The 71,104-nt window shown below is 31.2% G+C and overlaps 8 protein-coding genes across 12 annotated transcripts; 5 read left to right on the plus strand and 3 right to left on the minus strand.

Moving 5' to 3' along the window:
* The first annotated feature begins 7,594 nt into the window (after positions 1–7,594).
* Positions 7,595–9,180, plus strand: LOC108344582 (bidirectional sugar transporter SWEET5). The gene is made up of 6 exons (XM_017583013.1): positions 7,595–7,637; positions 8,039–8,075; positions 8,193–8,409; positions 8,562–8,723; positions 8,820–8,942; positions 9,031–9,180. The coding sequence occupies exons 1-6, from the start codon at positions 7,595–7,597 to the stop codon at positions 9,178–9,180; spliced, it is 732 nt and encodes a 243-aa protein (XP_017438502.1).
* Positions 9,181–15,611: 6,431 nt separating this feature from the next.
* LOC108343684 (peptidyl-prolyl cis-trans isomerase CYP38, chloroplastic) lies at positions 15,612–19,778 on the plus strand. The gene is made up of 7 exons (XM_017582008.2): positions 15,612–15,927; positions 16,583–16,873; positions 17,004–17,203; positions 18,065–18,300; positions 18,756–18,898; positions 19,122–19,193; positions 19,283–19,778. The coding sequence occupies exons 1-7, from the start codon at positions 15,760–15,762 to the stop codon at positions 19,508–19,510; spliced, it is 1,338 nt and encodes a 445-aa protein (XP_017437497.1). The 5' UTR covers positions 15,612–15,759; the 3' UTR covers positions 19,511–19,778.
* Positions 19,779–21,363: 1,585 nt separating this feature from the next.
* On the minus strand, positions 21,364–26,128 carry LOC108345870 (serine/threonine-protein kinase STY13). 2 transcript variants are annotated; one of them, XM_017584698.2, is made up of 6 exons: positions 25,238–26,124; positions 24,093–24,214; positions 23,383–23,579; positions 23,115–23,289; positions 22,289–22,423; positions 21,364–21,989 (listed from the first exon to the last, which is right to left on the minus strand). In XM_017584698.2, exons 1-6 carry the CDS (start codon positions 25,500–25,502, stop codon positions 21,783–21,785), a joined length of 1,101 nt encoding a protein of 366 aa, XP_017440187.1. In that variant the 5' UTR covers positions 25,503–26,124; the 3' UTR covers positions 21,364–21,782. The 2 variants fall into 2 exon arrangements, with proteins under 2 accessions (XP_017440187.1, XP_052723508.1); XM_052867548.1 differs by having other exon boundaries at positions 23,115–23,579; positions 25,238–26,128.
* Positions 26,129–30,689: 4,561 nt separating this feature from the next.
* LOC108344802 (uncharacterized) lies at positions 30,690–36,593 on the minus strand. 3 transcript variants are annotated; one of them, XM_017583300.2, is made up of 18 exons: positions 36,392–36,593; positions 36,195–36,255; positions 34,585–34,691; positions 34,449–34,500; positions 34,278–34,362; positions 33,977–34,067; positions 33,361–33,399; positions 33,138–33,205; positions 32,940–33,002; positions 32,761–32,816; positions 32,586–32,659; positions 32,349–32,441; positions 32,155–32,256; positions 31,844–31,924; positions 31,649–31,740; positions 31,518–31,533; positions 31,135–31,245; positions 30,690–31,045 (listed from the first exon to the last, which is right to left on the minus strand). In XM_017583300.2, exons 1-18 carry the CDS (start codon positions 36,512–36,514, stop codon positions 30,935–30,937), a joined length of 1,425 nt encoding a protein of 474 aa, XP_017438789.1. In that variant the 5' UTR covers positions 36,515–36,593; the 3' UTR covers positions 30,690–30,934. The 3 variants fall into 3 exon arrangements, with proteins under 3 accessions (XP_017438789.1, XP_052723507.1, XP_052723506.1); XM_052867547.1 differs by lacking the exons at positions 36,195–36,255; positions 36,392–36,593 and adding an exon at positions 35,838–35,883; XM_052867546.1 differs by lacking the exons at positions 36,195–36,255; positions 36,392–36,593 and adding an exon at positions 35,517–35,644.
* Positions 36,594–39,871: 3,278 nt separating this feature from the next.
* Positions 39,872–42,475, minus strand: LOC108343762 (F-box/FBD/LRR-repeat protein At4g00160). 2 transcript variants are annotated; one of them, XR_001833519.2, is made up of 5 exons: positions 41,575–42,475; positions 41,337–41,480; positions 40,952–41,244; positions 40,187–40,322; positions 39,872–40,071 (listed from the first exon to the last, which is right to left on the minus strand). XR_001833519.2 is itself a non-coding variant. In XM_017582133.2 (4 exons), exons 1-4 carry the CDS (start codon positions 42,265–42,267, stop codon positions 40,313–40,315), a joined length of 1,140 nt encoding a protein of 379 aa, XP_017437622.1. In that variant the 5' UTR covers positions 42,268–42,469; the 3' UTR covers positions 39,872–40,312. The 2 variants fall into 2 exon arrangements, 1 of the variants encoding a protein (XP_017437622.1); XM_017582133.2 differs by having other exon boundaries at positions 39,872–40,322; positions 41,575–42,469.
* Positions 42,476–46,647: 4,172 nt separating this feature from the next.
* On the plus strand, positions 46,648–49,293 carry LOC108318766 (photosystem I assembly factor PSA3, chloroplastic). The gene is made up of 3 exons (XM_017556326.2): positions 46,648–47,070; positions 47,858–48,022; positions 48,603–49,293. Exons 1-3 carry the CDS (start codon positions 46,708–46,710, stop codon positions 48,921–48,923), a joined length of 849 nt encoding a protein of 282 aa, XP_017411815.1. The 5' UTR covers positions 46,648–46,707; the 3' UTR covers positions 48,924–49,293.
* Positions 49,294–54,235: 4,942 nt separating this feature from the next.
* Positions 54,236–55,558, plus strand: LOC108344592 (F-box/FBD/LRR-repeat protein At4g26340). Its single transcript, XM_017583022.1, has 3 exons — positions 54,236–54,943; positions 55,029–55,172; positions 55,265–55,558. Exons 1-3 carry the CDS (start codon positions 54,236–54,238, stop codon positions 55,556–55,558), a joined length of 1,146 nt encoding a protein of 381 aa, XP_017438511.1.
* Positions 55,559–70,085: 14,527 nt separating this feature from the next.
* Positions 70,086–71,025, plus strand: LOC128193501 (F-box/LRR-repeat protein At4g14103-like). Its single transcript, XM_052867094.1, has 2 exons — positions 70,086–70,781; positions 70,876–71,025. Exons 1-2 carry the CDS (start codon positions 70,086–70,088, stop codon positions 71,023–71,025), a joined length of 846 nt encoding a protein of 281 aa, XP_052723054.1.
* Positions 71,026–71,104: the final 79 nt, after the last annotated feature.

A 71,104-nucleotide genomic window follows, 5' to 3' on the forward strand; every position in this document is an offset into this window, starting at 1 on the left:
TTCATCTTGGTATCTTGTACATCAATTCTTCCCAAATTGTGATTTTGGCACTTAGAATCATCAATCTACAATAAAAACACAAAATGCCAATGTATGATCCGAAACAAAGATAATCCATGACTAAATCCTTCAATGAATGCAATTATGCATGCAAATGACCTAAACTAAGACATGAATGCAATTACATTTACTCACACATCAACAAGCATAAAATTGAATTTATCTTCATATTGAACAAATGTTAACGTTACACGTGCCATTCTAAGAAGTGATGAGAAGTCTCGTATTGATTTGCATGGGGCCATCATTACCAGCAAACCCAAAAGAGGCACGAACCTACTACGCTACAAGTTCGAAAGTAGCCCTGGTGACCAGGCTGGCCCTCATTAGAATAGTATCACGTCAAATCGCGATCGAGTTGCCTAAACCGTGCAGATGGAGTCAAACCTTGGAAAACAATGTGGTTTGTTTGGCCATTGATGTCAGGTCGAAGTTGTTAGGGACAATGACACCTGAAGAGCAAAGGAAAGCTCGCCCCCAATTGGGAGGGTCCTTTCCAAGTAACGGATTCCCTCCAAAACGACGCTTACAAACTAAAGAAGCTTGAAGGGAAGCTCTTTCCTAGAATAAAGATATTCTATAAATTTTTCCGTGTTGCTTTTTGCCTGATTATTCGTACAACAACACAATATATCTCTGCAAAAGCTAAACATACATTTGTTTTTGGATAATTAGCAGTGATTCAAAACACTTCGTTTATTTATATTAGGGGGAGTTAAAAGGGTGTTTAGCTAGTTAGGTTATTGTAAACCAAGAGTTGTGAAACTCATTTGTAACTTGTTGAAGTTAGTGGAATCCTTTAAGAGTTTTTAAAGAAGAATTGGACATAACTCAGGTTGAGTGAACTATATAAAACGGATTTTTTTATACCCTTCTTTTATTGTGTTTTCAAACGCTTAAAAATTTTCAAGTATTCAACAGTATTATTGACTATCTAATCCCTGTAAACAATGTCTAGTTGCGAATAGTTTTCAAATCCATATGTAGAGTTTGCTAGTATTTCAATTTATATCTCAACCTATAGAGTGGTTGCTTTTATAATATATATGCATGCTTAATGCTAATTAAGATTTACTTTTAATTTTTTTTTAAAATTTGTATGCTAATGGTGTAAATACTTCATGAAACAACCGAAATCAGTTCATTTTGCCATTGGGCATCTTTAGCAAAACTAATTTATACGATAGTTAGGAATTTATAAGCTAATTGATAGCAGTTAAGTAATTTGTTAATTGATAAACTTTCAGTTTATAAATATTATATTTGATAAAATTAGATGATGAACTACTTAATAAATGTAAATTCAGCTTAAATGATATAATTATATAAATTTTATTAATAAATAAAATTTGTGTTTTTTAGAAAAAAATATGTAATTATAAGTATAATTTTTTTACAATAATTAAATTTTTATTAATTTTTCAGTACTTTGTTTTAAATTGTTTAATTTTTTAATATTTTTTAAATGAGTATTAATTACAATTTATTTTTGGAAATTTAATAATTTAATAATTTAAATTATTATTACATCGAATTTTTTTATAATTATTGTAATGAATAATCTTTATATAAGATAAATAAATAAAATATTAGTTATTTTACTTTAAAATGTTAATTTTTTTATCATGCTTTATTATATGAAATAATGTATTAAAATATTGTTTATTGTAACATCCCAAAATTTATACAGTCATCAATTATATACTTAGAATAATCACATGTATTAATATGGCAAAACAGTCTTAAAATAAGAGGGATTAAATTCGCGAATGGCCGAACGACCTTACATGCATACATAAGTTACGAGCGTTTACAAAACAATGAGGACGAACGGTTTACAAAATAAAATACCGAACGTCCAAGTATTTACATCAAGCAAAAGGGCGCTCGCTCACAAGCGGCCCGCTATCCTAAATACATTAACTAAAAACCGAACGCGCTACAGTTCGGCCTTCACTTCTACTTCTACGAGATTCTCCTCAGCTATGATTTCCTCTTCAAGCGTTTGCTCCAGCGAAGCCTCTCCTTCTGCTCACATCCACACGGATGATCATTGCAAGGACAAGACGGATACACATATATAGACAACACAAAGGAAACGCAAGGATAAGCTTATTGAGTTTAATTCAAGTCAAACATACATTTCATACATATCAAATACATCAAATGAATCACCACACATACATTCAATTCATCCATTAACTCAATCAAAATCCTAATACTAGACCGACCGTCCGGACTGTATGAATTCTGTGTAGCTACGACGTCCGTGCACCCAGGTGGGATAGCTGGAATAATCGTCAGCAGCCACCTGAGGTTAGTCCGTTCTGTCCAAGTTACAGTTATGGACTAAGACCTCCTGGCATTCCCACACATGACATACTCCTCTCTACTTGAGAACGAGCACTCACAGAATATCAGGATGACCCGCCAGCTAAGCTTACCACATTCATACTTTACAAATCTCAATTTCCATTCAAGAGTCGTTCCTCCCTGGAACGCTCGTTCAAATTCAACAATCGTAATTTCATCTCTTACACCATTCACACATCTTAATCTTTCCTCTTATTCACACTTTCATTCTTAGTTCCACTTTCATAAAAGAACGAACGTCCAGCCCTCTTTGTAATAGAGGACGAACGTTAATACAATACCAAGAAGGTTCGTTCACGAATGGAATAAAACCAATACAGGTTATTAGACGGACTTCATATTAACTTGACTCAGTTAGATGAACTGAATCTAGTACGATCTGGAAATTACTTAGAATAATTTAAGTTCAATAACTCTAGAACGAATCCAATGGATAGATACGTCACAAACTGGTTTAGATAAATAAACCGAACACGAGGTAGTTTAGGAGACCAACCGCCAGTCAATGACCGAGCGCGAAAATAGGTATTTAATGAAGTTTTGAACGAACGTCACTGAAGTCTTGGACGAACGTTACTAGATCTATTGGACGAACGTTATTTAAATTTATGGACGAACGCTTATGGGAATTCAGGACAAACGCTATTTCAGTTCAGGACGAACGCTATTTCAATTCAGGACGAACGCTATTATAGCTCGTTTGCAATTTACAGAAAGAATGAGCGTTCGGTATAGGACCGAGCGCTACTTATCATTTACACTTTTAGGACGAGCGTTCGGTCTAAGACCGAGCGCCACTTAGGACGTACACTTTGGGTCGAGACCCATCGCTGATTCAAGATATTTGAAATAAGATTTTTCATAAATTAAAATGTTGAAATTTGATTTTGAACAATATGACTAAGTGTTTGAATATAGTCTCAGGCTTCTCAATTTCTCACACAATACTCAGGATATTTACGTTTGGCCGAACGCTCAAACGCAAGGTTAATATAAGAGGGCGTTCGTACTCGATTAGAATTCTTTCCAAATGAAAGGGTTCAGCTATTTCAAAGATGACCCTGAGAATAACGAACGGTCAAAGACCATTTCGATAACGATCGTTCTTTAACATAGAATTTCATATTCAGATTCATCTTACAGTAAATACATTTTTCATTATAAACTTTTAAACATTAAATTGCTCATATCATAGTACAAAATCCATACTTTTTCATACATCATCTCATCATACAGCTCATTTTCAATTTAATCAAACCATAGAACATTGCATCACTTTCATACATTATTTCAGAATCATATTCATATACCAAAAGTCCAATATCATAAATCATACTTCAAACATCACATAAACGCACATGCAGTACAGAAAATCATATGAATTAAATCTAATAAGCTTCCCTTACCTGGATTCAGTAGTGATCGTCCTAAATGAGTGGATCTTGATTCGTCTAAAAGAAGCTCTCTCAACGTTTCTCTTAAGCTCTCCAACTAAACTAACCAAAAGAAAATGAAGGGCTTAGTCTACACCGTTGCATGCAGCTGAATACAGTTTACAGGAACTCCAGAAACGAGCGTCCAAGTGAAACTTACCAGAACCGGAAGTTGTTCAGCTTAAAATGAAGCTCGCGGTGCAGGGAACGTTCCTACGGTGCTGAAACGTGAACGGAGAAAAGGGTGGTAAGTTGCAGAAGAGAGAAGGAGAAGGGTTCAAGAGAGAAGGAGGAGAAAATGAAGATTCTGAGTTTGGAAGGGGAGAAGGTGCGCGTAGAGAGTGGAAGCTCTTCCAAAAATTTTACTTTTGATCAAATCCCACTTCCAGACGAACGAACGTCTCTCTAGTTGACACCTGCACCCCACCATTCACTTCAGAAACTTCCACTTTGACAAGTGGCGCGCATGCATGACTCGGTGGTGGATTTTTAAATGCTCAGAACACGTGGCACGGTGCATTTATGGGAGCAGAGTGGTGACTCATTAGGAAAAATAAATGGGACGTGACATTTACTTTATTTTAAAATGTTAATGTCTTTTAGTATGATGAAATATATTAAAAATTTTATATCGGTTTTAAAATCTATTTTTTAAATTAATATAATTATTGTAAATATCTTAAAATATTATAAAATGTCTCTAATATATTAATAAATAATATCTTATTATATAACAACTTATTTATTTAATTAGGTCTTTAAAATATTATAAAAAATATCTTCAAAATATTTACAGTAAATATATTCTTAAAAAGTAACTTATTATTATATTCTCTTAAATTTTAAGATATTATGATATAATAATTAATTATTTAATATTTTTAAAATATTAGAATATAGGTTTAATGTCTATGTAGGTCCTTATTTTGGCCCAGAATCTCAATTAAGTCCCATTTCTTTTTGCCGTCTCAATTAGGTCCTCATTTTTGTAAAATTGTTGCAATTAAAGGTCTGCCGTCAAATTGGACAAACGGCCGTTTAATTGTACGTTACGTGGCATGGACAGTGTTTTCACTAATCACACGTGAAATTAAAAAAGAGTTTTGTTTTAAAAAATATGAGGTTAAATAAGTTTTGTTCAGATTAATTATATTGTTAATTAATCTCTGGAGCATTTATCTCCCTCATCCAAGCTTTTCTGATGTTCCATCATCATGTTGTGAGTAAAAGGTGTGTTACATTGAACTTAAACCAAACCCCGTTTCTGTCCACGAATATCAAGTAATAAGTCTTACCATCTCAGGAACACTTGAAATCAAGTTATCTGATAAGAAATTTGCATGAATGATGATAAACAATTTGCATGAATGATGGGACCCCTTCCAGTACTCATATCTCTAGTTCCCATCTAAGTCTAAAGCCACAAATGCTGCAATGATGTGGAAGATAATCAAATAATCCACTAATTATAGATGAATGGAATTCTCGTAACACTGCTTCAGGACACCGGTACAAGAACATACAGACGATGGCATGGTTGACTCATCATAAGCCACTTGGTTCAATCCCAATTCCTGACCTTTCCTAGATGAATCAAATCCCTAATTCCCGAATGAATCAATCTGCAGAGAAAACAGATGAATCAAATCCCTAATTTCAATTTAAAAAAAAACCCTAATCTGAAACTCAACCAAGAACGTGATCCCCACCACCCACGAGAACGGCCATTGAGATGCTGAAACGAACCCTTCCTCGTTGCACCACGAAGTGGACCGACCAACGTCCTCGTGCAGTCGCCGCGACCTTGCTGCTCCATCGATTTGTTATCGTCACGCCTCCGCTGCCCCTCTACAAGGTCTCTGCCTGTGCTCGAAAACACAGAATATTCTCTCCCCCAACGTTGAGTCTGTTTGCGTCAAAGGAGAAAGGGAAGAAGCTTCAAGCTTCTAGAGTTTTGCTTTTAACTGGAACAGAGAAGAGATGGGAAAGAGTTTTCCCTTACGCAACCCTGAGGCTGCACTTAAATTTTTACATTTTCTCCACTTTGCGCTTCCCTAAATCTGATTCAATCCAAATTTTTAATACAAAACTCTTTTTTAATTCCACGTGTGATTAGTGAAAACAATGTCCATGCCACGTAACGCACAACTAAACGGCCGTTTGTCCAATTTGACGGCAGGCCTTTAATTGCTACAATTTTACAAAAATAAGGACCCAATTGAGACGGCAAAAAGAAAGGGGGACTTAATTGAAATTCTGGACCAAAATAAGGACCTACAGAGACATTAAACCTAGAATATAATAATTGATTATCTACAAACTTAAAAACTAATTCAACAAAAAGTGAAAGTAACGTAATAATTCATATCTATATAAAATTAAAATAAATAATAATAATACAAATTTAAATTGCAAAAAAAGTTATAAATTAAATAAAATATAACAAAAAGATAACTGGTTTGTAATTTATAGATTAAAAACTTTTAAAATATTTTATCGTAATTTTAAATTTGTGAAACTAGTTTATATATTAATTAAATAACTAGTTTATTTACTTTAAAAATCTACTTTCAAAAGTCAGTTATGTTATAAGGTGAGATAATTTGATATGGAATGATAAAATGAAAGAAAAATAGAGGAAAAAAAAACAATAATTATGTTTAGTATTTGATATAAACATATAATAAATTAAGTTATGAAATATTGTAATTCTTAGATGGAGATATACTTGGAACTCGAGCAAGATTATTTTATTGGCTCTTGGACTAACATAATATTCCAGACAATTTATACATACAATGAAAAACTCTCAACTTTTTAAATTATAATGATATTTGTTCCTCATCCTAGCACGAATTATGACATTCAATTAGATGGATAATATAATTTGTAAAGGCGTGTTCTCAATTAAATAAATTTTAGAAACTCTTCATTCAATATAAATATTTCTTTCTTTCATTTTATTTTATCTATAATAATAAAAAAACCAATTTAATAAGATAAAATTTGTTTCAACTTATATTATATGTGAGATTTCAACACATCTCTTTTCACGATTTTAACATATTTTCTCAAACAGAATCAAGAATTCAAGTAATACAATAGATTAATATATCTTCTAAGAAATTTATAATAACTTTAATATTATATTAAAATATAAAAATTAAACCTAAATTAACCGTAAAATCAAATTAATAACTAAAATTTGTCTTTCCTCCATCCTATAACGGATTAAATTATAATTTCAAAAATATTTTTACTTAATTTAGAAAAATACTTAAATTAGCTTCATATAATAACGACATAATATATATATATATATATATATATATATATATATATATATATATATATATATATATATATATAATTTTTTTATGAGAAAAAAACAGTTTTTAGTTTATGTACTCAAAACTGTTTCTATTAAAATAGAAGAAACTGTATCTGTTAAAATCAAAAGAAGATAAGTTTGATAGATTTGATGAGAAGAGATTATTATTATTATGGTTAACTTTTAACAATACAACTAAAATTAATTATCTATAATAAAATATTTTAATAATAAAACCTAATTTGATTATCTTTTAAAACTCTATCTTAGCAGGAAAACTCTATAAAATAAACCCTTCTTCCTTCGTGTTTCACCTCACTCACGCAAAGCTCACACAAAGCGCATTGTGTTCCTACGTCGTTCTCTCCAATTCTGTGTTTTTTCGTTGTTTTCGAAAATGGTGAGCGCTTCAGTAGCTCGCAACATCGTCGGCATCATAGGTTCGTTTTCTTCTCTCTTCCAAAGCTGCAACTCCGAATTTTGCACAAGCATCTGCTTCTTAAAACGACTCTCTTTTTTTTTTTTTCTTTTTTTCTGTTCAACTTTTGATTTGCATCGTGGATCGGTCGCATTTCGCTTTGTTTGCGAGGGAGAAGTTGATTCTAACAAGGAGAACTTGAACTTCATGCATTTCAATTAATGCTTGCCAATTCTGCATAGTTTTGCATGACTTTTGTTGTTTAATCGATTTATGCATGAAAACTTTCTGGTTTATCTTATGCATAGTATTTATCTATAAGTGTTAGAGTATCTTAATTCTGTTATATACATATTTTTGCCAAAAAAAATAAAAAGTTTGTTGTGTTTACGTTCTAATGGAGTGTTTGCTTTTTCTCTGCAGGAAATATCATCTCCTTCGGCTTGTTCTTCTCACCAGCGTAATCAATCTTACTCTCTCTATACACATATTTTCTAAAAATTATAATATGTATAGTGGATTTTTTATTTATACAACTTTTTTATGAAAAATTACATATTATTTGAATGAATTGCAGCCCAACTTTCTATAAAATTATAAAGCAGAAGTCGGTGGAGGAGTTTAAGCCTGATCCCTACATCGCTACGGTATTGAACTGTGCGTTTTGGGTGTTCTATGGAATGCCATTTGTGCACCCAAACAGTCTTTTAGTGGTGACCATCAATTGCGTTGGACTTGTTTTCGAGTTCGTCTATCTTGCCATATTTTTCATCTATGCAACCAATAAAGGACGGGTGCGTATGCTTCCTCCTTCTTGTACTTTTTCTATAATGAATTTCTCCCGTTTTAGAAAATAAACTCAATTACTTTTGAAGTCCCAAGATCGACTTGTTTAACTATCACTCATTCATGCTTATGTTTCTCACTGTCTCTTCCCTTACTTCAGAAAAAGGTGTCGATTTTACTTCTGATCGAGGCTATTTTCTTCGCTGCAATCATTCTTATAACAATGCTGGTACTGCATGGCACTACACGAAGATCGTTGATTGTTGGTATCATCTGCGATGTCTTCAACGTGATGATGTATGTCTCTCCTCTTACAATCATGGTAAGTCTTCTATTTCTGCAAATTTACGTCATCATGAGAAGTTCATTTTCCTTTCCAAAACTTATAATGGTGCTGGTATATATAAATAATGATCAGGCTAAGGTTATCAAAACGAAGAGCGTGAAATACATGCCATTCTGGCTCTCTCTGGCGAACTTCCTTAATGGTGTGTGCTGGACCACATATGCTCTTATCCACCCCTTCGACATCTATGTTCTGGTAATTAGTTCGTTACTTTGCTTTTTCTTTTTTGTTGTTCTTGAATGAAATAATGTTTTGACCATTGTGTGTTCATTCATTGTTGCAGATCAGTAACAGCATTGGCGCAGTCTCAGGACTGGTTCAGCTCATCTTGTATGCTTTCTACTTCTGCAGAGGAGAAAACAATGATGATGGTGATCAGCACAACTCAACTGAGGTTCAACTCTCCGAACGCCCTCGAGATGTTGAAGCTTGATTTTTTCATTTTCATTCATATATTTTATAATCATAAATCTTGAGTAATTTCGTTTGAGTCTTTATTTTTAATTATTTTCTGGTATTAGTGGCTTGGCCATTAGTTTTTCTATTTTTATTATGTAGTACACGGGCAGGTTGTTTTTATTTTTTATTTATTTATTTTTAAATATAAAAATTTACTTTTTTTATGATTATTTTATTCTTATAATATTAATTATCCAACCATTATTCATGTAAAAAATGCATTACTCTCATATATATGCAAAGGTGTTCGTCAACTTTTTTCGCAATCTTTTATGCCCAATATATCCAAGCTTGACATCTTGTTTGCTTTTAAAATGTAAAGATCAATTAGTTCATGTTTATCTATAATTAGAGAGACTAATTTTTATTATTTTGAAAATTCGCAATAAATGAGTAAATAAAGTAATTACTTTTTAAAAGAAATAATTCTTTCAGTAATAGAACGTAATACTGGATGATTTTATCGACTATCATAGTTAACTAATTAATTCATAATAAGGTCCGAAAAATAATAGTGGTGTTTAATCTTTTAAACAATCCACATTTTGTTTAATTTTTAAAAATAGGCACATATTTTTTATATTTATGATAAAATAACAATTAAATTTATCTATTTTTTAAATACAAATTTTGTAACATTTCAAATTTATAAGATAATATTTTTCAATACAGTATTTTAATCACAACATCATTATTATTAGGTAATATAATTACTTTATTATATTATTAGTATTTTATTGTGCAATTCTTAATTTATAATAGATAAAACAATATTGATTGATATAAAAAATAAATAAAAGTATGCACTTACCTATACTAACTTATAACTAAATAAAATTTAAAATTTAATTACAAAACAGGTTCGGTTATAACGAAAATAACACTGGCAATTTCTTTTATAAAATAGGAGACATTTACAACAAGAAAATTATTAAATAATAATCAATTTAATTAGTCACTATATTTAGTAATTTATATATTATTTTATACATTAAAAAGTTAATGATATCTAAAATAATATGTATTATAATTGATTCGACGAAGTAGAATATGTTAAAAGATGAGTTTAGATATTAATTCACAAATATAATTTTGTATTCATAATATATTATATTAGATATAATAATTTTTCTTTCATAAAATGATTATTTAAGTATAAAAATGGATTGTTACTTAATTTTTTGTAGTAATTATTTTCTCGTGTATAGTCAAGAAAAAGATTTAAGAAAAAGAACTTTTTTGAGAGTAACTAATGAGATGATTAAAAACTCATATTTTAGAATTGAATTAATAGTGATTTAAAAATTGAGAGACTCGAGTATTTTAATATTAAAAGGGGTTTATATAAATAAGAAGTTTATAAATGAATTTTATTATTTTAAAACATACTATCTTTCTAGAAATCGCTTTTCTAGATTTTTCTGCCTTCTTTATAGGAGTTTTGCCCTGATTGAAGATTTGAGATCATAGGTGTGATCCTCGTAATGAGTTCTTCAATATGGACCGATCAATTTTTATAATGGTATAAGTCGAGTTTTCTGTCTTTATTCATTGTTAATCTATTTTCGTCTTGTATGTGGGTTTTTCTTGCTTCCATGTGCTCTTTGAATATGATTTTTTGTTGATTAGTGATCACAATATATGTCTTGATCGTTCTTGTGATATTTCTATGTATAGATAAAACATCTTGTGGTGTGGAGAGTGTTTTGGTGTTTGAGCCGTCTAGAGTTGTTTTCATAGGCGAGAGAGCTACAACTTTTGTTTTTAATTGATTGCTTGAAACTAATTTTGTGTGTATTGTGAATTTGTGTTGTTCTAATTCAGTTGCTATGATTAATAGAGTGCCATAATGGGTTTTGTCATTACAATAGTTGAAAGTTCCATTTTGAAAGTGGAATAGCATTGTTATGGACATTATTCTCCACAAACCAAAATCAGTAAACGAAGCATGATGTTATAAGGGTGGTTGTGAATAAGGTGACCAAGAGTATTCACTTATTGTCAATGTGTTAGAAGTCGTGTGTGATCAAGTCAGTTGAGTGGTACATCAAGGAGAGAATAAGGTGGTGTGAAGTGTTAACTAGCATGCTTTAGATTGAGACCTAAGGGTATCTTTAGATTTTGGTGAAACCTAAAAGAGGTAGTTAAAAGCATATGAAAGATGAGGTTAGTGTATCAAATATAAACAATCAGGCAGAAATAAAAGATGATTCAAGTTGTAGATTTGAGGTTGAGAATGTGTTTTTATAAGTGGTGGTTGGGCCAATCGATATTGTTGAACACCATATCACATAGGTATGGTTTCAATTAGTTAAGGTTGAGAACGGTAAGTCAAACAAGTCTAGGTGGTTGTAATAAGATAAATGAGGAGAGTATGTTCTTATCTTCTACCTGAGGACCAAAATTTATCTTATTGTAGAGAATGTGAAGAGTTAGTAAATGATATATTAAAATTAATAATAATTTAAAAATACTGAGACTCAGATATTTTAATATTAAAAATATTTTATATAAATAAGAAGTTTATAAAGAAGTTTCATTATTTAAAATACATTATCTCTCTAAAAATCACATTTCTAAAGTTTATTGACTTCTCTGTGAAAGATGCGAAGCTTCGAGAATAATCTTACTGTAGTAAAATCACCTTGACAGAGACCATAGAAAGAACCCATTAGCATTGTGCGGAAAATTAGTACTAATAACAAGTATTGAATGGTTGCTCAATTGTGGGTTGAAATACTCTAGATTTCTAAATGTACTGAATGGCATTATTATTTTGATTGTAATTGTTATGTGTCTCTTAATTGATATTACAAGATATGGTGTTGGTTTGATTCACTTTTGGACAAATGTAAGTTTATAGTTCTTGAAAAAGGATGAAATTTATTTCTGCTATTCAAAGCAGTCATCTTTTGTGAATCAACATCTTATGTGTTTTTTATGAGCATAAGGTCTTGGGTATTACTTCTATCCAACATTAGTTTTTGTTTATTTGTTATGATATATGAATGTAATGTAATGATTTCAAATTTCTGGGGCACTGAGCAATATGTTCATATGGCTGTACTGGAACATCTGCATCTTTTTGGACTGAAATTATTTTAGCTTTATGTAATTGCATAAAATTTTAGAAACCCTTTATCAACTTATGTTATATCATAGTTAATTAGAAAACTCTTACTTAGAACTTTATTCAATTCATCTATCTTGTTTTTATTGAATCGATAAATAAGTTTAATTAGTATTTTTTTAAGTTTTGTTTTTATTGAATCGATAAGTTTAATTAGTATTTTTTTAAGCTTGTTTTTATTGAATCGATAAGTAAGTTTAATTAGTATTTTTTTAAGCTTGCGTTCTATCTATATTTTGATGGTTTTATTCAATGAGGGGAAAAATCTATGTATGCTTGTTGTTGGATTGATTATGTGAGGGATGGATATGTTATGGCGTTGCCATTCCCCAACCTCTACAACAATGCATTTGCTGTGATTGTAGTTTCATCTTCTCTGTGAGTGTATTATATTTAAAAAATATAATACACTATGAGAGTATTATTTGATATCAATTTCATTTATTATATTTAAAACTAAAATTATTGTCATATCACCTAAATTTATTACATGATTAGATTAATAATAATAATTACAACAATATAATTTAATTTTCATTGTATTTTATTACATAATAATTTCACTACCTTATATATATTTATATACAAAAATGAAAACAATTATTAACTAGAAAAAATAAACAACCCATGCGTAAACTAATTCTTTTATATATTCAACCTAAACTAAAACAGTTCAGTCAAAATCTAAACTAGTGTGGTTTAAGCAATTAAGTGTTTTATCTTTCAATGGCTTTCTATATATCTATATATCCTATATATCTATATCTATATCTATATATTTATATATATTTTATTTGGAAAACTTTGTTTACATATTTTCAAAATTTACATTTGGTGTGTATTTTCAAATGTATGTAAAGCAAGTGTTACACTTTTGTTAATATGTTTTTTTAAGTTGGTGTGATTAATTTTTTAAGTCATGATAATATTTTTCAGGTTTAGGTTTTTCTTATACAACTTTCGAAAATTATTTTAAAGTTAAAATTTCAAAAATAAAAGAAAATTTGTTTGTTATTTAACTTAAAGTTTTTCTTTTCTTAAAAGCTCGTTTTAATTCAAAAGTCCTACTGTATTATCCCACAATGATTAGTTTATAGTTATGAGAAGGAGACAAGGATTATAGCTAATTTCCAAACAATAATTTTAATTAAATTTTTACTCAAAATTTTAATTTCTCTGAGTTCTACTTTAATTATTTACCTAACTTTTCAAGAAAAAAAAAGTTGGGGGAAGAGGGGGTGTGGGGTTAATTTAAATGCTTACCTAACTTTTCAAGAAAAGTAAAGAAAGAATAAAATCGATGTGTTCAATTAGCATTTGAAAAAAAAATGCATAAACAAGTAGTGCATATTTTGAATTATTTTCTTATTTTGGAAAATTATAAAAGTATTATAATTTTTAAATTTTAAAAACATTAAACGTATTAATTCAAGACATATAATTTTCATTGAAAAAACGTCAATTTTCATTGATTGTTAAATACTATAAAAAAAACATAATATGATCAAATAACAACACTTTTATATACAAAATTCATTTAAAATATTTTGAAGTTTAAGTTAAATATATTTTAAAAAAATACTTATTATTATATGGATCTACATTTGACCTCTTAAACATTGTACAAACTTTACCAAGTTTATGCTATTTAATAATAGATGTAAGGCAAAAAACAAAAACTAATAAAACTCAAATATATATATATATATATATATATATATATATATATATAATATATTGGTAAAATAAAAATGAGATAACTCCTTATAAATGTTAAAAATAACGAAAGACAATGAAGTTCACTAGTTTAATTTATAGCATGGCAAATATAGTTTTAGACCTAATTATTAAGATTTTCTCTACTTTGAAGGTAATATGTGGATTGGATTTCTATTTTTAAAAAGGTTTTAATTTTGTTTCAAATTTGTTAATATATATCAATCAAGTTTTAAGCATTAGTATTTCAAAAATGGTGTTAAGAGTGTGGTGATGTGGCAAAAGGACAATTATATGTATCAAAATTTGTAATTGTAGAATGGAAAGGTGGAAAGGTTCACAAGATATCCAAAGAGTTCGACTAAGAGCATGGAGAATTCAAACACTTTGGCAAAACATCAAATAACTTGATTAAGTACATGTAGAAGTCACATAACTCAATAAGACATTAGGAGAGTTCAGTAAAGTATATGGAGAAGTCACATAGTTCGACAAAACATAAGGAGAGCTAGGTAAAATGCATGGAAAAGTCACATACCTCAATAAGTCATCCGAAGAGCTCAGTAAAGTGCATGAAAAAGTCAAATAACTCGATCAGAAATTCAAAGAGTTCAACAAGTGAGACTGAGCTATCTAGACTTTTCGTCGAATTATCCAGTTTTATATACACCTTATCAAGTTGACTGGACTTTCCACTAAACTATCTAACTTCTTAATGCACCTTACCAAACTCTAAGAATTTCTTGCTGAATTTTCCTTATATATCCGAATTACTTTAGTTCTTCATACACTTAATTAAGCTTATATGATATCTTGCTAAATTATATTACTTCTATATATTATATATAGTTAATCTCTTTAATTCAAATTATATTAAATTTTTAATCAATATCATAAATATTTCAATAATACATGTTATTAAAATCCATTCAAAATATTTTTGAATCCATAACACAATTATATATATATATATATATATATATATAATTTCCAAACAATAATTTTAGTTACATTTTTCTCAAAATCATTCTTCTTTTTCTTAAATAAAACTGCCGTCTTTAAATTGTCAGAGTTCTTCTTTAAATATTTACCTAACTTTTCAAGAAGAGTGAAGAAAAAATGAAATGGATGAACTGAATTAGCATTTAAAAAAACTTCATAAACAAGTGGCGCATTTTTAAATTTTTTTCTAAAGAAATTAAATATTTTTTGGAAAATATAAAATAATATATTTAAAATTTTTAACTTAAAAAGTTGTACATATTAATTCAATACAAAAGAAAACTTAAATGAAAAAAAAATCAATTTTCATTGATTGTCTGGGTCAAATACTATAAAAAAAAGTTAACGTTCAATTTTTTTTATCAAATAACAGATTACTTCTATGTACAAAAATCATTTAAAATATTTTGAAATTTAAGTTAATTACACTGTTTTTAAAAAAAATAATATATATTTATGTGAAAGGAAATGTTTCCTTTGCAAGGGACCCAATGCTATGTTATCTTATCCAAAGCAGGATCAAGATGAATGGATGATGGATTTCACTCAAAAGTGACCCTTTTTGCAACCATCCCTTATACAACTCAAACCTCAAAGTTTGCCTAAAACCTTATCAAACTAACTAGTTTTCATTGTTTGTCTCTTTCTCTCCAATTTTGTGTCACATGAAATTTGTTCTCTGAAGTTTTTGTTGGCATAATTTCAATGGCAGCCATTATCCCCTGCCACTACTGTGTTTCCCTCACTCCCAAATGGTTCAATTCCAACACCACACATTCTGGGCGTTTGTCCTACCCACTTCGAGGACTCCGAGGTTTCAATGCTCGTTGCTCTAACCAACCATCCCATCATTCTGAAGTTCGCAACAACCATGTAAGTCTCTTAAAAATTTTATCTTGTCACTGTAGATGCTCATTGTTTCTCATGAATGGTGATTATGCTCATTTGGGATGGAGATGCGGTGGGTACCCAATCAGCATTTTACTCTTCTAGTTCATCTCATGTTGAATACAATTATTATTATTATTATTTTTAAAAAGGAAAATTGTAGAAGTGAATTTCACAAGGGAAAAAGAGTGTAAGTTCTATAATTATAGTTTGAAAGATAATCCTCTAAAAGGCACTGAGAGTGCTCTAATGGTAAGCAGTTTAAAAGGTTTAACTTTCTCTGCTGCTCTTATACCTGGGAAGGTGGATATTTGGGATTTGCATTTGCCCCAAAATGCACTTAGGTTAAATCAAGCATTGTTAGAAAAATAATAGTGTTTTTTCAACTAGTTAATCACTTTGCCCAACTCTTTATTCTACAGTGGTAATTATATATACTGAATATTTGGGAATATATGTTTTGATAAATTTCTAAGTTGTTATCTGTTTGAACTTCTTTTCCTTTTCTGTTCTTTTCAATTAGAAGGAGTTTATGTACTTTATTTGTTTTCTCTCGACCTTGTGTTCTTATGTTTGCAATTTAGATTGCTGCAATGTGGGATTACAGCCGCAAAGCTTATTGTGTTGTATTTTGGTGCAGAATGAGAAGCCATTTTCCTTCAAGAAGTGTGCTATATCTATAGCGCTGGCTGTTGGGTTAATAACAGGAGTTCCTACATTGGGGTGGCCTACCAATGCTCAAGCAGCGAACTCTGTGTTCTCTGATCTGTCTGTTTTGATATCTGGACCACCAATTAAGGACCCTGGGGCATTGTTGAGATATGCTCTTCCTATTGATAATAAGGCCATTAGAGAAGTACAAAAGCCACTTGAAGATATCACAGAGAGTCTCAAGATTGCTGGAGTCAAGGCACTTGACTCTGTGGAAAGAGTAAGACATAAGATTTAAAGATTCTTATTCTTCAATCTGTAGCAGTGTATTGTGTATGCAGCTTGTGCTTGGGATTTTGTGTTTCATTTCCCTTAGGGGTAGAAGCTGATTAACTTTACATGGAATGTAGAATGTGAGACAGGCATCTCGAGCTCTCAAGCAAGGGAAGACTTTAATCGTATCGGGTTTAGCTGAGTCAAAGAAAGAACATGGAGTTGAATTGCTTAGTAAGCTGGAAGCTGGCATAGATGAACTTGAACTGATAGTACAGGATAGGAATCGAGATGCAGTTGCACCAAAGCAAAAAGAGCTTCTTCAATATGTTGGAGGGTAAGCATCTCGATTAAGAAATCACTTATATAAACCACACAAAGACCTTTATCCTTCCATACGCAACAATAAGAACAGGATATTTTTTTCTTCTTCCTTGGAATAAATGAAAGACAGATTGGTGGATTGCTTAAATGTTTTCACTCTGTCATGATGCATTTCTTTAAGTTTCTATTCTATCTACTTGTCATTAAGAATCTGAGACTCTGCAATTATTAGCACTGCAGAAAAATGCATAGGCGTGTGCTATATGACAATATAAAGCACTTCATGTTCCTTAATCTGATCATAGGAACTGACAGAAACAAGGGTTAGTTGCTTCAATGATACAAGTCGGCTTTACCTTAAACCTATGGGGCAAAGCAATTTAACCTTGCCATACATCAATGTAATAAGAGAGCCGAATTATTTGTACAACCAGTAGATCACCACTTGTCCTGGTTATGTATATCCTAACCGTGCCTAAAATCCGAAGGTCTGACTAACTACTGTACTGCTGCGAAGTGTCATGTTTAGTTAGTCAGGTAGCCATTGAAAAACATTCATTTGGACAACCTGATATTGCATACTAGATTTGCAACCATATTAGCACGACCCTTCTAGATTGATTTGGTTGTAAACCTGCTAAGTTTGATCTGTTTTGAGTGGGCGGAATCCAAACTCAGTCCAATTTAACTAACAGGCTTTCCTAGGCCTCTGGTAACATGGCTTTATCAGATGTTGGCAAAAATTGAATCCTCCTCATACCAGTGGAAAATTGAGGAGGACTTAGAAAATTAACCTTCTTGAGAAAGACTTTTCTCATATAGAACCTTTCATTGACTGCAGCTGAGATGTTCCTGGGGCATTGCATTTCTGCAGTGTTGAAGAAGACATGGTTGATGGCTTCCCATTTGAAGTGCCCGAGGAATACCAAAATATGCCCTTATTGAAGGGGAGAGCAGCAGTGGATATGAAGGTCAAGATAAAAGACAATCCAAATCTGGAAGAATGCGTTTTCCACATTGTTCTTGATGGTTACAATGCCCCTGTAACTTCTGGAAATTTTGTTGACTTAGTTCAGAGGCACTTCTACGATGGCATGGAAATCCAGAGAGGTAACAAATACTATTTTTATTGGACATGTATTTTTGCTTGTGTTTTCCTTTTTAGCTATAGCTGGTTTGGTAAATAATGTTTTAGGCCTTCTCTAGCTATGTTTTAGAAATAAGTAGTAGGTACACCAGTTTCTCTCATTGAACAACAGGAAATGACAAGGAAGGATGTATACATACATATTATTAATTCTTTATGAGAATGAATTGGCTGGATTTTATCTTATGTGATGGTAGCTGAATGATCTTGATATCTATAATTTTGTATGGGTCTGTTTGGACAAAATTCTGCGTAAAAACTTCTAAGAGAAAAAACAATAAAAAGAAAATATGAAATGAGCTTTGTTGTAAACTAAAATTAGTCTATGTATGAGCTCAATTTGTAGAAACTCTCTCGTATAGTTTAAATTCACCAAGATAGTCTTAATTTTATTTTTTCAAATTTATACTTTGGGCAGCGGATGGTTTTGTGGTCCAAACTGGTGATCCTGAAGGCCCTGCTGAGGGTTTCATTGATCCAAGTACAGAGAAAACCAGGACAATACCATTAGAAATTACGGTGAATGGAGAAAAGGCACCTGTTTATGAGGCAACTTTAGAGGTAATCTTCAGCTGTTTATCACTCTTGCGGCATGTGTACTTTTGTGCATTTCTATCAAAGACCTCATTGTATGATCAGAAGAAATAAGTGCTCTTTAATAGTATTAGTTTCTTGCATGAAGTTTCACTTTGTAACTTGATTTTGTACTGCCAAACATGTTCCTCTAACCGTCTCAAGGTTGAAAACTTTCTTATTTGCTGGTTGCAATAATCTGTTTGAACAGGAGCTTGGTTTATACAAGGCTCAAACAAAGCTTCCATTTAATGCTTTCGGTACAATGGCAATGGCAAGAGATGTGAGAATCTAGTCTTTGACATGGCTGTTCTTTAAGCATGCTAATATTCTTTTCTTGCTTTTACTTACTCCTTTTATTTTGTTGAATAGGAATTTGAGAACAACTCTGCCTCTAGCCAGATATTTTGGCTATTGAAAGAGAGTGAGCTAACTCCTAGTAATGCCAATATATTGGATGGTCGGTATGCTGTCTTTGGATATGTAACAGAAAACGAGGATTACTTGGCAGACCTCAAAGTTGGTGATGTCATAGAATCTATTCAAGTAGTTTCTGGCCTTGATAATTTGGTGAATCCAAGCTACAAGATTGCTGGCTAGTGAACTTTCTAAGCTTTTGCTACAAATACCACATGAGTGTTTGTTGTCACTTGCTTCAAGGCTATTCAGGAGTTCAGGCTACTACAGTGGAAAGTTTACTCCCTTAAGTTTCTCACTGTTATCAGAAAAGCAAATTTTCATTTTACTAGAACCTAGTATTCAGTTAAACAGCTTGAGAATTTATTATGCTTTAAAACTATTCACCACCCCGGCTTGTAACTTTCATTCCACCAATTCATCAATAAAATTATGATTGTTCAATGAGGAAGTTGTGGGCCATTCTCATGCAGTTTCGGGCATTCATCTGAAACTATTCAGGTCTGTGGAGAATTGTTTTATTTGTCTCTTCGAACACAAACATCAACTATGAAAGGATCGACACTCGTTATCATTTAAGCACAAGACCAAAAGCCTTGTCATGGTTATTTTTACCTGAGTAATGATGTTACATAACTATATCCATTTATAGAGAACTTCACATAATTCTTTGTACCATTACATCAATCATTAGACTTGGGCAATATTAAAAACTTATGCAACTCAACAATGGTGTTGGTGAATGGTTCTGTCTGAGTTTCTGTATAGTATTTTCCTTCTTTTATCTCGACTGAAATATCGATATATTATTTTCTGTCCGAAAGTGAAAATATTCTTCCACTATTTTTATGGGAATTTGTTTAAAATATTGAAGACAACACTGTACAATAACATTTTATCAAATATTCTCTTTCACACATTCATGCAAGGAAAAAAAAATCTTAAGGGAACAAAGCATCTTTCTTTGGTGGTGGATGCTGCATCATCCAACTTGTATTCCGAATTTTACACTGAGTATGTGAAGGTCATTGTTTTCCCAACAGTTTTCCTCCTCATCTCCAACATCAGAAATGGTCAAGAATGTGCAGTGGAGCTTCTCTCTTTGCTTATATTTATGCGATTTTCTATACCTGTCGTTGTGAGCTTCGACCATGGAAAGAATCTTGGAGCAGAAGTTGCTTCTAACATTTGAAATCAGACATATTTATGCAGTTCAAGCATGGCCTAGTGGGATGCAGAGCTGATTCAAAAGGGGTCCCCTTATTAGATGAACTTTCTTCTGAAGCTGTAACCCAAAAGAAGGTATACGGAACTTCCCTAATCTCTAGTTCTGTTGTTTTGCAAGGTAATAAATAAAGTGGAAGATATCATTAAGATAACAGAAACAGTTGTAGAACAAGAGAATTCTTCATGTACAGCTCAATCAAAATTTCTAAAGAAGGATCTTTTATACATAGCAGAGTTTCAGGGGAAGTGGTCCCATTGACGAATTAGATGACTAGTGTTACAGATAGTTTGAAGCAGAAACTTGATTTAAGAAGATGGTTAGCGTTAGATAATGTTTGTAAAAATTAGATCAACAGGTTTGCATTTAAGAATTAAAAACCTTTCCAATCTGAGGATTATAAGCGAACATCTGGAACTTCTTTCTTATCATATGGTCATAAACTGTTGATATATAGCTTACCATTCTGAAGGGAATCAGATATTCTCACATGAGATTCTTTACAATTAAAATATCATGTTAGATTATACCATTTAAGAATTAATTATATTGTTCCCGTTGCTCTTATTACTGGTGATGAACTCTAGTCCTTCATAAGTTCCTACACAAATTTATTGGTAAAAATAATTAACGACTACATTGTAAATTTTGAGGATTAGTAACATCTAGACAACATGTTTCTTGTCTCGTTCTGATTCTCTATAATAGAAATAAACTTGAAGTAGATAACTTCAATATACTTGTCAGCAAGTTACCACTTAAAATGTCAATTGGATAAACAAAAAGCTTCCTCAATCAAAACAGATACATCTTTTACAGCCAAATTGTATATTTATTCCATATATTATAGGTGTCTTTCTGCACATGAGCAGATCTTCCCAAAACAGATCACTTGTAGGCTCATAGGACATCAAATGACCCCTTAGGACTTTGATATTAGTGTTGGAACAATCCATGCTACTACTGTCAAGTGTACAACTTACATAGGAAATATTATAAAAATGGGTGCAATGAGGAGAGAGCACAATTAGCTTTACAAAAATTATAGCCCAACAAAGTAACAAGTAATTGCAGAGCTCATCATTAACCATGGCCTTCACAGTTTTTGTGTATGCATTCCATCCTGAGTCTTCCTTCCCTATTCCTTCAATGAAATAAAATACAAACTGATTTTCCAGAATGCTGTATATCATCCCTCCGTAATCGATTTCCTTGACAGTGAAAAATCTTTCAAGGTCCTCGATAGCTGCGAAAACATAAACAACCCTGAGGCTGATCAAGAGGGATCATACCTCCACCCTTTGAAGTGTCAATAGCTTCCAACATGGACACCACTTCATCCATTTCTGGCCTCTTGTCAGGATTAGCATCCCAGCATCTTTTCATCACATTTGCCAGAGAGCTAGGGCAACATCTTGGAATCTCCGGCCTCAGATTCTGAAGTTCCACAAAGATTCTAGTTAAAATAAAAACAGCTACTACGGATGCATAAACATCAGATATGATTGTTAGCAAATACTACCTCTTTCCCATAACTATATGATGTTTAAGGTTAAAGCACATGGATTAAGGAATGTATAATGGAAGTAAAAAAAATACTATATTTGACTTTGAACAAAAATGTCCTTATTTAAGATCATGAGAAAGAATTAGACTTTGAATTTTGAAAACATCAGTTGTTAGAGGTAAAAGTTAGTTTATGCTGCTGACAAAGTCACTTAATACACTTCATATACCTGCCGTACTACAGCTGATGTCACTTCGGAGAAGCTAAGGTCCGGATATGGCATGTCACAGCAGTATATCTCCCATAAGCATATGCCAAAACTGTACACGTCACACTTTCTATTGTATGGATTACCATTTAGAACCTGCTCAATTTCTTCAGGTAAGATTTTCATACATACAACATCTGTTACTATTCCAACAAAACATGGATTACTTATGCAAAACCAAGCTATTTATAATTGTAACATAAGCAGAATATATGCCAAGGTTTGTGTTTTTAAAAAGTGAACTGTCAATTACAGTTAAATGAATGACTCGTATTGAAGAGAGTCGTCATTAGAATACTTTCAGGAAAAAGTAAAACAGTGTCTGTGCTAGATGCTGTAAATATCTAAAGATTAGTGATATGCTGAAGTTCAAGATCTTATTAATTGAAAATGGGACCTTCTGACGTAGAGATTTTTTCCAGTACTATGTATCAAAACCAACATGGATATATACATAATTGATGGGTGAAATATAAAACAAAGGAATGCCTGACAAAAGTATGGACAACAGGATTGAACAATACAATGTCTTATTTTTCCAAAAAAAAAAGGTAAATATTTTAATCAAGAACTCGTTTTAGTGATTTTTCACTATATTTCTAAGAGCAGAATGATCATCTCAATTCTTTCACAATTAGTTAGACAACAGATTTGACCACATTTAACACGTTCAAGAGTTTCAAAAATTTGTGTATGCAGAGCCAAGAACTAGAAATTAATTAGTGTTTGAAACAAATCCCAAAAGTGCACAAGAGAGAGATGTTTTCAAAGGAATTGGAGCATATACCTCAGGAGCCATGTAACCAAGGGTTCCAGTTTCACCTGTCATGTCATGAGGATTGGAGGCCTCAATCCGAGCCACTCCAAAATCAGCTATTTTCAAGGTTCGTGTCTTGTCCAGAAGCATATTTTCTGTTTTAACATCTCTGTGGACAATCTTCTTTGTGTGGAGATAGCTCAACCTGTAAAGTAAATAATAAAGAGTTCTCAGGCTTAGGAAAAAAAAGCTTATTCCCTTGAGCTTATATGACACAGATAAGGCAAAAAGATTGGACCCTCTTGCAAGGTCAAGAGCCAGTTGAACAACCACTTTAAAAGCCAGCTTCCTTCTTCGGTTTTTAATAAGATAAGTCTTCAGAGCACCTCCAGGACAATATTCAACAACAACACAACAAACATTACTTGGCATGCCTATATGACCGTTTTCTGTTTGTAACTGTAGCTCTGATGTTCCCATTGTTGCCCCAATAAACTGCAAAACGGATTTGACAGTTAGATTGAATAAGAAGATTCTCCCATAAATGTTTGAAATTATATGAAAATTTCATGCATTACTTATGGGGGAACGTGAAGACCAGACCAAATTTCTGCCCTTTACACTTGCACAGGTTTTTCCCCTTGGTGGAGATCTTAATGCACCCACCCAACTACCACTTAATCCTTTTCCCATGCCCCAACATATTAGAGACAAAACAGAAAATAAATCTTAAGAGAATTTATTTGAGATTCTGACAATGTTGTAGTCCAAGAATGTTTTCCCACATTCCAGATTGAACATAGTCCAATATTAGCCTCAAGTAACACATTAAATCTCAAGATCTTCATCATCATTTATCTTCCCTCTTTCATTTTGTTCATCATCATTTGACTCAGTAGCATGTAACAGAATTTAAACCACCTGTTAAAAGAAGTTAACCGTCCCCGCGGCACAAGATAAAGGACAAACATGATTAAGGCGAAGTAAAAATGAAGGAGAAAATATTACCTTGGTTACATTAGGATGGTCAAGCTTGTGCCAAACAGCAACTTCTTGAGTAAACGCCGCTCTCAAAGAAGCTATTTCAGCATCTGATCGATGTCCCTCTTCTCCCCAGTCAAGGAGCTTAACTGAGAAAAACAAAATGGAAGATTGATTGCATGTTATGAAAGCAGCAGGAGATGCGCATTCACAAGTTAAACTGTTCATTCATCTAACAAGTATAGCATCCAGGAACTGTAAAAGATAATAAAGTTTAGCATATTGTTATTATCATGAAAATCATGAAAACTTAAAAAGGCATTGCCATCACTGATGATTTTACCTCTCACGAGAAGAGCTCCTGTAACTGGCTACCACTAGAAGAATAAGGGGCACAACAGTAATAACCAAGAACACAAGAAAGTTGAAAATGAAATAAACACTAAAGTTCATGCACATAACTGTCCGACAACTGGATCTTGTGAATTCCGGGGAAAACAAAAAGAAAAGGAGTAAAGGGTACTCAATCTTGTGAATCACGGATTGTGCAAATCCTGATACACAAAGTTTCAATGCTAGGCAGTTATGGCTAACCAAACACTATCAACTTGGATGCCTTCTCAAAGAACTTGAGGAAACAAAAAACAGTAGAACAGAGTCATGTCCAAGGAAAAGTTGTTGCTTGATTGCAAAGGTACAAGTAAAACAAAATCACAAGCAGGAACATGAAAAATAAAACTTAAGCAGTGGATCTGCGGACCAAATAATACATAACATTGAACAACTCTTTCAAACCCTTCATAACACTCCCATTTAAAGTTAAGCAAGACATCGTTGATAATGCACTTGTCTATCAAATGAAACCTTGATAATCACACAAAAGAAGGCCGAAAAACCAAAAATCCTACAGTTTGGGAGCATGTGCACATTATGCAAGTACACCTTAAAAGCACCAACTGCATGAACTTCCACAAGTGAATAAAACTTCCCCTTTGCACATTCGTGGTGTTAAACAATACAGTGCAACAAAAGGGAGGGAAAAACAAATCATGCATGTTTTTTTTCCTCTATCTTTCTAGACTCGGTCAGTTACATAATAAAACAAAGAGACAAACTTCAAATGAAAACTCAAAACACTTCAAGCTTGAGACCAAAACAAGATAGTGTACTACCTGCAACATCTTGTCCGTCATAAATCCCACGATGAACTGTGCCAAAAGTGCCACGGGCAATGACAGCCTTGATGACAAGCTTAGAGGGGTCAATCTCCCACTCTTGTCTGCTTCTTGTGGACCTTCCTTCAACCTCCTCTTCCTCCTTCTCCTTGTTCTTCTCCATAGTCCATGCTCTACTAAGATGCCTCTGAAGCTGCTCATCCAAGCTCTTCAGATCTATCTGATCCGCTCTCACATACCCTCCACTCTCACTCTTCTTCATCTCTCTCACCTCTTCTCTTCCTCCCCCACTCCAAAATAAAATTCACCACACCCCACTATGGACTTTGAACCTCGAGCCACTCAAAATCATCAAAAGATGCTAACTTTACGACCAAGTTCTGGTCTTGAACAAAATTTCCTTGGTGGGTCTCTCGTGTCTCTCCTCTTCTACTACTGTATGCTTATGCTGCCACTGCAGGTGCTGCTGCTGTTATACCTGTGGTGATGTTGAGGTCCTAAATATAACACTCTCTCACCCTTACTCTCTCACTCACTCTCTCTCTCTCTCTCTCTCTCTCAATCATCCATGTGGGCACATGGATTTTGCCTGAACACGACGTGTGTTTCTGCCCCACTTTGGTTCCCTCCGATTAACAAAACCTTCAACTTCTTCTAATTTATTGAAACCAAAGATCTCTTTCTGTGCGTCTCTGTGGCTCTCTCTTGTTTGGTGTGTCTTTGTTTTTCTGTTTCCTTTTTCATTTTCTTCTATTTTTATTTTTCATTGATGACATTCACGGTTGTTGCACCTTTTCATGTTCCCATCCCTTTCGGACAAGTTGTTTGGCTTCATCAATGGGTGATCATGCAAACAGTTAAAGGACTCACTTTGTCACAAAGGCAATTGTCTAACTTCCTTGTAATCATCATTCATTTTTGTAACATATCTATGTTTAGAGTTAGAGAATATTTTTCTTTCAACGCTAACGTATTTATTGAGACTTCTTAATACATACTCTTTCATGTACAAAAATAATGGAATTAAACTTTTCATTACATACTTACAAAATATAATAACTTTTCAACAAAAATCTCACTCTTTAGACTCCTATGCTAGATAAAATTGTGGCTTTGGTGAAAAATAAGAGTACATCCTAATCAAATATTGGAGATTAATTTTTTGAAATATTAAAATTTATTTTTAGGATGCACTTTTTTCTTGAATGGAAAATATTTGAAACTGATATACATTTGTTGAGAAACTTTTATTTTGATTTAAATGTAAATGTAATATTTTAAAACTATTTTAAAAATATTAATGTAAAAGTAATTACTCTTTTGGTAAAATAAATAATTAAAGCAAGAGATAATTTAAAAAAAATGCTTATAAAAAGATAAACAAAGATTAAAACAATACCTTATATTTAAAAAAATTGAAATTTCAATTTGTAATATTAAATTGTTAATCACATGTTTAATGTTTAATAAATATGATTTATTTGTCCACCATTGTAGGTAGCATCACTTAGATGAGTCCAACCCTTGATAGAATCAAATGATTTTTAATTTGGTGAAGGTGATGGTTTCATTAATTTACACTCTGACCATCATACAGGGACAAAACAGAGTTTTGCTTTTGTTTTTCCTTATTGTTTGTGACAGGTCGAATCAACATATAATATATCCAATATAAACAATAAGTCAGTAGCAGCAAAATTGTAGAGGAACCAATGGATTAGGTTCATGACAGAGAGAGGATGTTCATTTAATTATTAAAATAATTATTTAGGACTAGTTTCAAATTCAAAATGAGTTCTCTTACATTTTTCATGTTGTTTGATTTTATATGCTTAATTAATTGTTTGATGAGAGCCCGAAAATAGTTGAAAAATAACTATCTTTTTGCCTTTTTACTTGACACATAATCATAAAGAAAGCAAAGTGAGAAAACTATATATAATAAATAATATGATATAATAAAAAATATTGTTAATTGTGTTTTTAATTTGTAAATTATTATGTGTTTTTGGTTTTTTTTTCAAATTTTATTTTATTTAAGTTCATGTTCTTCATGTACCTTAACGGCTTATTTGGACTTCTTACCGAACTATTTGAGTTTTCCATGCACCTTGTCAACATATTTAGACTTTCCACCAAGTTATCTGAGTTTTTCATGCACCTTACCAGCCCACTAAACTATTTGAGTTCTCTTGCACCTTACCGACCTATTTGGATTTTCCACTAAGCTATCTGAATTTTTCATGCATCTTATGACTATATAGACTTCTAACTAAGTTAACCGAATGTCTGGTTGACATTGAAACACAATACATATATTTTAAACAGATTGAAAAAGTAACACACTATTTGCCACATAAAAAAACTAACGATATTGATTATGAAATACTAAATTCATTCCTTTATAAAAAGGTGTCCTAAATTGAATAAAATTTGAAAGAAAGACGAAGATAGAAAAAAAAATATAATAGTTTAGACACAAAAATATAATTAACTCTATTTTTTTAAGTAATAAATAGTAATTATATGAAAATAATGACATACAAAATAGTCAAATAAAATTAAATGTTGTAGTAAAATTTAAGCAATGTATTGATGAATGATATAATAACAATTAAATAAAAGTAGTAATAGTAATTATATGAAAATAATGACGTACAAAATAGTCAAACAAAATTAAATATTAGTATGAAAAGTAAGCAATATATTTGGATTAAAGTTGTTATATATTAAGAGATAAAAACAAGTCATATCAGACAAAACCATAACAATTTGTTTTTTAAAGAAAATAGACTAATGGTTTTCAATTTTTAATTTTTAGAGAAGTTTCATGAGTTGAAAATTTTTAATTGTTATTTTTTTTTTCATTCTTCACCTGTATGTGTTCATTCATGCCTCTATCTAAAATAAACGATAAATTTTGTCTTCGGATAAATTTATTTTGAAAATAAATGACAGAGTTTAATTCTTCGTATTACAAGCATAAAAGAATTATTTCTGTGATAAGTACGATGATAAACATAACTTTAAATTTAATCATTGTTAAAACCATCAATTTATTATAAATGAAAATTTATAATTAAATTAAATTTTAAAAATATGTTATTAGTTGCTTTATAATAAATATGTGGAATATTGGTTGAGGCAAGACCAATGAATTAATCATCAAAGAGAGAGAAAAAATGAAACAAAAGACCTATTATTTAGTTTATGATTTTCTGTTTTGATTCCTTGAATTTTTAAAAATATATATTTTAGTTTAAAATTTTGAAAACATGCATTCTTATTTTCTAAATATTTAACGAACTAGATGATTTTTAAAAAACACAATTTTAATCTATAAAACTGTTTTAAATGCGTGTTTTTTTAAAAATTGAAAATATTAAATATTTAAAAAATTAGAGAATCAAAATAATATTTATTTCAAATTTCAGATAAATCAAACCTTAATATTTAAATGGATAAAACAAACCCCAAAACATTTCTGCATTTGGCAAAACTCATTATGCTGATCAATATGAAATTTTTTGGTGAGCATCCATGCATGCATTCAGGTGACAAGAGGAAAAAAAAGTGTTTTTTTCTTCTTCTTCTTCCTGTTGTAGTCATCATTGAAATAAATTTTCATAATTCGTTTTCCCTTGACTATTTTTTCACCATTAATGTCAATTTGACTTTCTGCATGGCTTAGTACAAACCAAATGTCTCACTAGTATTGGCTTGTTTAAGACTTCTTCTAATAAAGGGAAAATGCTTCTTTGGACTGAAAGAGAATTTCAATGACAACTTAGAACTGGTGATCATCAGGGGAAGGTTACACTTGAATTTTCATATACTTTGTTCCAACAAAAGCATGAGAAATTTAAAATACAAAAACAAAATGAGAACATAAAGAAGAAAGTGAGTTTTGGCCATCAAATGTGATATTCTATGTTAGGAGAAATAAAAATAAACAAAAATAAAAGTACCTTATGTGAAATAACATAAGCTCAAGAAGGTGTAATGGAAGAATCAAACTAATTTTCAATGGGCATCTACATAACCTAGGATCATCACATCACCATATGTGACTGAAAAATGAAATATCAAACTTATAAGGGTGAACCAAAACCAATGATTTCTGTTGAATTCGTTTCACTTTGAGATGCTTTCAAATTTTCAATGATCACGATGTTGTAGTCGGTGTAACACTTTGGAATCATGAGTACAAAAAAGTTAACACGTTATCATAATTTAGGATACAGGCTGGACTTGATTTATCTTTCACCAATCAATAAATAAATAATATTCAATTCTAGATATCTATTCCAAATTTAAGAAGGGCAAATGAGGTGCTATGGCATATTGAACTTATTGAACACTCACATCAAACATCACCGACATCTAGAATTTCAACAAAATTTTAAATGTTAATAAATAGTGGAGTGTATGTTTGTATGACAAGTCTCATGTGTGTTTGTGAAGTTTTATTCAAAAAGAAAATACTAAAAAGGAAATATGAAGTTTTAGGCATTTGCTTTGCAATGAATTAAAAGGGTAAGCAACATTGCTGTTTGTATGATGATGTGCTTAATGCTTACCCGTGAATGCCAACTTTGGACTTTAATGTGACCAAAAAGATGTCTCAGAAGTCTCAACATAGTCATGAATCACGAGGCCAAGTTTCAACTGAATCGCAAAATGCTCGAGATTTTTATTAAGAGCTATCACTAGTAAGTAGTAACACCCGTGATCTCAGAGGCATGACCATCAAAACCTAAAATTAGGGTGCCTCTTCCCAACACACACAATGGATCCCAAACAAATTGATATGAAAAAGTTTGATTTAATACCATTTTGGGTTTTCAATTTTTTCATATTTTTTGCTTTAAATATCTGAATAAATTTGGTTAACATTTTTTATTCCTATATTTCCTAGGGACTTGTCACATCAATTGCTAGTTTAACAACACATATTTTTAGTAATATGGTATTTGATTCTTGTTTCTTTCGACTCTTTGATGGCATTATTACATGTTAATATGACTTAAGAAGGAAAAATTCAGCAAAAAAATCACATCAGTGATTTAAGCATGAAATGTGTTAAGCTATCAAGATAAGCACCGTGGGCTATGACTTACATAGCTTTAACACCACAAGTTTTCTTAGTCACGAGACGCATATGCTTTTAGATTTTTCTGCCATAAGGAGTCAACTTGGCAATCGAGCATTATTTCCTGGCCTTGGGGTCAAATCCCACGATCAGTTTTATCCAAGGAAGGATTTGTCCTACATGAAATTAAGTTAGTTAGAAGACTTTTTCTTCCAACTGGACACAATTGTAGTACACAATGAATGCTTAGTGGTTAGTAGCCTTAAAAGGGTGGATTCTCATCCATGAAGAGTGGACCAATTTGTCATCAACATGAGATTTCAGAAACATCTGCAAGTTGAGACTGCCAACTAGCGGTGACAAGAAAATATTTCTCTCACTGCCAAATACAGCTACATGAAAATGTTTCACTTAACCACTGCCATACATGTAATTGATTCTTTTGATGTGATAACTCTAGTACAACCTTCAGAGTGTCACATTGTTCTCTGTGGACTTACACTATATTTCATTGTGGAAGTATAGCAAAAAAGGGTGAGCGTGAGACAAAATAGAGGCAAAAGAAAAAAAAAAATAGCATCATGGTTATCATACATTTTCCCTCATAAAACTGGATTGTAACGTCGTTTCTTCTGTGGTGTTGCATGCGCCTGTGCTTTTATCCCATATGTTTTCAATTGAAAATTTTCAAAAGCCTCTGAAATTGCCTGCACCTATAGGATTGCACAAAGCAAGGTTAGTGAAGCCAACCTGAATGTGTAAAGCAAAGAAGTTCAAACAAGCATAGGATAAACTAACTAACCAGTTCTGGCTTTTTGGCGTACACCTTAACTATCATATCTTGGTAAGATGTAGGTAGCAAGTGGCTTACGCGGTCATCAGGTATTGTAAATTTCTCATTGCTTTCATAATCCTGAATACATTATTGAACCAGGAAACTCAATAGAAGTAGCATAATTCAATTCCAAGCTAAACACCATGATAAGGACCAAACTTAAATACTTTAAATGTTTCAATAATTTCCAACAATTGCAGCCCTGTATCCCAACAGAAGTAATAAAAAACAGTTTAAACTAAAACTAATTAGAACAGAAACTGTCAAACTGAACAAGGTAAAACCAATTAAAATATATGATTAAAGAAATATTTTTATAAAAATATAGGTAGGTAGTTTTGTCGATGTACCTTGAAAAAGTGGATACTGCCACAGAAACATGCACCAAAAAGAGAAAATAATATATTAGGACAACATATTAGGAAACTAAAACAAACTAGAGGTCTATATTCAGCTAGCATGACTATTCTTCACTCAATACCTTTCCAGGGGATTATGCTTTCCACGAGTCAAATCAATTTTTACATTACAAACAGCTAGATCCTCCTCTTTCAGTGTAACTCCACCACTCTTCTGTCAAATGGCATAAAAAACAAAATGAATTCCTCAATGATGAGAAAAAAAAATCAAAATTAGATGCCATTTGCAAATGATAAGGGTTAATCAGATTGAAGACCTGAGAGCAAACAATATCTTGAGCAGTGACCTTCTTAAAATTGTCCAGCATATCTTTTGGTACAGGGTATTCATTACAAAACTGCACAACAAAATTCATCCTTAGATTCGAAAAAACTAAATACAAAATTTAATAAATATGAAATTGTTAATCACACAAGCACTTTAGACCAGTGTAATGTAAATTTAGACACATCCACACAAGTTTACACGGAATTCGTGTCAAACAGCTTCAGAAAATACCACTACCTAATAGGTGATTGCAGCAGGTAATGATAACTATCACAGAAAAGCAACAGGTTAGAAACATGCCTGGTACAAATTCCTCCTTCGAATGCGCAGGATCAACTCCCTGGCCTCCTTTAGTTCTTGACTTGGACTTGTCTCAATAGTTTTAACTATTGTGTCATCCAGCTGCATTTTTTAAGTAAACTACATTTTATAATTAAAAAGAGCCTTGAATAAATGTTTTTAACACAAGCTCATTAGTAAGAAGCCCTTGTAACCTTCCAGTACTGAGAAGGATCATGTATGTTAGATGAAATCTCCAAATAACTATTAGCGTGAACAAGTGCATCAACTATCATAAGCTCCATTGCCTGAAAACATCATGATGGGATTAGAAACTGTAAAAACAAGAACGGTAAGTTTATGGATATTAAATAGACGGGAAAAGGGGGTGAAAGGCAATGATCTACATCTACCTAAAATAAAATAATCTTCCGAACAAAATAACTACATACCTTCACTTTTGGATGTGTATAGACCGTTCTATACAGATCAGCACGAGTGGCAAACATTTTGTGGATGGTAAGGTCTAGCAAATTGCACAGCCAAGAGCAAAGAACTATTAGAAACACAATTGATAGGAAAATCAGAAATGTATTATGAAAAAATGTTTTGAGGAATGACACTAACAGTCCTTAGCACGATAACAAATTTCATCATCCAAAACCCACATTGTCTCCAATAACCTGTAGGTAAATTACAATTTAAGATGCTAGAAGTGATACATGACCTTTATTTAAGTTTACTTTCCATCTAAGAAGAATTATCAAACGATAAGAATTAAGTCATTTTGAAGAAATTCATGAAACCTTTGAAATTCAAAATTACATCCTAGACCACAAGCTCGACAGTCACGGGGAATATAATCAAATCTGCAAAGCAATAGTTTCCACAAAGTATTACAATATGGCATAACTCATGCTCAGATACTCAAAGAATACATGAAGGAGAGTATGTAAACAGGATCAATAAACCAGATTTGACAGCTAAATTTTCTGTTTACTTACTTGTCAACATCAATTCCATTTCGCCCATTTGCAACAATATCATACAAGAAACTTTTCTCACTTGAGCTCTAAATAACCAACAATTGGGAAAAAAATATAAAAGAAAAAGGATACACAGGTAACAAATAACTTTGGTAAGAATAAATAAAATCATCCATCAAAATTTTTAATAATTAAGCCTAGAGAGTAGAAAATATAAAATAGAATAAATTAAAAACCTTACCCTTGGAGGAGCAAATTCAGAGCTTGCCAGTATCATATCCTGCCAACATCAATCACTTACTTACGAGAATGAAGATGCAAACCTCTTTCTACTTTCCATTTATATGAGAGTTGCAATATGTTTTTATGCAGAATAAGTGAACAAATATTTGAGAACATAAACCCGCGTAATTGCTCTTTCAAATTAGTATATCCACACACAGAAGTGAAGAGGGGAAAATGGATTAATATGTTTTGGAGATGTCTACGGCAGAGCTTGAACACACATTTCCTACTTATGGCTACTATTGAACAAAGGCAAATATTCTCAAGATGTACCTTGGCTATCTGCACATTTAATACATATTATATATATATATATATATATATATATATATATATATATATATATATATATATATATTACGTTTAGAAGAATTACAGTGCTTCTAAACTAGAAGAAAGTTGTTCCAAGGTCTACACTGCCTAATCACCCAATTTATTACTTACACTGACAACTTTGTTAATTTATAACAGATAGAACAGAACGTTTATGATGGTTAAGGAAGTGATGCTCAAAATCTGAAGACACTTAATCTAATGCAGGAAAGGAAACAATGGTAAGAAAGTAGCTTTACCTTGACCCTTTTTATCATCTGGGAGTCAACATCAATACGGTGTTCATCAACAATATAATCGACCATATTGACTGACATTTGTTCATGAGACCTACAACATAAAAAATGACACGGATTAAATGAATTATGGTCATGAAATGATTTTAAGAAAAATCAGATAAAACATAATATCTAAACTAAGGAATTTACTGACAGAAGTACAACTTTTCTCTAAACATTACAAGGCGAAAATACAGAGAAAAATGAAATAAATTAGATCATTAAATGCAAAATTGTATAAAAATGGTAAAAATAAGATTACCAATCAGAACCATTGATAACTTGGGGAAGAAACTCCCGTTCAAACAAGTGACTGAAAGGACCATGACCCACATCATGCAGCAGTCCTAGAGAAAATAAGTATCCGGAGTAAAAATTATTAAGAAATTATATTGGATTAAAACCAACGGCAATTCCATAAAACATGAAATACCTGCAAGCTTCACTGTTTGAATATCAAATCTATCAATACCAAGCTCCGAGCCCTGCATGATCATAAGCACAGATTAACATTCTGTCAGAAAGACCGTACCTTTAAAATGATAAAATACTTCAATAAAATTTTATACCTGATAATTATTAAGCTTTTCCACACATTGACCAGCTAGCCAATACACGCCAAGAGAATGCTCAAATCTGGAATGCACAGCACCTGGATAAACCATGTGCGTAAAACCTGAAACATAAAAACAAATTGATTTATTGGAGTGATTAAACATACTGAATATTGAAAAGGGAATATCAAGCCATGTGAGCATCATGGCATGAAAGAGTTTGAAGCAGCATTTTAAAAATTAAATTTCACAACTATTGTATTCCTGTTACAGGTTACATGAAAATGACAGGAACCACCTTGTAACCAAAGAAATAAACTAATTATCTTCTGAGAGACCAAATGGATATTTAACACTATCCTCGATATATTCTATTGCATTACAAGGGAAACTATTTATCTATAGAAATAGATTTATTACAGCCAGTGGTTAGCAGGGAATCAAATAATGGACATCCTTGTGTTAGTTATGTCATAACATAAAATGCATCACAAAATATTCAAGTTTCCGCTAAAATTCAATTTGTGTTTCATCTCATCTATGCAACATATACCTTCGTGGGACTTTCAACATACTATAAACAGGCATATAATAATTTCAAAAAACCCACACAAACACTAACAGATTCACATGCTTAAGCGAAATTTGTGTAAAATAATCTTGTTTAAACACAAGCAGTTTACCTATACTAAATTGTCAAGCTATACTCTTGAACATAGTGCCATTTCAATATCAGAACTAAGCTATACGGCAAGTATAAATGAACTTCCAAAACTCCAAAACCTGTTTTACTATATACATGCATGATACTCATTTCCTGCAAGTAAAACTCATTAAAAGTAGTCAACATTTCATGACACACATGAAAAATGAGTATTGATGACCAATAAATGCATCTTCTTTCGGTATTATTTTAAATTGAACTTAAGACGAAGATCTTGACATACTTCGCAAAATACATTTGATACCCCAAAGCAGTAAAACCAACTTTCCCATGAAATTCCCCAGCTAGCGGACATTCAAAATCCTCTTGCCTAAATGGAGAAGCCAGGATACCTAGCATTTAAAACAAAAAAGCATAGCAGTCCAACTAAATATTTGATAGTTTTTCATGAACTAACCTGATTAAACTACAAAACAAACAAATTAAAATGATCACTAAGCAAACAGGATGTCCGGAACGTTCAAAAATATATTCCAGTCATGGTTCTTAAAAATGGTCCAACACTGCAAATTTGGCCACAATTTCAAGGTCTTTTTTGACTCACCAGGACCACAACCGTGGCTGCATTAGCCATATTTGCCTGCAATGGCCTGAAAAGTAAAGGATCACAACGAAACCATGACCACAACATCCCTTGAAAATCTTGGTCCCACTCTAACCTAATTTTCTACATAACTTCCAAGCAGTAAGGTCTTTCATGCTACGTATCCCACCATTGACACAACAATTCAAGAATCTAAAAGCAAAACAATTATTTGTAAGTTCACAAGGAAAATAAAATGCATTAAAGGCCCTTCCTAGAATAAGAAGCATGCAAGTGTATTTAATTTCAATTTCAGGAAGCTTCTAATTTCTAAACAACTCTCTTATAATTGGATTCAAGAAACGATTATCAACTCACCTAGTTGTTTCAACTCGCGAAGCCTCTGAAACTGCTCAGTATCTATGAACTTCAAACTAAGCTGCAAAACCGAACAAAACGCAAAAAAAAAAAAATCAGATTAATTAATAATAATAATAATATGCTTCAGTTTCTTCGTAGCTACAGGAGAATAAGATTAGAGAAACGAAACGATTCAACTGTTCGTTGGAAATTACGGGATCGAGATAAATGCTGCCATGGACGTTGTCGTGAACGTGCTTGCAGAACCTGGGATTTTGGCCTGAAACGACGTCGTAGGAAGGTGGCAACGAAACGTCGACGTTGCTGTATGCCCCCATATCTTCCTTCCTTTCTTCCTCCGTTATCAACTCCACACTATCAATTCACCTTCTCTCTGTCTTTAGAATCTCAACTTTCAAATTTAAATTAATGTCTACCACTATTTATACTGTAAAAAATAATGAATATATTTAAAATAAAAACAATTGTTAAATAATTATATTATTACCAAACATCATTTTTCATAAAATAAATATTTGTTTTTATCTCACTTACAGCATTTTTATTTGTGTATCACTAATTTATTTGATACTTACAAATTACATTTCAAATAAAAAAAATTAGTTCGTAACCTTCAGGAACAATTTTTCCTGACACCTTATTTAAATTGAAATAATTGTTCGCACGTGTCATAAAAAAAGCATGGTTGTTACACTCTGTAAACAAAAAACGCATGATCGTTACACAATTTGTTATTAAAATTTAGCACAGTGCTTGAAAGTGAAGAATATGTTGCACGTGCTTGTTGAGGCTAATATTTTAGTATTTAACAAAAGAAAAAGAAAAGGAAACACTAGTCAAAGAGTAAATTCTATGAAATCTGCTTCACTTTTTATCTGATTATACAGTAATCACTCGTTTGTTTGGTCACATAGATAGAATTAAAAGTGTGACCTTAACTTATTAGATTTAATTCAAAATCTTATTGTTCCATTATTATTTTATATTTGTTTGGATTTTATGAATAAATTTGCTCATGTATTCATTATATTTTTAAAATTTTATATTCCTTACCTAGAACATGCAAGAATTTAAAAACTCAATATCAATCATTTACACAACTAAGCTACACTAATCACGAAATGGTAGAATGATAGATTCAATGACAGGTATTTAAGAAAACATAAGAAAATATGTGAAACTACACTTACAAAAGAAAGACATCTTGCAACATTTACGTCCACTTTGGAATCCTAAGAGTATCCAATTAGAATCCAAAAGTTGTGCAGTTATTGACGGTCATCCAACAAGTAAATTTGTTAAAAATCTTACGTCGATTATAGATAAAGTTAATTCATAATTTATAACCAAAGGCAAACCTTAAATATATATTCGACGTGAAGTATGTATTAAAAGTCCCACATCAACTATAAATAAGATCACTTCTAACAAAATTTGATTTCTGAATTAAAGTCATGCAAGAAAGAACTCAACATGTGATACTATTGTTATTTCACAATGAACTTCACAAATCAATATGAAGAATAAAACCTATTTACAGAAACTAAAGTACTCTTAAAACTAGAGTGAATTGAATCGAGAAAAATCAAAGAAAGTTGCAGAATGGTAAAAAGATAAGCAAGGAACATAAATCTGGGCAACCAAAAATTCAAAATAAACAATAATTAAAGGCTACAAAACATTAAATTGCAGAACTGAAATTAGATTGATAGCAAAAATGGAATTTTATTGAATTCTATAGTATGGATACAGGTCACTTTGTACTCACAAGACCTCTCTCGCAATTCTCACACTGTACAATAGTAATGCACCTTCCCCAAATGGCTACTTTGGGCTCACTACGTTGAAAATTTGAATCTCACAAATTTCCCTCTGGAACTCGTCTAGAGCTCTGTGCATTTCTGGTTTGGTCCAAGGGCTTGATTGCAAAATCAGCTTATGGCCCAGGGGCTTTTCTGCAAGAATGAAAAAGAGAGAAAAGGATTGAAATTCAAATTTATCAAAGAAAAAGGCTATCTAAGCAAATCTGACTTTATTCTATTCTTTTAAATTTTTCTAAAGAACACAAAAGTTATTATCTACATTAAAACACTACTAAAAACAGCTTTTTAAGGGATTTTTAAGAAAACTCTAATTTTTATACAAAAACAAAAATCTAACCTAATTCTAGAAATTACAAATTAAAAGAAACTAAAATAATATTATGAAGGAAAAAGGAGACACCGGAAAAAGAAAACAGGAAAAATAGACTCAAAACAGCAAAAAGAAACTCTATTTACACTACATTCCATATACTTAATTTATTTTTATAACTTGGTGTTTCGTTTAAAAGTTTTGTCGCGTTTGAGGACTTTAGATTATCATCTAGGTAATTCGATGCCTCATTTGAGGATTTTAGGTCATTGTCTAGGTAACTTGGTGATTCAATTAAGGGTTTTAAGTTACCTTCTAGGTAGCTCAATGTCTCGTTTGAGAGTTTTAAATTACCATCTAGGTAATTTGATCCTCATTTGAGGGCTTTAGATTACCATCTAAGTAACTCAAGTGTCATGCTTGCGGGATTTTACTATTGTCTAAGTAACTTGAGTATCGCGTTTGCATGCTTTAGATTATGTTACATTCTAAGTAATATAGATGTCGTGTTTGTAAGCATGATTTAGTATCTCTTGATGTTTTCTTTTGAGGTTTTGTGCTGACGAATAAAGACATATGTGTAAAAGAGAAGAAAATTTTTATTAGAAAATAAAGTGTGTCTTTTTAAAAGCTTAACTAGTAAAAATCAAACTTAGAAACAAAATTCAAGCCAAGGAAAAAGAGTACACACATCTCATACCTTAAGTGTAATACATCTTTAAGTGAATTGCATTCCTTATCCTCAAGATAAGCTTCCCTTCAAGCTTTTTTAGCTTGTAAACTACATTTTTGAGGAGTCCGAATGCAATTCTATCTTATTATTTTCCATTATTTTTGCTCTCTTGTTATACTTTATTGACCATGTGCATTTTACTTAAATTTGAATTACGAGAGTAAAGGAAACGAGGTTCGTGTGATTAGAACTATTTCCAAAGAATTATACTTCAATTTCCATTGAATTTCATGTTGAGCACTGACATGATTTTAAAAGTTTAGGACTGAAAATTTTGGTTATACTTTGATAAAATTTGAAAAAATTTACAGGAAGTGACCTAGGTTAAATTTGATATTTTTAGTAGTAGTTTGGCGACTATGATATAAAATGTTTTTATAAATTTAATTTGAGAAAACTGAGTAAAATAAATGAAAAATTAATTATTATAGGTAAAAAATTAACAATTGGACCACATTTATTTAATTTAACTTGAGAGAAAAAAAAGAGACCAAAATTACAGAGTTCAAATTAAATGACTAAAAGTGTGATTAAACATTTCGCTGAAGATTCAATGCAACTGATATCAGCATATTTTCTGTTTGGTGGTACTAACACATTCATAATATGTAAAATAAAACAATTCAAAGTAATATAGTTTTTCAATAATATATAAAGCTTTCAATGATTTTATACACATTTGAAAAATGCTCTTAGTTATCACGTATGCTTCTATGTTTCTCAAATTGGTATCACTTGTAAAGTGAGGAAATCAGTTTCATGTCCTTGCATATTATGAAATAAACATCTTCCATACTTAGCTAAATAATTGATACAATAACTAGCTAGGCTCTTCATTTCAGGAGGTGAATTGAAGGAAAGAACTAGATCAGAACACTTCAAGAGTTTAAAAAACTAAATACCCTTTACAGACATCATTTACTGCTACTTTCACCATCTATTCTGCTGACAGTAACTACATGAAATTTCTGTTTTCAAAAAGTCATGACGCCAACATTCAATATGGATCTGAAAAATAAGAGAATGTGATCTATGGTGACTGTCAATTTTTCTGTGAGTAAACCAAAAGGCTAAATCAACTTAGTTTCTAAAATATAATGTCATATTGTAAAGTGAAAATTACAGGCTTCACCACATTGTTAAGTCTCACTATTTTGTTGAAAGAACTGAAGGTCTTTCATTTGTAAAATCATCATCAACACCAACTGCTACTTTATCTGACTTGTCTTTCACAAGGCGCTTGATCACGTCACGATGAACTGTTGGAAAATTCATATGATACGTAAATAATTTATAACAAACAAAACGAGAAACATTAACAAATAATTTCTTAATGATTTGCATTAAACATCATCATCTTAAATCAAGTAAAATACTAATTCTGATTCCATAAAGTTACCAGAATTAATAATTACCTCAAAAGAGATACCAACAGTAAATTTTGGTTCTTTTGCAATGAATTTCTTTAAATTGACCATTGTTCATAGAGTTTAAAATCCAAAAGAATGAACAGTAGAAGCAAATAAAAAAATTTCCCATAATATCATCCACCTAAAATGATTTATGATAAACAGGTTTCATCGGTAAATAGAAAATATACTCACATTGATTACAAATTAATGCATCTCATAGACAGAAATTCTTCGATATACCTTTCCTAAATACTCATACTATAAAAAGGTAATTGCATATTACAAATGTGAAGCTTGAATTCAGAAAACAACACAACTTTGAAACTTCAAAGTGTTTCATAAACAATTCTGGAACAAACCGATTATGTGTGGCAAACTTTCATTTGGTGAAGAAAAGCAGATTAATTTGACAAGCATGTCCACATTCTTGCAGTTACTACTAAAAGAAAGGCAAACAAAAAGAAACAATCCTTAACTATTCAAATGAAAGTGTACAAGTATCCGAGCTCTTCATGCACGAGGATAATTCTCTTTCCATATGAAGTTTTTCTCCAAAAGTAAAATGGGATTCACTGTCAATGCAGATTTTCATGATCCGTAGATATTTTGCATTCCCCATAATATAACTTGCAAATTGAATCTCATCTATAGAACCACTGTAATATTTAAGAGAACAGGTTTTAAGGTGTGATGAAATGCAAGCAGGAACAGATTGTGGGTATGACCAAACTACTTCTTCATGGCCTGCCAAAAATGTATCAAAACTGCTCTGATAACAACAATCAAAAAAATTAAATTAACACTAATGTTTGAAGAAAAGATAAAAAAAAAATCATAATTGAAAAGCTTAAATCAATAAACCTTATAAATGCAAATGAGAAGGGTTTGAAGTTTGGGACAATGTTCAAGCACTTCCAAGACCCCAAGCCAATCCTTGCTAAGCTGCAAAATCAATTCAAGTCGAACTAAATTCTGAAAGTCAAAATCCAGGATTTGTTGATATTTCTGCAAGAGATACAAAATGATATCAGAACATAAGAAATCCCCTTTTTTTCCCTTCGAAATGGAAAGTAATATCAAACAAATATCATAGCATTACCGAATCCAAGAACAAAACTTCAACATCCTTAACAACTTCCAATGGAAGTAAATCTTCAAGGATGCTGGCTCTAACCAATTTGGGCAATGTGATAAACTTCCCTTTAGTTGTAGAAATGAAACCTTTGACTTCCAAGTCCTCAAGATTAGGACACCCAGAGAGAAGCTGTGAAAGATCTAGACCTTCGGGTGAAGAAATATTATTCAAATGCAAGATCTTAAGCAAGGGCAAGTCAACAGAGAAAGTATTTTCCACTCGTATGAAAGTCAACTTGAGAACTACAAGAGTTTTGCAGCTAAACACCACAGAAGGCATGACAAAGCCCCAATCCAAACAGAGGTCGAGGTGTCGAACGCTTCCACTCACTGCAGGCGTAATCCATCTCTGGATACTTACAGGATGACCATAGGTAGAGTCAGATCTGAGGCGAAATCTATGGAGGGGTTCGTCTCTATCACGCGAAAGCAAGAAAGAGTCCACGGAGTGAAGAAAATGAGAGTAGGCCTCGTTGTTTCTGTCATAATCAAAGAGGTCTCCGTCATAGTGGAAATCGAAAAAGGGAAGCGAGCGCCATAGGAATTTCCAGCGCTTGGAGAGAACACTGGTTGCGACAACATGTTTGGTCGGAAGAAAAGATAGGATGTGACAAAGGATTTCGTCTGGAAAACTACTGATAATGTCATCGGCCATCATGATTAAGAGTATCAAAAGAGAACACAGCTGCTTCGGTTTCTTACAGAAATAACTCACTGCCTACCATGTCAAAACGTTTGAGAAGAATTTGTTTTTGCTATTTGAATTGACGTGGATGCCATGAGAACCTGAGCATTGGGAAGTGAAAGGAAAAACTGTCACGTGAGGTCATCAATTATTGGGTCCCACAGGACAGCCTTTTCCCAACAATCAAAAATACCCAGAGAAGGCAAAAAATAGAAAGTCTAACTCCGGTCCGAATATAAAAGTGGGTCGGGGCAGCTTTTTTTTTTTTTTTTTTTTTTTCCATTTCAATAGTTCAAATCTGTTAATCAAGTCCGATAGTTAGGAAGGTCAGTTTTGCATACAGGTCAGGCCAACCAATTTTATATTAAAAAAAAAATTCAAGTAACAACATTTCATATTAATATAATTCAACCACACTTAGATACAGTTTGATCAAATTCTAATACTATTCGATCAAGATCGATCTGAAACGGTCTGAATGATAGTTGTTTCAGCCTTTCTCAACCTGATATAAGTTTGTTTTAATGTAAAAAATCAAGAGCTATAGTCGAGACTGGTTACCAAGAATCAGTAACGAATGAAGAGCATACGATAGCATAGATTGTATTGAGAAAAATGAGTTAAAGAAAAAATAGCTTTGTGCAAACATATTGTACAGAGGTGTGCTCGAGTCCGACTTTCAAAAGATAATAAAAGCTGTATTTTCAAAAGAAATGTGAAGATTCTAAAGACGACATAAAGGGAGATAACGATTTTAGACAAATCTGACTTTCAAACTCTCAAGGAGAGTTTGAAAATTAAAAGATGAAAAAAGAAATGTAAGATTGAATACATGACTCATGTGAAGAAAGTGACAAAACAAAAATGGAGAACTCTTGTCAAGCCAATCCACAATCCACATAAGAGTTTTAGTTCAGAGGGCTAATCCACCTACAAAGCTTGGTCGGATGGCCAATCCACTTACATAGCTCAGCTAGAGGGCTCATCCACTTGTGAAGCTCGGCCAAAGTGTTAATCCACCTATAAAACTCGTCTACAAGGTTAATCCATAAACAAGTTTGGCCAGAAGGTCAATCCCCAAACAAGTTCAATCAGAGGGTTGATCCACCTGCGAAGCTCAACCGAAGGGCTAATGCATAACGAGCTCAATTAAATGACGAATTTATTGACAAACTATACAAGTCGATCAAGGCCCAACCAAGAGATTAGACACAAATCATGTATGCCAAAGAAAACTTTCAAGATTAAGGAGCTTATTTTCCTACTTGACTCAATAAACATGCTAAAGAAAGTGGTCCAACAAGGTTCATTAAGCTTCTTCATTATGGAGTAGCCTAAACCTACATCTAATTAGGCAATATCCACATATCATAAATAAAATCGAAAGTTTGTATTATGATTTTTGTTTATGACGATGTATCATTATGTTATTAACTACCGTGTGGTTATATATTTGGGGTAGGTATTATTCCAATAGAAACATGGACACATGATCTTATAAATACAATTAGTATTATTAAGAAGGCTTAAATGTTTACTTCGTCCTTATGTTAAGAGGTGAATTTCTGTTTAGTACCCGGTTTTAAAAATGAAGATATTGAGTCCCTATGTTATGAAAATTGTATGAATAAGGTTTTGTCAGTTAAGTTGACAACAACGACGTTAAGTCCATGCTGACGTAGTTTTTCTCTTATCTCTTCTGCTGTCCAACTTTTTTTTTCTCTTGTTCAGCTTTTTCTTTGATGATTTGTTGGACTTGTTCTTTCTTTCTGGACCTTATTCATTTATTTTTCATAACATAGGGATCCAATGTCTTCATTTTTATTTAAAACTGGATACTAAACAAAAATTCACCTCTTAACATGAAGACAAAGTAAGCATTTAAACCTATTAAGAAATACTCTTTTCGTAATCATTCATGCTTACTATATTTATAAATATCATAAAATTTTTTATTGAGTTAAGTTGGATAGTTTTTTGTAGGTGAATTTTCGTTCTTTAAACAAAAATTTTCATTCCAACTAACTATCGTTATGATGTTGGCACATGTCAAATTCACCCTTAAGATCCTCATTAAATAATTTTTTTTTTGCTATTGTAAAATTGGTTTGTCTTGAATATTAATTATTTTTTCCTTTTAACATATTTAAATTTAAGTAGATTTGTAGATCTCTTAATTGCATGTTGTGCGGCATCATGGAAATTAAATTAGTTAAAATTTTAATTTTATAAATCACGTCCATTTAGTAAAATATAATATTAAATATATTAAATAATAAAATTATTTTTATTTCTTTTTCTCTTTACTTTTTTGTGTTATTTATAGTTTATATTCGATTTGAATTATCTGTATGCTTTTTTTTATTTATGATAAAAAAAAAGTTAATTTATACAAATTTATTATTTTGTTTTCATTTTTGGGTTAAATATGTTTTCCGTCCCTTAAGTATCACACGATTTTGATTTTAGTTCCTATTCAAAACTTTGATGATTTTTAGTCCTCGTAGTTTTGAAACTCTTAGTATTAGTCCTTAAAAATGGATGGCGTTAAGTTTTAGTAGATGTGGCAAACAACGATGTCAGGTTTGATGCCAGCTGTCGTGCCACGTTGATTGTTTCATTTTTCAAGTTGAATTTAACTTCGTCTTCTACGCCACCCAGAAGCTTTCCGTTTCTGCTCCTCGCCCTCCACGCCTTCCATCAGCACCGTGGCCAGGAAGGTCCACACCTATGTTCTTAGAACATTATATACACTAGCAATTTTTATGGCAATTTTCATTCTCAGATGCCATGGCAGAAAGCATGAATTTCCTTCATCACCATGGAGATGAGAGCTAACAGTGCCATTTGGGATGTGCTCGTACACTAGCAGTAAGTCTCGGCTGTGACTCGAAGTGCAGCCATAGAGGGACACAAGGTTTCTATGTCGCAGACGTGTGAGAATCTGGATTTCATTGATGAATGACTCCACTGGCCTATAGCTGTGCTCGAACAGGCGCTTCACTGACCATCTCTAAGTTTTCCTGGTTGTTCAAAACCAAAAGTTATTCTACATAATAGTTTGAAGTTATAATAGCAGATTTTCTTTCTTCCTTTAGAATCACGGAAAAAGGTAATTTTTAAGTTTAATACTAGACGATTTTATATATTATAAAAATTTACTTTATTTGTAGTCTCTAAAGAAAAATTGTGAGAATGTATAGTTCTTACCCAAGTAAACAGTTCCAAAGCCTCCTTCTCCAAACTTCCTAGCTTCATCAAAATTGTTGGTTGCCTCTTTGAGCTCGTCGAAGGAGAAGACAAAGATCCCAAAGTAGACACCTCCACTTTCCATGGACGTTGTATTTCTGAAGGAAGAAGAATAAACATTTCTTGATTTGTTTTGGAGGCCTGAACGTTTCTTTCTTCCTTTCAACAACAAAAGAATAACACCAACCAAGGCAAAAACCCCAACCAGGAAAAAACCCCAACCAGGATTGGTATTCCAACACATAACGCTGGAGAAAAAGGGCGTTTGCCGTTTGCACGACAGCTGGCATCAAACCTGGCATTGCCGTTTGCCACATCTACTAAAACTTAACGTCATCCATTTTTAAGGACTAATACTAAGAGTTTCAAAACTAAGAGAACTAAAAATCATCAAAGTAGGGACTAAAACCAAAATCGTATGATACTTAAGAGACGAAAAACATATTTAACCCTTCGTTTTTTTATCTGTTTCATTAATGAAAAATAATAATTTTTTATTGTTTTTTATAGTAAAATATTACGGTACAATACTTTTTTAAATTTATGAGTCTTTTATGTAATAATTTTTTATTGACATAAGATGATTTATCATGTGTTTTTCTATAATCTGTTTTTAATTTTGATAGTTTATTTTTTTAAATGTTGAGTTTTCCTTAAATAAGTATATTGACATAAAATAAAAAATAAATTCATTTTTTAGAATTAATAAAAAGAAATTACATGTGAAGATAAAAACAACAAATTCGTTTTTTTTTATCTATTTTGAAATACGATATTAATGATAATTGTTCGATTATATAATTTTTTTTCTTAAGATTCAAGAAATAACAAATGAGAACTTTCACATTAACTTTTTGGAACATAATTTAGGAAACCTAAAAATATAGAAACATCCAATGAGTAAAAAAAGAAATAAAGTAGATCTTATTTAAAATGAGATTTATATTAAATATAACTTTAAAACTATATTTAAAATAAAAGCATCCAAAAAAATTAAAATACTAAATTATGTATTTTACGGTATTAATGACCATAATTAAATATATAAATTTTAAATATAATATAAGTGAGAAGAAGAGAGCAAAGTGGATAACATATATAAACGTGAGGCCAAGAACCTCAAATCCAACCACCTTAACCCCTTCCTTCTTCTTCCCCCCGACCATGGTGGTTTTAAAGTCCACTTCACCCCTCTCACCTTTCTCTTCCCACTTCTTCACCCTCTCCTCCCTCCGCCGCCACCACCATCACCACCACCATGCTCACCCCACCGCCACCAAGCCCACTTCAAGAGTCAAACACTTCAGTGTCAAAGCTTACATGGAGAACTCCAACTCCTTAGGCAGTTTCGCCAACAAGGTCATCGGGGCACTCCCTGTGGTGGGTCTCATTGCCAGGATCTTCAGCGACGAAGGTGGCGTCGGCGATGACCTCGTGGACTTTGCTGAGTTCAGAAGGCGCGTTGGGAACAAGTGCTCCCAGACTGATTCCACTGCCTTCTTTGAGTTCCAAGACCGACGAGGAAGGGTGAGTGATCAACCAGTCCTTCTCCTCACACCATCTGATCTCATTTGCGTGCTTCACTGCATGGTGGTGTCAAAATCGTGTCTTAGTAGTTTATCAGAATTGGGTAGTTAAGCAAGAGTTTCATTTTGATAAGCTTCACCCAATTGAAAATCATGTTCAAAATAAGAAACTTGCTTACAGTATTTACTCGTTAATCATTTAATCACAAAACTCATAGTATATGCACTAACAATGTCATTTTGGTATGTAAAAATGTAGAAATTTACACCATCATGGAATCATAAATTGAATGCGTTAAGAGTTTTACATTGAGAAGAATAAACTATTTGATATTTTATTTAAGCCTTGAGACTTTTCTATCGAATATATTAGACTTTTTGGTTGAGTTTTCCCTGTATGCGCTTATTGATGCTTTCATTGAGAGTCGGACAACTAAAAGGGCTAACTATATGCAGTTTTTCGTGTTATACCCTAATAGGATTTGGAATTAGAAGTTCACCAATCTAACCTATGATGATATTCAAGGCAAACCTTTATTACATGGACTAACTCGGTTTTATGGTTGAGTTTAAAGAGCTAGATTTCATGTTCAGAACTATCTTTTATGAGTTTACATTGTTGAAGACTGGTGAAATGTTTAATTCCCACCCCATAATCAAATTTGAATATTAGTGAGGTTGATTTATCCTTTGTTTTTTTGTTTCTAACTTTATTCTTAGCATCGTTTTGTGGTAGCAATCGGGTATTGGTTTTGGTGAGCTAAAGGGGAATGGTTTGTTGTGGATAGGCAGGGGATCCACTCTATGTTCTGTTATGCTGTTGGCTAGCAGCCGTTGGCGCAGGTCTTCTCAAAACTGAGGATATTCTAGAAGGGGTCTCTAGGCTCCGGATCTCAAATGACATTGAATTTGAAGAGCAGAATTTCATGGCCTTGATGAGTGAGGCAAAGGAGGTTAGTCCCCATTTCACTTGTTTTAACTTATACTGATTTTGGGGTCTCTATCTTTGAAGGTCATTCAGCTATGATATTATGCTGTATTTGAAGAAGAACTCTGTCAGTTTGCATTAACTCGTTCCAACTTATGGACATGAAGCACTATTGTCTAAGTACTTACTAAAGAAAGTGCTGATAATATTAGTTATTCACATTATTTTAAGGCTTATTTCTCACTGTTCTCTTGTTTGTGGAAATCGTTAACATGTGTTACATTGCCAAAGGTAACATTTTCTCTTGCCTAAATCTATATCCTGACAACCATATTGACACAGTAAAGATTCATAAGTAATAGGAATGGTCTAATATTAAGATGCTCTTAAAGTAACATTTCATTGGGTGATGACAAATCCAGATAAAGTTTCATTCATCTTGTGTTGTGACAACTACTGTATAGAAGAGGAAAAACAATTCTAAGATGTGTGAATGATATTCTTGCTTTTTGTGCCGATATGCTTGGTTCTTTGATTATGCTGAAGCTAAGTTTTATGTTTATTCCACTATCCTAAAAACTTTAAAACTTCATCCAACAATGTAGAGACGGGCAAAGATAAAGGCTGACCCTCCTGCTATAGCAATGGAGACTCGAGCTGGGAAGGCTCTTGATGCAATCTATGTGTGTTGCTTTGGAAGGGATGCTGTTGAAGAAGATGATGAGAGACTGCTGACAGCAATGCTTGGCGCTGTTTTTCCGGCAGTTCAGCGCGATGTGATCCAGCGCCTTGTGAAAGACAAGGCAGAGAAAATAGCTGCTGGTGATGATGATGATTTTGTTTCAGAACTCAAACCTCTATCAAAAGAAGCTGTTGAAATACAAATGAAAGACCTTCAGTTCCTTCAACAAAATAGTGAGACTTAACAATGTGGTGAAGCCTGTGATTTCCACTTTACAATATGACATTATATTTCAGAAACTGAGCTGGTTTAGCCTCTTGGTTTACTCACAGAAAAATTGACAGTCATCATAGATCACATTCTCTTATTTTTCAGATCCATATTGAATGTTGGGGTCATGAATTTTTGAAAACAAAGAAATTTCATGTAGTTACTGTCAGCAGAATTGATGGTGGAAGTAGCAGTATATGATGTCTGTAAAGGGTATTTAGTTTTTTAAACTCTTGAAGTGTTCTGATCTAGTTCTAGTTCTTTCCTTCTACTCACCTTCTGAAATGAAGAGATAGTTATTGTATCAATTATTTAGCTAAGTATGGAAGATGTTTATTTCATAATATGCAAGGACATGTAACTGATTTCCTCACTTTACAAGTAATACCAATTTGAGAAACATAGAAGCATACGTGATAACTGAGAGCATCTTTCAAATGTGTATAAAATCATTGAAAGCTTTATATATTATTGAAAAACTATATTACTTCAAATTGTTTTATTTTATATATTATGAATATCGACTGTGTTAGTACCACCAAACAGAAAATATGCTGATATCAGTTGCATTGAATCTTCAGCAAAATGTTTAATCACTCTTAGTCATTTAATTTGAACTCTGTAAATTTGGTCTTTTTTTTTTCTCTCAATTTAAATTAAATAAATGTGGTCCAATTGTTAAATTTTTACCTAAAATATTTAAATTTTCATTTCTTTTACTCAATTTTTTCTCAAATTAAATTCATAAAAACATTTTATATCATAGTCGTCAAAGTCACTACTATTAAAAATATCAAAATATTCAAATTTTATCAAAGTAAAGCCAAAATTTTCAGTTCTAAACTTTTAACATTATGTTAGTTATGATCAGGATATTCAATGGAAATTGAAGTATAGTAAATTTTTCAAATTTTATCAAAGTAAAGCCAATTTTATCGGTCCTAAACTTTTAACATTATGTTTGTTATGATTAGGAAATTCAATGGAAATTGAAGTATAATTCGTTGGAAATAGTTTTAATCACACGAACCTAGTTTCTTTTACTCTTAGTAATTCAATTTACAATAAAATGTCAGAGGCTTAATAAAGTATAACATGACAGCAAAATTAATGGAAAATACTGTTATGAATTAGATTGTTTAAATTATAAATTAAATTATATTTCACGAGTCTTTTGATTGGAGATGTATTGCAAATACACAAGTTTAATAAGATATGATGTTAATTCATATGAGTGATACCATTATAAATCATTAATTCTGAAATTACTTACGGTCTTTCAGGGAGATATACCAACGGAAAGGGATTTATACTCAGAGAAATAAATGGTTAAATATTCAAAGTGAGTTGAAGTTTCACACTAAGACAACTCAAAGGGTTGGGAACCCTAAAACTAGTGCTGTCAAAATGGGTCATTTGGACCAATCTGATCCGGCCCACCATGGGTTGGTCACTTAGTAAGCTAATTCAACTCGACTCATTTATTAACGAGCCGAAAAAATTTGAACCCAGTCCGGTCCATCATGGGTTGACCACTTAGTGAGCTAACATAACCCGGCTCATTTATTAGTGAGTCGAAAAAATTTAAATCCGGCCCAACCCACAACGGGTTGGTGGGTTAAACGGGTTGACTCACGACTCAATTACAAGTTTTTTTTTAAAATAATTTCACTCTAATGTTAAACTTTGAAGACAATTCAAGATAAAAAGTTAAGGTGAGCCAGATTGAAAATTGAACCAGATAAATTTTTTTGTTTTTTAAACTCAACTCAGCTCAAACCCGTGGTGAGTCGGATTGACCCACAAGTTCTAACCCATTTTGACAGCTCTACCTAAAACAAACTTATGGTCTTTTATTTTATATTAATCTTTTGATATTTTTTTATGCAAAGTTATCTATTAAATTGTGTAATTAACTTCATTTAACTTTCACACTATTATCTAATTCCAACTCATGCTTATAGTTTATTTTATTAGATATTTCGTCTTTATTATTCACAAAAGGTTAAACTAAAACCTAGTTAATAGTTTTATAATTAAATCCAAGCAAAAATTATAGTTTCTCATCAAAATACATGTAATAAAAAAACTTTCAAAACCCATGAATCGAAAAGCACGAAAAATTAAAATAAAAAAACACACATTCTTAATTCTAATACAAATTCAACAAATGGAATAAAAACAAGAATAACATAAATAGAAAGAAAAACATACTAACGAGAAATTAAGGTAAAAATATTTGTACACACAAACACCATAAGATTCAAAGAATGAAATTTGTAGAAACATTAAAAAAAATAACTTTATAATAGAAAAAAAAAACATGAAGAGACAAGGAGTGGAATAAGTCGAATGAGAAGTCAAAATAAAAGAAGAAATTAGAAACTAAAATTGATTATAAGATAATAAAAATAACTAATCATTATTTTTCCCTAAACAAAAATATAATTTACTATAAAAAGGTTTTAACTAATTAAATATCTTTTTGATACCAATAAAAATTAACGGACACCGATAATAATTTAATTAAATTTTATTGTCAAATATAAAATTATAATTAGTTTAATAGAGATATAATATTACTAAAAAAAATTGAAATCTTTTTTCTTAAACAATTTTATAATAATTTAATTGAAGAATATTAGTAGTAAAAAGTTTATTTGAGACTTTATTTTAGACCTAAACCAAATGTTTTATCTACTTTACTTTTAAACTTGTCTTAGTTCCATATTGATTAGAATAAAAAAAGTTTACTACCTTAAAAAAATCCATAAATTCGTCATCATAAAAATGAGTTTAAGACCGTATCAATTTCTTATATAGATTGAATTAATATTACATTATGTTATATAATATTAAAAAAATAAATATCATATTAACATATGAACTAGTGCGCCTAATTAGTATTAAATTAAGTTTTCGAAACTCTATAGCAAGTAAGAAAAAATCACTTAACAAATTATGCGTATTTTAAAATTCATTTAGCTTCATAAAGTTTTTTTTTTTTTCATTTGTGTATGTTCAAGATATACCATCATGCATTAAAGACTAAATAAATATCTTCCATTCAGTATCAGGTCAGTTCACATCATCGTCTCATTTACATATAATTTTCTACAACTCAACTTAATAAACATTTCTTCTATATATTTGTAGGAAGAAAGGTGTTAACCTAACAAGTGAAACAAGAAGACATCCATAACCTCACATCTCTATATTCATATTCAAACTCTAACCATTGAAATTGTTGCCTAACTTTACTAGTTTTGTCCTATAGATATTCAACACAACTAATGCCACACAAAAACAACTAACATATGTACTAAAATTTCAATATGTTAAAGGGAAAAAATTAAACCAATTTTAGCAAACCATGAAAAAAAAATGAGATTTACTCGATTCAAACACCATATCACCTTCACAAACTCTTATTTTCTTATCATCATTCTTTGGACTTCATCTGTATTTGCATCACACATGGACACTGAAAAAAAGCATAGCTTGTAACAATACGAGGTGGATAAAATGAATTGTACTAAATTGAATAGATAAAGATTGTTATGAACTAAAAAGTAATTTGTTTAAATTGAATTAAATTATTTTTTGTCCTATTAAATTATACTATATTAAAAATGGTCAAATTACTTTTTAATACCTAATGGTTAAATCTGATCAATTCAACAAATTTTGGCCAAATTTTTATTGGGACGATTAGGTCAAATTAAGATAAATTTTGGTGAGTTGATCAACTTCGATTGAATTTTGATTATGACTAACTTAGTAAAATTTGATCAAATTTTGGCTAAATTCAGTTAGGGTTGACTTGACTAAATTTAAGTTGAGATTGAAAATTTGACTAAATTTTAGTTGTGGCCATCTCAGTCAAATTTCAACCAAATATTTGTTGGGACTAACTTGGATGAATTCGTTTGGTGCCAAGTTCAACCAATTTTGGTTAAGACCAACTCAACTAAATTCGATCAAATTCAAAGAAATTTCGGCTTGAGTCAACTTAATCAAATTTGATCGAATTTTGGTTCGAAATGACTAAGTGAAATTCAACTAAATTTCAATCATGCTGACTTTGCCGAATTGACCAAATTTCGATTGTGATCGAATGTGACCAAATTTTGATTGAGGTTTGACTTGATTGTTTCGACCTTTAACTTGGTCTTATCTTCTTAACCTTCAACCTAGACCAATCCGACAAGATTTTCAACTCAACGACTCATATCAACCTTACGCTCATATATATACATATATATATATATACATATATATATATATATATATATATATATTTATATGTCATATCAACAAAATACTTTTAAATTAATAAATAATTAATTGAACTGTAACTTTAAAAATTCAATATTTAAAAATTAAACTATAAAATGTGAAGGTCAATTTTCATTATAAATAATTTAATATTTTTAATATAATATGATAGAATTATGTGTCAATTAAGTTCAATTCGATTAATTTTGTCCACCTTACTAAATATAAATACATCACTAAATAAAAACTAACCCGCATATTACTCAACATATATTTATAGATCTACAAATGTGTAGTCTACTTTACTATTCATTAAAAAATTACCATTTTCCTTTTGCCTCTCCTCATAATTTACTAAACCAATGTAATTATATTAAAAAATTACAAAACCATTCTAATTTTAAATTATTTCAACCATCTACGATCTAAGTATTTGGTGCAATTGAGTTCACAATGGGAGGATGCCTTTTTTTTTTGGTAAAAGGAAAAGGAGTTGCCTAAGAAAAAAAAACTTTTTTGAAAAAAGAATTGTCTTCAAACGCAAATTTGGATATGGGGTCAATGTAGGTATTAATGGCTTACAATGTTGATCAGGACTATTACCTTTAATTAAAGGTGCAATATTAATGTAATCTTCAAAATATTTATTTTCTTTTCAAAAAATCAAACGAAAATATGTAGAAAACTTATAAATTTGCTTATTTTTTTAGAATCAGAACAATATTTATGAAATTATATATTTGGATCAGAACTGTGTTTTCATTCCCAATGAAAAGTGAAAGTGTGTTAAGATCGGAGAATAAAAAGTGGTTACTTAATACTTTGTAACTAAATACAAATAAATATTATATTGATATTATTTTATTTTACATTTTTACTTTCAAATATATTTATCTAAAACAGAAAACAACTCGATCACAATAGTTCAAAAATTTTCCAAAAGACAGAAAAGCTTTTCTCTTAGAATATTCCTATAAGAAACCGAATACACTTCTGATATTCTGAATCATGGCTGATATGATCAGTAGTTTTCCCGACGACATCCTTTGTTACATTCTATCTTTTCTTCCATCCAATGAAGTTGTTGCAACCAGTGTTCTCTCCAAGCGCTGGTACCGTTTATGGCGTTGGGTTCACTCTTTCGATTTCGACTACCACATTAGAGGCAATGACAAGAACAAAGAGGCCTATTATCCTTTTCTTCTCTCAATGTTATCTTTTTTGGCTTTCCGTCGTCTCGATCAACCCCTCCATAGATTTCGCCTCCGATGTCACTCTAAATTTCATCGTCCTGTAACTATCAGCATCTTGACTTCAAAGTGGATTAATGATGCTGTGAGTGAAATAGGTAGAGTTCAACACCTTGATCTCAATCTGAATTTGCACATTGCCATGCCCTCGGTGGTGTTTAGCTGCAAAACTCTTGTAGTTCTGAAATTGGCCAATATAACACTGAAAGATGTTTCCTTTGTCGATTTGCCCTTGCTTAAAATCTTGCATTTGAGGACTGTCTATTTCTCAGAAGGTCTAGGTTTTACGCAGCTTCTTTCTGGGACTCCCAATCTTGAGGACTTGGAAGCCATAAATATAACTGTCAATCCTGAAGGAAAATTCAACAGATTGCCCAAGTTGGTCAGAGCCAAGATAACTGGAATTTTGTTTTCATTGGAAATTGTCAACAATGTTAAAGTTTTGCCTACAAATTGGTTGATGCATGTGAGATTTGTTTGTTATTACTTTCTATTCTTAAAGGAAAAAAATGGATTCCTGATGTTTTGATTTTGTTTTGTTTATCTTGCAGTTATGTCAACAAGACCTTGTTTTTGAATTTCATAATTTAGTTGAACTTAAATTGAATTTGCCGTATATTCAGAATTGGATTGAGCTCTTGGAAACGCTGAAGCATTGTCCCAAGCTTCAAACTCTTGCCATTCGTTATTTCAAGGTTTGATGATTTAAGCTTTGGAAGTATGAATATTCTTGTTATCTTTTTTTCAAACATTAGTACTGATATAGTTTTATGATTGTTGTTTTCAGACCAGTTTTGGTTCATCTGCTGAAGGCCAGGAAGAAGCAGTTTGGACATACCCAGAATCTGTTCCTGCATGCATTTCATCACACCTTAAAACTTGCCGTCTTGAAAATTACAGGGGATCTATAGATGAGTTTCGATTTGCAAGATATATTATGCAGAATGCAACATATTTACGAACCATGAAAATAAAAATCTGCACTTACAATAATTCTACTCATTGGGAAAAATTTGATATGAAAAGAGATTTATCCTCATGCATAAAGAATTCAGATACATGTAAACTATCATTTGAATAGTTAAGATTTCTTTTTGTTAGTCTTTTCATTAGTATTGTAGATGTTGACATGTTTATCAAACTAATATACTATTCCTCTTCTAATGAAAGTTTGTCACACATTATCCAGAATTGTTTATGAAACACTCTGAAGTTTCAATGTTTTTGTGTTGTTTTAATTAGAATTCAAATTTCACATTTGTAATCTGCAATATGAATAGTATTCAATGATAACGTTTCAAAATGTCAATTTAGAAGTAATTATTATCAAAAAAAAAAAAAAAACTATTGCTCACCATGACAGTATTTATCCACTAAGCAATGATGTTTATAATGGAATCCTTTATATTATATGGATTAACGAGGTTAACTACGTATTCTAACCTCGTCGTACTTTATGTTTTGCCAACAAAAGTTATATATTAATATTCATTATTGTTTATAAAAAAATTGTACAAATAATTTTATAATTCTACAGATTAAAAAAACAGAGAGAGCATGCTAATACACAAATAAATGTAATACATTATACAGAATATAAAACTGAGAGTGCATGGCTGATAGGATCAGCAGTTTGCCTGATGAAATCCTCTGTTACATTCTATCTTTTCTTTCAACCAAACAAGTCGTGGCAAGCAGTGTTCTCTCCAAGCGCTGGAAGTTTCTATAACGTTCAGTTTCCTCATTGGATTTTTACAACAGAGATTGTAACATCCTAAATTCTCACATTTGATATTTCATAAATAATATGAAACTATAACATTTTTACCGTCATTCATTTAGAAATATAAAATATTTCACATTAATTACATATTTTAAATTCAGATTTCAACTTAAAGATAACCCGAGTTTTTCTTTACTATCCTTCCTCCTCCATCTTCACTTGTACTAGATTAGACGACACTCCCTCATCTGCTCCCGTATAACAAATACGTTATACGATCATCGCAAAAATATGATTTTTCCGGTACTACAAATAAGTATTCCGGTACTACAAATAAGTAAGGGTGAGCTACCATACAACAAACTATTAAAATGAGGCATGATACTACTACTACACCTAACTCATATTTATGAAAATGATTTTTGCTAGACTCAATTATCTGGATCTAACGTTGATGGAAGTCTCGGATGGTCGTGCACTTGTGGTGACCTCCACTCCTCACACTAAAAATCATGGCCAGATACAACTTGTCAACCACAAGGTTAGTCCGTTAACACTATGTCCAAAATTGGGACATAGACAAGGACCTCCTGCCCCTCTCACCACATAACTCATCCTTCTCTACTTGAGATTGGAGAGTTATTAGAGTATCCAGGATGACCTTCCATACAGGACCCTCAACATCAACGTGTACACAATACCATGCCACTACAAAATCTCTCTACGAGACTCATATCATGTTCATATCAACTCATACCATGCTCAAATTTCATAATTCCATATCCATCACAATAACAATACATAATCTGTTCAATAGGATTTAAGTTAAAAACCTGTTGAGTAGACTTACAACAGGAAAGAGAGGTGCGTCACAATGGACAACTTAAGTACCAAGTCTTTCTTAGCCAAAGTGTTCCTCAACTTGTTTTTAACAAATTTTTTATTCACAGATTCAAAATAACAACATAGTTTTATATAACAATATTAACACATAAATTTAAGCATGAATAGATATATAACTAACACATAAACATACACAATAATTCAATACATAAATAGTCAAACAATAATTAACATAAGGCATAGAAAGATTAGCTCCCCTTACCTCTTTTACAGGATCATTCTCTTGACCAGAGGTTGTTCCCAGAAAACTTCCAGAATTTCCGCTCTAAAATTTCTTCCTACTCCAAAACTTCCTAATTTCTTCTTTTCTACTAAATCTCTCCACTTCTTGGTGCAAAAATTTCATTTCCCAAGCTTGCTATTTATAGGGCAAAGTTTGACACTATTTAAGTTTTTTTTTTTTAAATCTTCTTATCTGCTTCATCAATGCACCGTAGGAAGCCTTATCCGCTGAACACTATTCATTTTTTTTTATTTTTTTTTTACTATTCACTTTTTACTATTCATTTTTTTTTTCAAAATCTTCTAAAATAAATTCTCAAAATTTTAAACTCCTTCCTCTGAAATTATTATAATTATCTATCATAAATTTTAATTTTTCTTGCCATAACTTTATTAATTTTATTTTTATCCGTAAAAATTAAAAATTACTACTATTTATTAAATCTAAATATTTTCCATGAGTCTTACAGAGATATCATAAAATTATTTTCACGAGAGTAAAAATGACAAAGAATTGTTAAAATTAATGTGACATATTAAAACTAAATAGCAAACTGACGTACATACATAATAGTGTCGACTATGAGCGAGAGTCATTAATAGTGTTGCTTATATCGATGCTAAATGTAATAATAAAATTAGTGTTGTCAACACAGACCACTTAACCTTAGTTCGGTCCGATCCATCACGGGTGGACAACCCAACTTATTTCATTTATTAGTGAACCAGAAAAACTCGAACCTGTCTTGATCCACCACAGGTTTGGTGGGTTAAATAGGTATTTTTTAAGATTTTATGAGATAATAAATTAATAAAAATAAAATTAGGTGGGTTGGTGGACTAACTCGGCTCACCACGTGTTCAACTCAAATGAGCCAGATTTAAATAACCCAGGTTGAAAATTGATCCGCATAAAAAAAAATTATTTTTTATCAACCCAACCCGACCCAAATCCGTGGTGGGCCGGATTAATCCACGGGTTGTAACCTATTTTGACAGCTCTAAATAAAATGAAGTCGATATCAACAATAAATAGAGTAGATGTTACATCGAGGTCCAATATAAATAATTTAATAGTTGAAATTGTTAGAGTCACAAATGCGGATGTTAGTATTATATTATTAAATATTGAAAATAAAATAATATAGGTTTAATCTCTATTTGTGCAGAATCATTTCAGGGTCCTCGAATTTGTTTTTATCTCAATTAAGTCTCTCTTTTTGTTAAAGTTGATTCAATTAAGACCTTGTCGTTAATTGGACTGGATGACATTAAAATTTGTTTATCTTAGCTTGCTGACTGTACAATTTTTAATGACATGACACAGTGTGACTTGCTGGACGACGTCAAAAAAGACACGTTTCCTCTTTCTTCACCTTCAATTCCTATTGACTGTTCAAAACATTTTCATACCAGAAAATGGATCTTCACCTTCTTTCTTTCGATTCCAACTTTCCAAACATGAAACTCACATAGAATATTTAGCTCAAACCCGTTTTCCATCTTTGCACAATTCATAGCCCTAACACTCCAAAAATGTCATCACCGTTAACCTACCTTGTGATGGTCGTCGACAAGGGAACAATTAATAGACTTTTCTTACCATTTTCTTGAACATCAATAATTATTACTATATGTTTTAGGATTTAACAGGAAACCATCAATTATACCTTTGATATTCATATAATTTGGATTATTATTTTATTAATCATTAAATTTCATTCAAATCATAACAAACCATAAAAATATAAAAATACAAAATATCCATATGATAAGTTTAATTCTTTTAAAATACATATAATTAAAATATTTACCATATCTTTAATGCAATACGATGATAATTTTGTGAGATGGATTGGTTATCAAATAAATCCTCGTATAATTATTCCTTTCACTTCCAACAGTTAACTTCTCATGGCCTCCACATCAATTCGAATGCATATATATGTTCCTGTTATGATGAACTTTTTATGCATTTCCTTGTATATGCTGAATTTAAAGTAAAATTATCTAATCGCAACCTTTGTTTTCTATTATTGGATTCAATTTAACATTCTTTCAAAAAATTTAATTGAATTTGTAGTTTTTAAATTTAAGTTACTATATATATATATATATATATATATATATATATATATATATTGAAAAAAATATATTTTATAGTAAAACAACCCTAGAAAATTCCGAACAAACTAAAAAAACAAAGTTAATGACATCAGTTATCTACGCAGAATATGGGAAATACAATACAACCGACGTCCAACGCTTAGGTTCTCATGCCTTGCTCATCAATTCAATTCAATTCAATGCAGCAGTAAAGTTTTCTGAAACGATTTGGTAATTGGGCGTTGAGTTACTCCTATAAGAAGCTGAAGCAGCTAAGCGCAATTTGGCTGTGCTCAAGCATGGCTGATAGGATCAGCGGTTTGCCAGATGAAATCCTCTATTACATTCTATCTTTTGTTCCATTCAAACAAGTCAGAGCAAGCAGTATTCTCTCCAAGCTAGAAGTTCCTATGGTGTTCAGTTTCCTCATTAGATTTCTATAGGGAAGATATTGATTTTGACATAAACAAATTGGCCTACTATCTCTTTCTTGGTTCGGTGTATCGTCGCGACAGAGACCAACCCCTCCTTAGATTTCGCCTTAGATTTCAATCTAAAAGTCGTTTCATTAGAAACATTGGCACATGGGTAATTGCTTCTGTGAATGGAAGTGGTAGGGTTCAACACCTCGACCTCAATCTGAATCAGCACCATCTCCTCCCTTCGTGGGTGTTTTGCAAAACTCTTGTCCTGAAAATGACCAACATATCAGTGACAGATAATTTCCCTGTTAGATTTGCCCTTGCTTAAAATCTTGCATTTTGAATTCTGTTTATTTCTCAAATAGTCTAGATCTTTCACGGTTTCTTTCTGGGACTCCTAATCTTGAGGACTTTGAACTCAAAGATACATTTACCAGAAGAGAAGGAGAGTTCAATATATTTCCCAAATTGGTCAGAGTCAACATCTGTGGACCTTGTCGTTTTCCAATGAAAATTATTGAAAGTGTTGAAGTTTTATTCATAGAATGGGTAAATGACTGTTTTTTTGTTATTTCTTTCCATTACTAAGCGAGTAAAGTGTTTATGATGTTTTTATATTATTTATGTTGTACAAGCTGACAATAAATGAATAAAAATCACGAACAATGGACTTTCTGAGGCGTGTAAATCATTGTCCTTAATGACATATCCATGGTGTACCGCAGTGTATTGCGCAAGCTCCCAGGATACAACAAGAACTTATCAGAAGAATTTATCAGAAATTCTGAGGATCTCAAAACTACCAAAGATCTTTAAAATGACCCGACCGTTAAAAGCAAACTTGCGGTGCAAGCTCGAGAGAAAACTTTCGCTTTTGATGGCATAGCTTTTTGCAATATTATATTAAAATAATAACAATCCCCCACATATTGCAAAAGATAAGAAACAATGATTGGAAGAAAGAAAAGAAGAAAAATTCTGGGTTTTATAAGATGTAATGCATCAGAGCTGGTATAACTAGCTATATGAACCAATCCTAGATCAAGAAACTTAACACACAATGTAGTTGGTATAGCAAGCTATATGAACCAAAGACACTTGAGTGTGTTAGAGGTTTATCAATCACAGTACACCCCCATAATCCTTGTTGCTATCGATGTGATGCGCTTATTAGGCCATGCGCGTGCCCGGTATTCATGAGTGCTCTAGAAATCATGCGATATCATGTAAGTGGCTCCACTTGACACTCATTTAGGTGATTTCATCAAGTGTATGCTGCAAATCATACACCACCCATAAGGGATATGAAAATCATTAAAAACTTTGATTAATTACAAAGTTTAACGTCTCAATAATGTAGTCTCTAGCACTTTCACACACAGTATAGAAATGGACATATTTGATTTAAAATCAAATTAGTGCTATCAGAACTAACAAATGACTTGTTTTTACCCATATGAACCTTATTCATGGATCTCCAATCACAAAGGTTGGGTTACCATCACTTGTTTGTTTGCTAGTGGCTTAAGTCTCATTCCCCTCGATGTTTCTAAGATCATATTTCTTCCCAAGGGTTTTGTCAGAGGATGTGCTAGATTCCGTTCTAACTTCACATAGTCAATGGAAATAGTTTCACTCTTTAGCAGCTATTTCACCAAATTGTGTCTCAATTAGATATGTCTATTCTTTCCATTGTAATTCTTGTTTTTAGCTATAGTTATTGCCGATTGGCAATCACAGTGTATTGACACCGATGAGGTTGGTTTCATTCCTAGTGGAATGTTTGCTAAGAAGTTTTTCAACCACTCAGCCTCACTACTAGTCATCTCAAGAGCGACAAACTCAGATTCCATTGTTGATCTTGCAATAATAGTTTGTTTGGTTGATCTCCATGTAATCGCACCACTCCCAAGTGTGAATACATAACCACTAGTGAATTTTGTCTCATTTGAATCAGAGATCCAGTTAGCATTACTGTACCCTTCTAGTACAATGCAAAATCCACTATATTCAATGGCATAATCCATTGAACTTCTTAAGTATCTTATAAGCCTGAAAAGTGCATCTCAATGTTCTTGATCTGAACATTGAGTGTACCTAATCAGTCTACCTATTGCATAAGCAATATCAGGTCTAGAAAAGCTCATCAAGTGTAGTAAGCTCCAAATTAACTGGGCATACTGAGACTGAGATATCTATTTTTGATTAATTTAAAGTTAGCATCATAAGGGGTTCTCATTGTTTTAAAGTCATAAAGCCTAAACTTCTTAAGTTTATTAATATATTGTTCTTGGGATAGTAATATACTATCTTCATTCCTTATGATTCTAACACCTAAAATTACATTGGCTTCACTGATCATGTCTTTCATTTCAAAATTTGATCCTAGAAACAATTTAGTTATAGCGACAATCTGCATGTACCAGAAATTAACATGTCATCCACATACAAGCATATAATGACACAATCACCATTTTTAAATTTAGAATACTATCAATATCATAACGTGAGAAGCTAAAGTTATTTCTTCAAATAATTAAGTAAAATTACCTATACCCCACAATTTTAAAATATTTAAGATTGGTAAACGAGAAAATATCTGGTTGTGCTTCTCTCATTTTTAGGTAAAGTATACGAAAAATTACTCAAGTACCTAGCCTCATCTTCTTATTTCTTTTTCTTTCTCTAGAGAGAAATCTTTTCCACCTTTCCTCAAACATTACAAAGGCACGACACATGAAAATTAGGATTCATCATCCTAACTCTAACGAACTCCAAGTTGTTGTCTTGTCTCCCTCTTCTTCATCCTCATCCGTAGTCCCTACAATTGCGATCATAAATCACCGTTGCTGCGAGCACCTTGCCAGCCTCCGAAAGTTTTGTCTAGAGAAGACCTTGACTTTTGACACATCCGGAAGTGATTTCGCGAAGGACCGTCTAAGTTCCAGAAACAATGTTCTGATAATCCGGGATTGAGTTGTTGTTGTTGTTGTCAACCATAAGTCCTTAAGATTGTTGTACAAGCTGACAATAAATGAATAAAAATCATGAACAAAGGACTTCCCAAGGCGTGTAAATCACTGTCCTTAAGGACTTATCCGCGTTGTATTGCGCAACCCCAGGATACAACAAAAACTTCTCAGAAATTTTGAGGATCTCATAACTAGGATCTCTAAAAAGAGAATAAATTAAACCCAGAGTAATTTTAGGGAAAGAAGAAAGGAGAAAGAATGAAAATAATAAAAGAGAGAAATAGAGGAGAGGTTCTGATGATATGTTTTGGAGTGAAGGGAGTGCTCTATTTATAGAGTTCATATATCAGGCCTATAATATAAAAAATCTCTTAGAAAATTATTATTTTAATAAATATTAACATTGCAAAACGTTGGACAACAAGACAGTTTGGAAATTTCTTCAAAACCAACCGATAAAAGCAAACTTGCGAGAGAAAACTTGGGCTTTTGATGACACAACTTTTGCAATATTATATTAAAATAATAACAATTTAGGATCTGTTGTACAAGCCGCACCTGCATTTTTACTTTCAGAATTTAGTTCAACTTTAGTTGGGTTTGGATTTGAGTAAGGATTGGCGTGTAATCTTGGAATTTCTTGAGCATTGTCCCCATCTTCAAACTGTTGCCATTGACATTTATGAGGTTTAAATATTTTATGCTTTTCTATAAGGATTTTTGTTGTTATCATTGATTCAAACATTAGTGTTAATATATTTTTTATGATTGTTGTTATCAGGAAACTCTTGAATTATATATTAAAGGCTATGCAGAAGATGTTTGGCCATATTCACAAACTGTTCCTGCTGCATGCATAACATCACGCCTGAAAACATGTTATCTTAAAAATGTCAGGTTGGATATGAGTGATTTTCGATTTGCATTGTATATTATGGAGAATGCAAAATATTTTCAGACAATTAATGAAAATCTGCGCTGACTGCGATGCCACTTATGAGGAAAGACTTGATATGATACATTATTTATCCTTATGCAAAATGAGTTCAGATACTTGTAAACTTTTATTTGAATAGTTACGGAAAGTATTTTTTGTTTGTGGACATGTTTATCAATTTAATATACCTTTTTGTTTGCATGAGTGAAAAATGGACTGCTAAAAGATGAAATTGGTGATGCCGATGATTTTGGATAGATTTCTTTTACTGCTTCCATTGTTCCCTCTCCTCACCATTACTCTAATTGGTTTATGTTAATGCTTAAGGGTTTTTTAGAAAAATACCTTCTGTGTGGACACCTGTCGTGGAATACAATTTATATATTTGATGGTCATCTAATATAAATTATTCTTAAGTTGAAATCTATAATAAAATAGTTTTGAAAATTAAATCTTAAAACATTCTCAATCATTTTAAAAAATGTTATGGTATTTTTATAGGTTTTGTTTTTCTTAAATCAGAAAACATTGGATAAAGTTAAATCAACTTAAAAAAATCGTTTAATTATGTTCATAGTACAATAAGTTAGAAAATATTACAGCACTAAAACAATTTAATTTCATACTGGAAAAAATAAATATTTTATTAATAAAAAATTCCATATCATTTTGTATATATCATTTTTTATATCGCAACAAAGGCATTGTTTTGAAATTCCAACCAAATAAAAATTTACGAGTGGATTTGTTTGTGGTTAAAAGTAAAAGTCTCTTTAAAAAGTATCTTAACGACCCAAAAAATATTAGTACTTTTTTTTATAATGTATATGTTCAATCTTTCAAGAATGTATAACTTTTTTAAGAAAAATATATATAAATATTACATTAAATAATAGGAGGATTTTTGGTAAGGATATATATCTTAATCTCTCATTTATATTTGAACTTTTGTATCTACTCTTCACTATCATCTACAAGATTCCATACAAAGGTACCTATTTGACTCCATCCTCATGTATATAAATTGAACATGTGGGCACCAAAACACCACAAAATAAATTGGTAAGCTTATTTTTTAAAAAGTTATATCATAAATTTTTATAAATATTTAAAATTTTTTTTTAGTAACTATTAAGGATTATTGAGTTTCATTTGTCAATATATATAAATCACATTGCATCATTTATATAGTCATAATCTAGATTCAATTTTAGGAATACTCATGCTTTAAGTTGAATACTCTCATGTATGAATTTTCTTTATATTAAATTTAACATCAACAACATTCCCCTTATACATAACTCACAATTCTTATCCCAAGCCACCATGATAAGGATAATCATTTCCTTTCTTTAAGCCCCAGTATTATTTAATACCGATTTCGTAGACTGAGAACCTCATTCGACTCTCATTACTTAAATCTTATTCTTTATATGAGTATGAGAGTTTAATAAAATCATGATGACTTCAATATCTAGATTCAAACTCTACAACCATACTTTATTGAAAAAGACAGTTCTCTTCAAGAATGATCATATTCATAAATTTATTTGAACCATAAAATATTCATATTACATGATCTTATAGTTTTTGGATATTCAAGCTTAAATTCTATTCATTCTCACACACACACCTTCACTCAAAGAATTCTCATATAATTTATTCTCATTAAGTCATAGAAAATTTCATATCATAATCAATCAAGTTGCAAGCATATATTAATAATTCAACTCATATTTTAATATTAGACACAAATAAATTTATAAGACTCTAGTTTAAGAGACGTATATATACGGTGTCATGTCGATGTTATTGTAAAGTCTTTCATTTATCATAAATTTTTAATATAATATATTCAACATCAACAACTATAATTTATATTATCCCAAAACCATCATCCTGTCACAAAAATCTACCCTGACAATATTAGTTAAACTTATCTATTTTTGGTCGAATTGACAGACTGGGTTTATGCGGATCAAATTGACCTGTTTTGTCATTTCTAATCCAACATAAAATTTTGGATACAGGTAAACTTTCATTTGAGCTGTGTTGCTGGTTTGTTTTGTTTGTGTTTCCTTTAGTAGTATAACAATGCTGACATGTTTGTTAAATTCATCTATTCTTTTTCACCTAATTAAAGTTTGTCACACATTATCCCTCTTTTTCATAATTGTTTATAGAACACAATGAATTTGCAATGCTTTTGTGTTATTTTAAGAATTCAAATCTCACATCTCACACTTGTAATCTACAATATCAATAGTATTCAAGTATTTAATGATAACGATTCAATATCAATCTTGAAGTAATTATTTTATAAAAAACATTTCTCACTTTGGCAATATTATCCACTAAGTAATGATATTTTGAAGCAATCCTTTGGACTATATGGACTAAGGAAGTTAACTACATATTCTGAGTAGTTCTCCATACTATTTAACTTTTTTTTTTGGCAACAAAAAAAGAATATAAATATATAATATTGTTTATAAAAAATAGGTAAAAATATGTTTATTGTTCAACTAATTAAAAAAAATTAGAGAGCATACTGGTACACAATTAAAGGTGAATATAAGGATTCGCGTCCATATCTATTTTTTATTACTCAAATACAATAAATAGGGTGAATTGATTGAGAAAAATATACTTCAATTTTTTTTTTAAAAAGTTTTTTTATTCAAAGCTAAAGAGATATTATTTTGCACTTGGTGAACAAATTTTACTATAGAAATATAAATTTTTTATTATAAATATGAATTATCTAATTGCAAGAAACATCTATCTAAATAGATAGATATAAATTGTATTGTAGTGACAATACAATATTTCAATGATGTAAATAAATTTCTTATTTCATATTTCACTCATTAAAAGTACTAAATTTGATACACTAACGTAAATAAATTTCAAATTTCAATCATTAAATAAAATTAATTTATTAAAATACGTTACAATATTTAATATTCAAAATAACTATTTTAAAAAAAATTAAAGACAATTGCAAACCAAACACTTTATTTTATACAACTAATATCGAAATACAAATTAATTTTACAAAAAAATTATAAAAATATTTTATTTTTATTATCAATTTTAATACAATTATACCACACCAAAAATTAAAAAATTATATATAATTAGTAATATCAAAATAATCTCAATAAAATAAATGAGTTAATAACATATTAAATTGATTTAGTTTCTTAAAAAAACCATTGTTTGTTTTCTCATATTTCTAAAATATTACTCAATTTGTGTTTAATTTAATAAGTGATATTAAAAAAGCAAAATAAAAGTATTGAGTTTAGTTATTAACAATAAGGATTTAATGACATCAGTTTCCTACGCACAATATGAGAAACACAACCCTAAGTTATTCTTTTAACGTCCAACGCTTAGGTTTGCACGTCAATTATAAGAAGTTGAAGCAGCTAAGCGCAGTTTGGATATTCCCAAGCATGGCTGATGGAATCAGCAGTTTGCCAGATGAAATCGTCTGTTACAGTAAAATAAATTGCAAAAATTTGAGCATTAAACAATAAATATTCAATAATCATTTATTAAAACTTTAACATGGAAACAGTGAAATCTTGAATTGAATTTCAATACTTTTCTATGATAGGAAACAGTGAATGAAATCTTGAAAAAGATGCATATTTGTAACTAATAAAAGAGGTAAGGAGTAATAACAAGTTTAATACCTAGATAAAAGATAGTGGGATAATTTAATTTTTTTTGCTAGAAACAATAAATATAGTAAAACTTCCGTCATTAACTTAAAACTAGATTTTTATAATATTATATAACTTTATATTAATGTATTAATTATGATAGGTATTATCCTGTATTTTATTCAAACTTGTTATGCTAGCTTTTATGTTGCATGTAAACTTGTTTTATTAATAAATATTATTCTAATTCTTAAAACATAATTCTTAAAACTTGTGATACTACAATTACATAAGTTGTTTCGATGCAGAGAATGGGAAATACAACCCTAACTTTTTTTCTTTCACTTCCGAACGCTTAGGTTCTCATTGCGCATCAATTCCAATGCAAAAATAAATCATTTAATGAAGCTATGGTAGTTTTTGTACTCTGAAGCATGGCAGATTTGATAATATTGTCTTTTTACATTCATTTATTAATATTGTTTTATGATATCAGTGCAGTTTTGATTGTCCTCTTGAAAACCCGAAAGCAGTTTGGCCATATCCTGAATCTGTTCCTACATGTATTTCATCACAACTCAAAACCTGTCGTTTTGAAAATTTCAGTTTTATGAGTGAGATTCAATTTGCAAAATATATTTTGCAGAACGCAAAATATTTGCAAACCATGAAAATCAAAATCGACACTTATATTAAAGCTGGAGAGAAACTAAATATGATAAGAGATTTATTCTCATGCCTGAAGAGTTCAGATACTTGTACCCTTTCATTTGAATAGTTAAGGTGTAGCTGCTCGTTTCTTTATGTTTGTATTTCTTTAGAATTATTTTAATATGACATTTTTATCAAAGTAATCTACTCTGCACTTAATTAAAGTCTATTATATGTTATTCCTTCTTTCCAGAATTTAAGAAAAACTTAGAACTTTCAATGTTATTTTGTTGTTTTAGGAATTCAACTTACACATTTATAATCTGCAATATCAATAGGATAAATCGTAAAGTTTCAATATTAATTAAGAGATAGTAATTATAAAATTACAAATTATACCTATCGACAAAAAAATTTAATCGACAGACAAATTTTTTTTGATATATCTATATAATTAACAATGAATAAAATCTGTTAATAATTGTTAAAGAAAAAAAATTCGATAAATCTGTTGATAAATCAAAAAGACAAATTTCTCACATGCTTTTTCTCGCTGTGCGAGCCACTTTATTTTTTTCTTTCTCTCGCATTAGGCCTTCAATTTCTATTCTCTCCCGTGTAACCTTCATTTTCTTTTCTCTCGCATGAGATTATTCCTCTTGTTTAGAACTGGAACACTTTGCGATATTTTTGTGTTTTAGGAATTCGAATTTCATACTTGTATGTAATATCAATAGTCTTGAAGGAATTATTTACAAAAAAAAAATATTACTTTGGCAGTATTACAACCAACTAAGTAGCGATGTATAAGGTAATCCTTTATATTATATGGACCTATGAGGTTAACTACGAAATCTAAGCAGTTCTCCATATTGTTAAACTTTTTTTTGGAAACATAAAGGATTTCGTAGTTTATAAACATTACAAATATATTTATTGTTCAACTAATTAAAAAAATTAGAAACCATACTAGTACACAATTAAATGTAAATAAAAGAATTCGCGTACATATCTATTTATTGAATGAAACCATCATACTACTTTTCCATTATATGTGGAGCTATTTTCTTGTCAGAACTATTGAGAAAATGCTTCACTATACTCTATTTTTAAATTGTTTTTGGAAGATACAAAGCTTTTATATAATAGAATTTCAATACTTTTATATGATAGGAAACAGAGAAATCTTGAAAAAGATGCATATTTTTAATTAATAAAAGTTTAAGCACAATGGGTAAGGAACAATAACAAATTTAATACCTAGATAAAAGGTATTGGTATAATTTAATTTATTTACTAGAAACAACAAATATAGAAAAACTTCCCTCATTAACTTAAAACTATATATATTTTTTATTTATAATTAACAATTAAAAATGCTTCAAAATTGGTGCATTAAACCAGGTTCAACCAGTATTTTGAAAAATTATAAATTTTGAAAATTTAAAATTATTTATTTATTAATATTTACATATTAATATGACTTACTTTTCAATTATATATTTATAATAATTTACTTATAATGATTTATTAATATACTTATAATTATTTATTATAATAATGATTTGTTATTTTTAATTTAATTGAGTCAAAGTTTTTAATTTTTAAGATTTAGTTAATTTTTTAATTATGTACTGGATCAGTGGATTAAAATTAGGATAAAAGTTTTAGTAGTTTCTAGCATTAATTCTCTCTGTTTTGGAGCTAACAGGTGAGAAAAAAAAGTCAATCGGATTTAATTATATTTAATTTGATTTTAGTAGAGATAAAATAAGAATAAGTTGTTATGATTTTCCGGTTATTTAGGATCATTATTATTTTATTTTATGATAGTGATAAATTTAGTAAATTTTATTTTAAGTTAATTAATATTTTATTTTCTGTTTTCGTTATTTGTACTTAGTCCAAAAGTTTCCACCTATTTAAAGGAGTGAATTGAAGAATTCAATTATTTATTTATGTAGATGACTTTTTTTAACAGTTTTGGTACTTTGAAGCATGGCAGATCTGATAAGTAGTCTCTCAGACGAAATAATTTGTTATATTCTTTTTTTTCTCAAATCCCGTGAAGTTGTTGCAACCAGCGTTCTCTCCAAGCGCTGGAATCTTCTGTGGCGTTCAGTCTCCTCCTTGGATTTCGACACTGACGAATATTTTTCCCTTCTCAAATGCGAAAAGGATATCCGTACGTTTTATAACTCGGTGTGTTCTTTCTTGGCTGCTCGTGGAGATCAACCCTTCTATAGATTTCGTCTCAGATGTTACTTTTCCATGTATATTTTTAAAAGTATCAGGACTCTGATTCAGAATGCAGTGAGTGAAAGTGATAGAGTTCAAATCCTCGACCTCAAGTGCGATCCGGACATTGTCATTCCATCTGTGGTGTTTAGCTTTAGAACTCTTGTAACTCTCAAGTTGGAGTACATAACAGTGGAAGATATTTCCTTTGTTGATTTGCCCTTGTTTAAGATCTTGCATCTGAATTATATTAATTCCCCAATAGAAATTGATCTTTCACAGCTTCTTTCTGGGTGTCCTAATCTTGAGGACTTAAAAGTCATAAAAGTGGGGCATTTGGCTTGTGAAACTAAAGGAAAGTTTATCAGATTGCCCAAGTTGGTTAGAGCAAGCATCGGTAAATTCTTGCTTCCATTGGAAATATTTAAGGAAGTTGAAGTTTTGAAATTCCATTGGGTAATACCTGTGAGATTTGTTTGTTATTACTTTCCATTTCGAAGGGGAAAATGAGGGTTTTCTGATGTTTTGATATCATTTGTTTTTCTTGCAGATATTTCAACCAAACCTGTACCTGAATTTTGACTTTCACAATTTAGTTCAACTTCAATTGATTGTGATCCTGGACTGGCTTCTGGTCTTGAAAGTGCTCAATCATTGTCCCAACCTTCAAAGTCTTGTTATTCGCATTGAGAAGGTTTAATGATTAAGTTTTTCAAGTGTGGATTTTCTTCTTATATTTTCTTCAAGCATTAGTATTTATCCAACTTTTATGTTGCTTG

Source organism: Vigna angularis, chromosome 8 (genome assembly GCF_016808095.1).
Source record: "Vigna angularis cultivar LongXiaoDou No.4 chromosome 8, ASM1680809v1, whole genome shotgun sequence".
Classification (NCBI taxonomy): Eukaryota; Viridiplantae; Streptophyta; class Magnoliopsida; order Fabales; family Fabaceae; genus Vigna; species Vigna angularis.

Excerpts from the sequence above, each read along its gene's own strand:
- LOC108344802 (XM_017583300.2), bottom strand. The coding sequence starts at position 36,514 with ATGGGGGCATACAGCAACGTCGACGTTTCGTTGCCACCTTCCTACGAC. Across the intron at positions 34,692-36,194 it reads TCGCGAGTTGAAACAACTAG|GTTTTACGCACATGGTTTAT; the intron begins GTGAGTTGATAA and ends TTTATGTTTCAG. Across the intron at positions 34,068-34,277 it reads GTTATCAATGGTTCTGATTG|GTCTCATGAACAAATGTCAG; the intron begins GTAATCTTATTT and ends TTTATGTTGTAG.
- LOC108318766 (XM_017556326.2), top strand. The coding sequence starts at position 46,708 with ATGGTGGTTTTAAAGTCCACTTCACCCCTCTCACCTTTCTCTTCCCAC. Across the intron at positions 47,071-47,857 it reads TCCAAGACCGACGAGGAAGG|GCAGGGGATCCACTCTATGT; the intron begins GTGAGTGATCAA and ends TGTTGTGGATAG. Across the intron at positions 48,023-48,602 it reads TGATGAGTGAGGCAAAGGAG|AGACGGGCAAAGATAAAGGC; the intron begins GTTAGTCCCCAT and ends CCAACAATGTAG.
- LOC108343762 (XM_017582133.2), bottom strand. The coding sequence starts at position 42,267 with ATGATGGCCGATGACATTATCAGTAGTTTTCCAGACGAAATCCTTTGT. Across the intron at positions 41,481-41,574 it reads AAGTTTTGTTCTTGGATTCG|AAATATCAACAAATCCTGGA; the intron begins GTAATGCTATGA and ends TATCTCTTGCAG. Across the intron at positions 41,245-41,336 it reads TTCTCATTTGCATTTATAAG|AGCAGTTTTGATACATTTTT; the intron begins GTTTATTGATTT and ends TGTTGTTATCAG.
- LOC128193501 (XM_052867094.1), top strand. The coding sequence starts at position 70,086 with ATGGCAGATCTGATAAGTAGTCTCTCAGACGAAATAATTTGTTATATT. Across the intron at positions 70,782-70,875 it reads AAGTTTTGAAATTCCATTGG|ATATTTCAACCAAACCTGTA; the intron begins GTAATACCTGTG and ends TTTTTCTTGCAG.
- LOC108344582 (XM_017583013.1), top strand. The coding sequence starts at position 7,595 with ATGGTGAGCGCTTCAGTAGCTCGCAACATCGTCGGCATCATAG. Across the intron at positions 8,076-8,192 it reads GGCTTGTTCTTCTCACCAGC|CCCAACTTTCTATAAAATTA; the intron begins GTAATCAATCTT and ends AATGAATTGCAG. Across the intron at positions 8,943-9,030 it reads CCTTCGACATCTATGTTCTG|ATCAGTAACAGCATTGGCGC; the intron begins GTAATTAGTTCG and ends TCATTGTTGCAG.
- LOC108345870 (XM_052867548.1), bottom strand. The coding sequence starts at position 25,502 with ATGAAGAAGAGTGAGAGTGGAGGGTATGTGAGAGCGGATCAGATAGAT. Across the intron at positions 23,580-24,092 it reads ACCATCCTAATGTAACCAAG|TTTATTGGGGCAACAATGGG; the intron begins GTAATATTTTCT and ends TCCGTTTTGCAG. Across the intron at positions 21,990-22,288 it reads CATCAGCTGTAGTACGGCAG|AATCTGAGGCCGGAGATTCC; the intron begins GTATATGAAGTG and ends GTGGAACTTCAG.
- LOC108343684 (XM_017582008.2), top strand. The coding sequence starts at position 15,760 with ATGGCAGCCATTATCCCCTGCCACTACTGTGTTTCCCTCACTCCCAAA. Across the intron at positions 16,874-17,003 it reads CACTTGACTCTGTGGAAAGA|AATGTGAGACAGGCATCTCG; the intron begins GTAAGACATAAG and ends CATGGAATGTAG. Across the intron at positions 17,204-18,064 it reads CTTCTTCAATATGTTGGAGG|TGTTGAAGAAGACATGGTTG; the intron begins GTAAGCATCTCG and ends GCATTTCTGCAG.
- LOC108344592 (XM_017583022.1), top strand. The coding sequence starts at position 54,236 with ATGGCTGATATGATCAGTAGTTTTCCCGACGACATCCTTTGTTACATT. Across the intron at positions 54,944-55,028 it reads CTACAAATTGGTTGATGCAT|TTATGTCAACAAGACCTTGT; the intron begins GTGAGATTTGTT and ends TTTATCTTGCAG. Across the intron at positions 55,173-55,264 it reads TTGCCATTCGTTATTTCAAG|ACCAGTTTTGGTTCATCTGC; the intron begins GTTTGATGATTT and ends TGTTGTTTTCAG.